Raw genomic sequence first — 72089 nt, 5'->3', positions numbered from 1 at the left:
AGATAGCTGTAAAGTTTATACAAAATCTTCATTAGCAGTCTGTTGAATACGGAAACACTGTAGTTGGGGCTTTCAGTTATAGTTAAATTGGCAAAAAGTTATAAATCCATATGATCTCCTAGTAACAGAGGGAACTAATAGGAACCATATTTTGAAGCTATTCTTGTATCCAGTCATATATTTTAAAATATATTGCAATGTTTAGTAAAAATGAAGCCTTTGGAAAATTTTGACCAGGAAAAGGAATAGAGAATGCTTACCTACAACATCTGTAAATGGTGGCTTAATTTAATGATATAGTAGAGCTCTATTCAAATGTGGGTTTAAGGAATAAAGATAAAACCCAAGTAAATACATTTTCTGAAATACAGTGACAACACTGGTAAACTGGTTTTAACATGGAATAACTAAGTTTGTTAACAAACAAGATTCTTTCTAATGAGTTTATTTTACGCAAAATTATGTGCTATGCTTTTCTTATCCCCCCAAAACAAGGCTTCACTTCAGTTTTCATGGACATTATACTATATGAACTAACAAACACACGCTAAGAATTTTTGCAAATCTGTAAAACCTTTCTTTACTTCCTTGATGAGTTCCACTGAGGTCACTTTATAAACTAAACATTATGAGTGGGGAGGATGTTCCCGTATTAGAGTTATGAAATAGGTTAATAATTTCATATTAGATGATATTGCTCTTCCAGGCAGGTATGTTTCATAGCCAGTAACATAAAATCAAGAAACTCATCCAAACCAAGAACATTTTTTGTTGCTATCTTTTAAGAAAGGAAATATTATTTCTTTTCCCTAGAATTAATTTCTTGACTCACAGCTGTAGTAACTTCCATTTTTCTTTCCCCAAACCTAATACAAATTCCACACATCTTCTGGATCAGAACATAAGCCTTTTGAAAAATCTATATAAACCAGCTGTTTACAAATTTTCTTTTTTTTTTATTGGTTAGCTTCAAGTGAGTTTTTACATAGACCCAGAAATGCAGGCAAAATTCTCTATAGCCACTCCAGCACACTGTGTGACACAATATTGTAAAAAAGGTACATATTGTTTTCAGATCAGATTCTTTAAAGCAGATGCACATTACGATGATCTGATAGTAAATACCCAAAGCTGTACATTATCACATCTTTGAACACTTTGTGCACATTATACAGATCATACAAATAGACTGTGCACTTTGAGATTAACATGACCAGCGGATAATGATGTCTGCAGCACTACAATATGAAAAATATTAAAAAATATTCCTGTTGTGTTTACTCTCAATTTGGAGTTATGGTGCTAGTATCAATTTAAAAATCCTATATATTTTGCTACCAGAAATATATCTTCATAAGCAATATTTCTGGTATTCTAATAAGACACTCAAACACCTGATCAGCACATATGTATACGTATATAAATTTATATATATGTCATGGTAAAGTTATTAAACTCATTGATTTTGCAAAAAAAAGAAATATTTATTTATCTTGAGAAAGAGCTGAGAAGGGACAGAGAGAGAGAGAGAGGGAGAGAGATATAATTCCAAACAGGCTCTGTGCTGGCAGCACAGAGCCCCATGCAGGGTTTGAACTCATGAACTGCGAGATCATGACCTGAACCAAGAATAAGAGTCCCAGGCTTAACCGACTGAGCCACCAGGCATCCCTGATTTTGTAAAAATGTTTAAATTATAATAATTTCTTAGATTATATGCACAGTAATCTTTTTTCCAAGCCTGTTCCCAATCTTTATGCTGTAATCACATAAATAGAATCGCATGTGATGCACAATAAAATACTAGCTATAAAATCTGAAACAATTCTTAGTTCTTGATAGTACTGTAGTGTAACACAAAAGTAATGTATTCTTTGTTCCCTCTTCCCTGAAAACCACAAAAGTCTATTAGCCCTCTTAGTACATATACCGGAAGCAATATTGGTAATTTTTAACAAGAAGTATTCCAAAAGTGTAATGACATAATTGGAGGGATTTTGTATGAAAAAAAGTAAGGAACTTAACTGCTAATGAGTAACTCTCTTAGATTCTCATTAAACCAAAGTTTACATAGATATGAAAATGAATAAATGTGTGAATGACCATAGCAGCCATGTAGTTTAGAATTATCAGTGTGGAGTCGGATAATCTGAACATGGGTTGTAGGTGGAGAAGAGAGTAAAGGGAGTGTATGTATGTTGTTTGTCCTCTGCTGTAATCCTAGGTGTTGGTGCATTTTGTCCTGGTTCATCCTCATGATGAGGCAGGCAGATATTATGTGCTCCGTTTGACAGTTGGGCAAGCAGAGGCTCAGTGGTTGGATGTAACTCATTCCTAGGTGACATTGCTAGGATGGGCACCTGAATTTACAGGCAGGAACCCTCCTTGGCCCATCACATTCCATATTCTCTGGCTCTAACACTTAGAATTGAGCTTTTTGCATATTAGTTTCCTCATGTGTGGGAGAGGAATAAGAAACCTGCATTACCTATCTCTCAAGGCGTTTTTAGAATCAAATGCAATATGAAACAACTTTGAAAACCATGTGGGGCACTCCAAGAATAAGAATAAACAGAATAAACAGCTAAGCTAGGTTTCATTAGCAATACAAGCCACAAACCATATTCCATCACAATTCCTTCCCCTTTTGTCATCTTTCTGTTTGTTCTTCCAGCCCGTCTCCCCGAATTCATCTGTTCCCCTCACTGAAAATCCTTCTTTCTGCGAGTTTAAAGTTGCCTGATAAGAGCCCTGAGCTGAGACCCTAGAATGTACTTTCTCTTCCCCTGTTTAGCCTTCATTTTCTTTATGACTGTTGAGTCAAGGGCTGTTTTCAACTTGTAGAGGCCCAGTACTTGGCTGTGGTCCCCTTTCTCCATCTTCAAAACCAGCAACAGCAGGTTAAGTGTTTCCCATGTCACCTTTCTTCTCTGCCACTATTAGGGACTCATGTGGTAAGATTGGTCCCAGGATAATCTCCCCATTGCAAACCTTAATCACATCTGCAAAGTCTCTTTTGCCATGTACGGTCACTTAGTCATAATTTCCAGTGATTAGGGCATGGGCATCTTTGTGGGATCATTATTCAGCCTGTGGCACAAGTCCTAATGATATTACTCAAACCAAAGAATCAGCTATGCCAAAGGCCAGCTCTGTGCCTAAACTTCTTCAACTATTGAGAGGATAACTCCCATTTCCCCTTCAATCCACCTTGAGTCAGGTATTTTGTCACTTGCAACTTAAGAAGCCCTAACTACTACATAATTTGACTGAACCTCAGGCTTTTTTTATTGTGTATATTTATATCCCAAAGAGCTGCTATTTGAAAGCATACTCTTTAGGGAATGTTGTTGATTTTTTTTCCCCCAACTCCTTGATTTTATAGAAGAAACCAAGACCCAAAGAAGAAAACTAATTTTCTCAAGGTCCCAAAGCTGTTCATTTCAGAATCAACAATGAATCTCCAAATTCCAGGCTGTCACTACAATGTTTGAATTGATGAAAATTTTCACCTTCATCAGAGATGTCTTACTTCCCCTGCAATGGCCACCTCAACACCTCCTTCCATGACAACATGCCCAGTCCCTATCTGTGCCCCAACAACTGCCATCTGGATTTTACTTCCAATTGCAACTTCTCCTTTTCTATCTAGCTAGAGAAAGTCAAATGACTACTTGACTGTTGGACTGATTATTTATTTACTCATTCATTTCTCCTTTTTTAAAAAACAATATGGGGCACCTGGGTGGCTGGTCGGTTAAGCATCCGACTTTGGCTCAGGTCGTGATTTCATGGTCTGTGAGTTCGAGCCCTGCGTCAGGCTCTGTGCTGACAGCTCAGAGCCTGGAGCCTGCTTCAATTTCTGTGTCTCCCTCTTGCTCTGCCCCTCCCCCGCTCATGCTTTGTCTCTCAAAAATAAATAAACATTAATACAACAAAAGTACTTAGCTGGCACTAATAAACTAAATTGCCATCTCATATTTGTTAGATATTAATCAAATCTCCACGTTACTATGTCTTTTTTAAAAAATGTCAGAAAATTTTAATAACAATATTGTCATCTTCCTGTAGACAAGTGTCTGTTACTGTTTTAGTTTCTGATGACCTGGGCCAAGGTGACCTTGTTCAGCTTCTAGCTGGGAAAGTATCTGTTTTCCTGGCAAGGATATAAGAATGCACAATGGAAAAGGATTTCTAATTTCTGGGACTGAGAACAGCTTAGTCTCACAGCCACTCATGACTTGCTCAAGAGGTGTCTGTGATGTTTGATTCTCTTCCCAGATATCAGCAATGGATTAAAGAAGTGAAATAATACATTACCACTAAATGAATTTAGGAATTTTTGGAGTTACAGTCTATTAAAATATTATGCCTGAAGATTTCACTTTCTACATGTTGTTTATTTTTTCGAAAGGACAGAAGCAAAATGCATTCCCTGGTGTTTCTCTCTCTTCTTAACCTCTTCTTTGCTCTTCATACTGCCAACCTAAGTGCATCCTGACACTGGGCTCCCTCCCAATCTGGCAAACTCAGAACCCAAAAACCTCCGTATCATCCTCTCCAGTGATATTTGAAGGCTACTTCAGGGTAAGGTTTGTGAGGACCAGATGGTCCCACAATGGGAGAAGGAAGATGTGCTCCCCTCAGATCTTTCCAACAAATTGCTGTGCCTTCCATGCCCAGGCCAGAACCCACTGTCAGCGTGTACTTATTTTTTCCTTGTTTACTCAGAGCTACTGCCTCGGTTTCAAAAAGCCAGGTTTTGGGGCGCCTGGGTGGCGCAGTCGGTTAAGCGTCCGACTTTAGCCAGGTCATGATCTCGCGGTCCGTGAGTTCGAGCCCCGCGTCAGGCTCTGGGCTGATGGCTCAGAGCCTAGAGCCTGTTTCCGATTCTGTGTCTCCCTCTCTCTCTGCCCCTCCCCCGTTCATGCTCTGTCTCTCTCTGTCCCAAAAATAAATAAACGTTGAAAAAAAAAATTAAAAAAAAAAGCCAGGTTTTTCCCTTGAAATGGAGATGACATGTATAAGTTATCACTGATTTCCGAGACCTTGCTTTTCCCACTGCTGCTTAATTAAAATCATAAGTTAAGTATTGTTTTATTTCCATTTGTTTTCAGTTTTAGTAGAGAAAAAATCGTGTGTGTGTGTGTGTGTGTGTGTGTGTGTGTGTATCTGTTTTCTATCTTCTCACGGTAATAAGAGGTGAAATCCACAAACTGTTTAAGTTTAAATTTTTATCCCATCTCCTAACTGCATGGTTCTAAACAGGTTATTCAACTTCTGTATTCCCCAGTTATCTCAGCTGTAAAGGGGAATAATAAGAATGCCTTCCACCTGAGTTGTCGTGAAGATGAAGTGAGAATACACACAGGATGCTTGGACCAGCATCTACTTTGTAGTAGCACTCAGTAAGTGTTGGCTATTTGTTGTGGTGGTGGTGGTGATGGTGGTTATCTAAGAGGAAAGTTCTGTGTCTGTTGTGAACCAAGGAAGGACATAAACGCTGAGTGGAAGCAAAGGAAATAATAGTAGGGAAAAAAAAAAAGACGTGTGTAGGTCACCAGGAAGAATATGAAAGAAGCTTATGACCACTATTTTTTCCTCTAAACCACAGAAGCTGTAGTACATCCTTCCAATAAGCCCCCTGTCTTTAGGCTTTTCCATACAAGGGGATTAGATTTTCTAGGTGGAGAATACTAAATTGAGGAATTCTCTGGTGAAGAGGGCTTCTGAGGACTAATTTGTTTACTTCATTACTATACTTAACACTATTTCTATGGGAAATACATTCCAGATTACAAACAAACCAAACTAGAAAAGAACTTTTCAGATGAGACCCCTCAGTAAACTAGGGAAGTCAACAGAGGACATTTTTGTTTGAGAAGAATGTCGGTGCCATTTAGATAGTCATGGTCTTGTCACCATCATGCTAGATGTTTTCTGCTGCTTTTTATATGTAAAAAAAGAAATGAACATAAATTTTAAAATTTCAAAAAAAGGTGAAAGTAATGTCTTCACTAAAAATTTGCAAATGAAATATTTCATTATATTCATCTTTTTATGCAATAATAAAAACTTCAAACAGGAATTCTTAAAGTATATAATGAATTTGGCATTATAATGAAATTCAAATAATATTTCCAATTTTAAAGACATGAGAAAAGAAGAGAAATCCAAATGGTGATTATCAATCATTGCTGAATAATCTGAGGAAATAATTATTCCAAAAGTACAGTTGCAGCTGGCAGTAAATGCTATATGATATAATTATTCTTTATTTTTTCAGATTTTACTATTAGAAAAAATATAATTTAACTTGGTTAACATATCTTGATATTTACGTAATAGAAAAATAGTATTTTTCACAAAGAAAGACTTAGTTGAGAGACCAAAAGTTCAATCTTTTTAATTATTTACAATTTTACACAAATGATGAGAAAACACTATGGGATATTGGGGTAAAATATCTTTTTAAGCCAGTAGCTCATGAGGAGTCTCAATCAATCATTTTTCATATTATTGAAACATGTTTACTTATTACATCCCATTGGGTAAATGCAGATGGCATGGGATAGATTGTTTTTCTAGAATGGGAACACTAAATAAACAAACAACAAGTCAGTCGTAGCAGAATCCCTTTGCCAAGATGCAATGCAGTTGCTGTGTTCCTCTTTAATGATGGTTCTTCCACTGTAGCAGCCAGCCCCCACGATGGCCTCCAGTGATCCTTGTCTTTGGGTATTGACACCCTTCTGTTGATTCATCCCATACTGAATGGAGTTGGCTGTGTAGCAAACCGGATATTGTGAAAATGACAGGGTATAACTTCTAAGTGTAGAAACAACATTAAAGCTTCTATCCCGTTCTCTTGTATCACTTGCTCTGGGAAAAGTTGGCTGTTACAGTGTGAGGTCACTCAAGAAGCCCTATGATGAGACTGTTATGCCAGAGAGCTCTTCAGACTTGAAAAACTTTGAGCCATAACCACCATCTAAACCATTTCTGAATTTCTGCTAAGTTTGGGGAGATTTGTTACACAGCAAGAGAAAACTAATATTCTCTTTCTTCAGAACACCTTAATTATGTCATGTTATGAAGGCCATGGTTTCTTGAAGCTACTTTTTATACTATTAGTAACATCTGCCAGCTTGCAATGTTGCTTGGGTTTTATAATGTCAGATGTCTTCCACCAATTTCTAATTTTCTGTTGGCCTTCAGCCTCTATTTCCTCTATTTCTTTGAAGAAAGGAAGGAACTTTAGGTGAAAGCTCCAGAACAACCATTTGCAACATTTGATCATCAATATGGGCCAAAATTATTCACCAGAACTAAATTAATGGAGTAACTAAACAACAACAGAGGGAAGTACCATTAAGGGAAAACACAAAATGGCATATGAATGCTCACCAACTGAAAGCTTAGAATGATACCCATCATATATATTGGCTTACTGGCAATGAGGAAAAAACTGAATATATTTATATTATATTTGTATCAATCAGGAAACGTGGATTTTGCTGTAATGTAAATAATCCTCAAATCTCAGAGATTTTATAAAACAAAGATTATTTCTTGCTCACTCTACTTATCCATGGGTTTACTTGGAAGTTTACTCTGTATCATCCTCACTTAAGTCTAAGATAAAAGCTCTTGGAACATTTCCAGTCACCATGGCAAAGAGAAAAAGCTATAGCAATTTATACTCACTTTTGCTCAAATTCCATTGGGCATAGCTAACTTCAAAGAGGAAAAGGAAATATAATTCTGCTGTGTGCACAGGAAGAATATTTGGCCAACAGCACACACGCCACCATATGTATTCAAATTAATATCAAGTATTACTGACATGAATATACAGTACTATAATAAACCACTATATACACAGTGCTGTATGAGACAGACTTACAATGTGACTTTTTTTTCTGGCAAAGGTGGGAGCGGGTAAGCTGGGAATAAAATGCAGTGGTGAGAATATAGAAGGATCAAAAAAGGTTACAATAAACTTTATTGTAATAAAAGGATAATTAATTTTATTTGTTATTTTGTATTAAAGACAAATGTTTTAGAGCACAGAGAAGAGGAAAGAATGATAGTAACTAAATGTTTGAAGAATCAAGGAGTGAATGCATGAATGTATGAAGCCCTAGAATTTTAGTATCTCATTAATGATCCTGGGTGGTTCTAAGACCCTGAAGTTGACCCAATCCCTGTAATAGTCTCTTTGATTAATTCGCTACCATTCCTAGAATGCTCAGTACTATGAGTGACTTGGGTCAATCTGGAGTCCTTGAATTTATGGGAAATTGTGTGAAGTCTGGACTGTACTGAGTTTGGCACATAGTGAGCTTGGCCATTTCTCATCTCTTTGAAGTCCCTTCATTATAAGTTGTGGACTTTTTTCTTCCATTGCAAAATTTGTGAGAGAATCATAACCCTGGCCACACAGGATATTTACCATTAGCTCATGAATACAATTACAAGAGAAATGTATTGTCTTTGTATGTTCATTATATTGAGATAGATGCTAATTCTTTTTTTTTAATTTTTTTTTTTAAGTTTATTTATTTTGAGAGAGAGCGGGCGGCAAGCATGAGGGGGAATGGCAGAAAGATTGGGAGAGAGAGAATCCTAAGCATGCTCTGCACTGTCACTACAGAGCCTGATTCGGGGCTCGAACTCATGAACTGTGAGATCATAACCTGAGCCGAAATCAAAAGTTGGGCACTTAACCAACTAAGGCACCCAGGTGCCCCTGTTCCTTTTTAAATAACATTCTGTTCTTGTTTTTTGGATGCATTATTTTCTCATATATCTGAAGGTATAGAACTATAAATAATTTTGAATTTTTTTCTCTATTCTTTGGGTCACTATCTTTCCCTCTGAGTTTAGATTTTTTTGTCCTCATCTGTCATGTTGAAGACTTTTCTTCTGTGTCTGGTAATTCTTAGTTACCAATCATATTTTAAGAATGAGAATTAAGCTGAATGAAAGCTCAGAGCACAGTCAGAGTTTGCTGACGATAAAGTTCACTGTAGGGAGATTGACTAGTAAGGCAGCATTTTCCTAGGTGAACCCCAGATTTCAATTTGTATGAGTCTTTCCTTGGGGTCCTTTCAGTTTTTTCAGAGAGGTGTCTTGAAGTCTCCTACCTAGAAAGGCCTGTTCCTTGCTGTCAACATTTTGAAAGCAGAGCCAGAGAAGGGGATGGAGGTTTTACAATTTAGTACTAAACTTTCATTTATGTTAGTCCTGTGTTTTAGCCTCAGCCTCTGCTATGCCTGAGATCCTTAAAACTAGTGGCCAGTATAGTCCATTTTCTTTGGAGAATAATCCCCTCTTTCCTACAGGGTAGTGTGTGTGTTGTGTGCGTGTATTGTGTGTATATATATGTGTTTGTGTAGGCGGGGGTGGGAGGGGGGGTTCATCTTGTCTATAGTCACACTTTCTACCCCTCCTCTGGTTTTTAGCCCTGCACTTCATCCTTGCTTCTATATTCAGCCCTTCAGGACTTTTTGACACAACCTCCTGGCTTTGTCCCTCTGATCTGCCTATACTTCGCTACCTGCTTCTTTTCTAAATAGTTGTTGAAATCCCATGTCCTCTGTTTTTTTTTCTTTATCCTTTTCTTGTAGGCAGATACCTTTGTTTTTCTTTTGCTATCATTTTGGCAGAGGTTGTAGAAGGAGAAGAGATGAGTGCATGTAATTAATTCACCATTTTTAACCAAGAGCTCCTTAGGATTTTTTCTCTAAAGCACCAAGGCAATCAGACTTTTCACAAGAGCCCTTGATCCTTACATTCTTTTTCTCCCATCATTTGGCAAAGTAGAAAAACAAATTTACTCTTTGATCTAGTAACATGGCTGAAAAAATCTAAATAAATAATTGTCTGCTATAAAGCATTTTCTCTTCAGCTGTTTAATAGTACACCCTATGTACACCCTCCACAATATTATTCTATGATTACATATTTTAAGATTTTTTGAAAGAAGTGTAAAATATCAAACAGGTTTAAAATGCTATTAGCCACTGAGTAAATGTTATATGGTGTTTAAACTCCCCCTTTTTTTAATGGGCCACCAAAAGGTAAAAATAGAAAAGAATTTTGTGAGTAACCTGATTTTTTTTCCATCAATCTTTTCCAGTCTTTCTGGGACCATTTAAAACAATTAGTATTTCAAAATGTCAAATTTTAGCATTTCTTCAATGTATATGTTTATCAAATTTTCATTTAATAATTCTGTTATTCTTTCTGCCTGTCATCTTTTTTTGTACGTAAGATTAAAGCATTGCATGTATGTAAATTCCGATTGCTCTGTTATTTATTTTGTGATTAAAAAGTATTTCCATAAAATATTTAGAAATATCCCAAATGTGTATGTAAATTAGACTGTTAGACTGATCACAGCTGCCAGACTGGTACCCTTTCAAAGTAAGTTATTTATCTATAATTTCAAATGTCCTAACAGAAGCAGTCTCAGGGTTTTCAGCAACTTACAGTTATTGATATTATTGGAAAATATTTTTAGACTGTATTCTAGAATATATACACAAGGTTTCATCTCTGGGAAATTATAATTTAAAGTATGACTAGACAGGGATGCCTGAGTGGCTCAGTGGGTTGAGCGTCTAACTCTTGATTTCTGCTCAGGTTCTGATCTCATGGCTGGTGGGTTCAAGCCCCACATGGGGCTCTGTACTGACAGCCTGGAGACTGCTTTGGATTCTATGTCTCCATCTCTCTCTGCCACTCACTCTCTCTGTCTCTGTCTCTCTCAAAAATAAACATTAAAAATTTTTTTTTTAAGTATGACTAGACAAAGAAATGTGAAATGATATAGAATTGGTAAGATGAGGAAGGAATGTTCTCAGAAGGAAAAAACCACCCAAAGGCAACAATTGAGGATGTAGAAAGGGGTTTACCAGGCTGGTTGCAACTTCTCTTAAGAGACAGGACTGTCAATTGAGAAAATGCCAAGGATGAAAAGCTGAATATTGATCATTTCAGTCGTTGATCATTTCCTCCCACTCTTTGACCCAGAAAAGCAAATTAAAACTTTGAAAGAAAAGGAATGAAAAAGTGATGTTCTAATGGTGGGACTCCTTTCCTTGGACAGGGAACCTAGGTAAACGGTTACTCATTGTTTTTTCACCTCTGAAGTAAGGCTGGTAAATTACATAGGTGAACACTTTTAACACATCACTACCACAACAAATGGTAAGTGTTAAATGAGTTAGGTAAAAGAAAAACTTAGCCAAAACGAAATGAATCCATTTCAAGGTAAACAACAGGTTTCCATTTCCAATGAACCTAAGACACTGCAAGGGGACCAGATAACATTATCGGCATACATTGAAACCACCTGTTATTCTAGAGTCTAAATTGAGAAATCCAGAAAGTCTCCAGTCTCTCAGTTCAGGATGCTTGAGATTTAACAACAAATAAGAGTTTCAAATCTCAAGATGCTAAAGAAAGTGTTTATGATGTAATAAGTAGCTGATTATAATATTGGGAAAAGATTTGTTCTGATAACTATTTTCATGCTTTGGATTTACTTTTTAACATAAAATACTGGTATTTTATAATATTGTACCTAAAGTTTTGCTTCCAAAGTTGTGATAAAGTCTCAAAAGGTAGAATCAAATGAGTATGTAAGATGAAGCAAAATAAAGGATAATAAAAAATAAAAACAGTCGGGGCGCCTGGGTGGCGCAGTCGGTTAAGCGTCCGACTTCAGCCAGGTCACCATCTCGCGGTCCGTGAGTTTGAGCCCCGCGTCGGGCTCTGGGCGGATGGCTCAGAGCCTGGAGCCTGTTTCCGATTCTGTGTCTCCCTCTCTCTCTACCCCTTCCCCGTTCATGCTCTGTCTCTCTCTGTCCCAAAAAAATAAATAAACATTGAAAAAAAATTAAAAAAAATAAAATAAAAACAGTCAATGTGAAAGGCAGTGTCTTATCTATATATTAATAATATTGAGGTTAGGACTTCAGGAGCAAGATAACTAAATTTTGGGATTATGCTCCAGAATACATAGACATAGTCACAATGAAGTACAGACCTAGGATTTAGATGCAGTCTTTTTCACATTGCAATATTGGGCAACTACCTGACCAGGGATCCCCTCCCCTTCTCCACTCACATGGATGCACACAAAGGAACAGTTGGAAACAGAGCAGGGCTGCCAGTGTCCCACAAATAGGATGGCAAATTTCCCAAGAATTGCACGTAGAGTTAGAGGAAACCAAGGATGGAGAATGCCTTAAAAAAGAAAATCCACAAAGAGATATCTGACCCTAACCTCGGCTACAGGAGCTAGAAAGAAGAGAAACAAAGACCTAGTTATACAGACGACATTAAAACAAACACATGTACAACATTGATAAGCATTTTGCTTAAAGGAAGAAAAGAACAGGAAGGGCTGAAATTCTCCACACAGACCAATCTGTTTGATGAAAACATATTTCCTTTTTTCTTCTGCTCTCCTCTAGAAGACAGTGTACAAAGTGCTCATTTATATTTTCTTTGTTTTCATCCCAAAGCTGGAAGATCAAAGAGTTAATAAAACCTCCTTGCTATAGAAGGTCATTACAAAACTAAATGCAGCAATTCAAAGTGGAAAATAGAATGAATGCCAAGGAGATGTTTAACGAAGTAACATTCTACATGTATTCTTTGAAGAACATTTGCAGACTCGTTTGATTGCTTTAGAGCTCACAGGGCACAATGCGTCCTGTGCGGAGCCAACAGTGACTGATGGTTGTGTTCTGCGGCACTGAGGCCAAGCCACTCAAAATCACAAGTATATTTGAGAGTGAATTACCTAATATGGTGGAAATATTCATGAGTATTTTACATAGCAAAATGGTATTAAAAACTTCCACATTTTTCCCCCTTTAGGACTAAATGTCCAAATATAAGACATGAGTCTATTCATTTGAAAAATAATTTGAAGCCCTATTTTCCCAAGAACTGACAAGTTGGATGGCAAGATAAGGGATTAGCTTGATGTTTCCCATTAGCTTTTGAGATCCTTTTTTTTTTCTGTTTCTTTTTCTTATTTTTTGGTCCTTTTTTGGCACTTACATTCTTAGAATGGGAGCAAATACGGAATATAGAGAGGTAGCCAGTGGAATTATCAATATTGTCATAGGATTCATTTGACAGAGACAGGCTGGTACATTGCACTTGCCTTACCGTGTGACGTAAGGCAAGAATTTGCTATTCACTGTAGCCCTTGAATCTCGGCTTTGAGACCCATTGGGTTTTTTCCTAGAAAAGATGCACAACAGTCTAGAACATCAGAAATCACCAGCCTGCTGGTGGACCCATGACTATGTGGTGAACCCATGACTATGTGGTGACACGGAGGCCAATGATAGAGATTATTTAGAGTCTCCGAGGTATAATCAGACTTTTTTTTTTTTAGTGTTTAAAAACTTGGGAAATACATGTTGTTTTTCTTTTCAAGACGATAAGGTTCTTCTCTAGGATAATTTGGGAAAACTGGCAAAGCAGGTGTTCAGATAATGATTCCACTCAGAAGAGGAGTGTAATTAAATAACAACATAGGAACATAAAGATATCTGAGATTAAGTTTAAGCCATTAAACTTTTTAATTATTTGGAGCGAATAATTGACCTATTTTACCATAAAATGAAACTTTTGAAGTACTGTTGAATGTTGTCCTGATGCCAGTAGTCTTTTTTTTCCCCCCTTTTTGCATCAGTGGTGCATGTCACCTTCCTGCGAGGCAACCAGTTTGCAGATCTGGCCAGAGGGAAAATTACTGGGCAACAGAATGAAAAAGAGGCATAAGTCAGCTCAGCTCTCTGAACCCTAGAAAAGGCAACTTCCCTCTAGCTCATGAAAGAGGACGATTGTGCTCAGTACCACTTATCCGGTGCCAACAATCTGGTAAGCCCTCTATTCAGCGCCACACCAAGGCTCTAGCAAGGTGACCCAGAGTTTCGGGCTGAGGTCAGGGAAAGGTCAATGCCTGAAAAATGGAACTAGTCAAAAGGAAAGAATCCTAGGAATGGGTGAGGTTAGTCACCCACAAGAGTAGCCCGATCCACAAAATGGCATAGAAAAGCATTTTTTATGGAATTTAAAGTTCTAAATAATCTCTCTGGCCTCGGCAAGCTGGGGCTAGATGCTCTGAAGTATGCTTATAGTAATCAGCATTCTGTCATGAAAATTCCTATAGACTTCGTCCATCTCTTCATTTCTACTTTTCCGTTTCTTCAGTTCCCTCCTCCCCGCCACTCCAACCTTCGAAACTAAAGACCAGACAATAGGCATGAAGACACTATCACCTTGTTATTAGAAACCCTCTCTAAAAGCTAGTCAGCTTTCCCTTCTCCAGTATCTTTCTGGTGCCTCCCTATAAAGGCAGAGTCAAATACATGCCTACATGATGACGTTAGTTGTGCACGGTATGCCATGAGTACCCATTTTAAATAAGCACTTTCAAGGTAAACGGAACCTTGATGTTTGGGATATTCATTTGTCCTTTCAGAACTGTCCTTCCCTCACGTGATACATATGAGTGCTTCTAGGGTGCCTGTTATGAGCAGAGGTTATCAGGATGAAGGAACGTGGGCTTAGGGTTATTTATTTTTAGGTTAAAAAAAAAGACATTTCTTCCCCTAGATGGCAAAATGAAAACATTTTACAAATAAATCCACAAATAAAACTTGATCACTTTAAAGATGTGAAAAGACTAGGTATACTTTGAAAAGGAGTTTTATTCTAAAGAAGCAACCAGAAGCTGATATGCGTAACTAAAATGTTTACTATTCATCTGCTTTCTTTTTCTAAGAAATCCCAAATCATAAAGTTAGAAGGTATTTCATTACTTCTCTTTAGTGTGTGGAAGGATGGAGAGAGAAATTTCAAGTTCTTTTTGTTTTATATTTGTTGTCAAGAATTCATATAAGAAAGTCAATTTTATACAAAATAATTTCATAAAATTACTTTAAAGAGAGTCAATTTCCATAGATCAATTTCAGTAGGTCATATAATATAAGCCTTTTAATATGAGCTCCTTAGTTTTATTAGTACATTATAAATTATTTATCTTGGAAAAAATACATTAAAAACAGAATTAGAATGTCTTTGGTTTATATAGCTCACAGCATTAAGTTAAAATAGTATAATACATGTTATACAGCGAGAAATGTAAATGTGGCCTAAAAGAACATTTTTGAGTCAGTTTCACATTAAACATTGAATAGAAAAGTTGACTTATCTTAAAATAAAGCAAGTCACTATATCACTCTGCTACAAGCAAATGTTTCGTTTGTAAATAAGGATGAACTGACAGTGCTTGAAAGTGTAGTTCATCAAAATCACAACAAGAAACCAAATATTATGAATGTGTAAAATTCCATGTTTATTTAATATCCATTACATAGCCGGTTCATTGAAACCAGACTTTGTAAAGACAAATAACATTTCTGATGAACATAAACAATATCATATAGTTGAAATTCATCCTGTATTTTCACATGAATAAAGATGTCATTATGCAAGAGTTTCAACAATAAAGACCTTGCTGTGAATTGGCATGGCATGCTTCAAGGCAGCACCAGCCTCTGTCAGCTCAAGAGGGGACATTAGCAGCTCTGCGCCAAGGAGCTCAGTGATCCCATGTTCACACTCAACTGTTGTGGAACCTTTCCCTGATATCAGAGTTGGTGTCCAGTGTGGTCTGTGTCATGGGTACTTCCTCAGAGGACACATCCAAAGCTCAGGCTGGGTATTCCTAATACAAAAAAAAAAAAAAAAAGAAAAAAAAGGCAGAAAACCAATGGCAATATGCAGATAATGCACTTCTCTAGTGAAGGAGAAGTAGAAGTATTATACTCAATAATATCAATGATTATCTTTATAGTTGCACGTATTTATTGAAGTTTACTGTGTGCCAGGTACAATACTAAGCCCTTAACATTCACTGTTATATAAAACAGATGAACATAAAGGAAGGGAAGCAAAAATAACATAAAAACATGGAGGGGGACAAAACATAAGAGACTCTTAAATATGGAGAACAAACAGAGGGTTACAGTAGGGATTGTGGAAGGGGGGGGGATGGGCTAAATGGATAAAGGGCATTAAGGAATCTACCCCTGAAATCATTGTTGCACTATATGCTAACTAGAATGTAAATTAAAAAAATTTTTTTTCAATAAAAAAATAAAAAATATTATGTCAAAAAAATAAGACAAATAAAAAAAGATTTATATCTAAGAAATATTCACTATAGCATTATTTACAATAGTAAACAAATGGAAACATTCCACAGGGGCAATAGTTTGGGAATTAGAAATATGTCAAATTCATAATCAGAACACTAGGTAGCCATTAAAATCATGATATGAGGTAATGTCTGTAATTGTCATGTTAAGTAAAAAGAATACAAAAGTTCACAGACTATATAATGTGATATTTGGTTAAAAAAATCCTATATATCTGTGCAGTTAAATTCTGAAATGAAATTTTAAAAAATTCACTGTTGTATAAAATAGTCACAAGAATACTTTAAACACTTCAGTTATTTGTGTTTTATAAACAGGGAAGCTAAGCTCGACAGAAGTCAAGAAACTCGAACGCAGTTTCACAGTAAATAGTAGAACCAGAATGTCCTTTGTGGCATCAAACATGGCTCAGGGAAGACCAGTAGCTTCCTGTGTCTGACATTGTAGATGAGCTGATAGCTTCTTCCAAGCTATAGCCCTTTTCCACCTTGTTTTCTCTATTATGGAGGCTAAAATTCCTTACATTCTACAAAGACCTTTTTATGTCTTTCTGATAATATTTTTTCTTCTAATTTTTACATTCTGAACCACAACACAGGTCTTCCTGCTCCTAGGAGTGACCATGTGATAGATTCTGGCTAAGATGTATGGTGAAGTGGCTAGCTAGGTTTTGCAGAATGTTTTTTTTTAAAGAGACAAACTCAGTGGTATGGTAGGTCTCTAGCTAAGAGGGTAAACCCCATGTTAAGTATTCTATACAACATATATACACCACACACACGCATGCACACACACAGAGCAAGAAAAACAGACTCCTGGTCCTTTCACCCCTCCACCCTTCTTCTTTACCTATCCTAGATTATCCATCTTCAGATTGGTTGATACATAAAAGAAAAACAATCCTTCTGGTAAGCCATGTTAATTTGGTCCTTGTGGCTGACTATACTGATCACCTAAAACTGCTTTATAGAGTTTTGTGACTTACTGGGGGAAATAGTCACTAATATTTGTTAAATAAAAGTATAAATGATTGAGCTGTATATCTTAATTGAGGTATATTCTGTTCTGTATTTCTACAATTAAATTAATGCTGGGTGAATTTCCTTTTATTTAAATATTAAACACAAGCACATCTGAAACAGCTATCAGTTCTTTTTGCTCTAAGTGTGTAGGTTAAAAAATAAGACAAGCCCTCTGGGCTATGTGCACAGAAAGAATAGCTATAGCCCTGATCAGAGGGTGCCAAAGTCTAGAATTGAATTCATTGTTGGGCCCAACAGAAAAGGAAAGGAGAAAATCAAGGGGAGAAAAGAAGACATTTTTGGAAAAGATGAGACACTCAGATTAAAAAAAAAATTCTGTGAAATTGAACAAAACCCACTTTCGCACCCCCTCCCCCTGTTAATGATTGGAATCCCATTTCCAACACTCATTGGGTGTATGACCAGAGATAAGGTTGTTTCACCTCTGTGAGATTACCAGTTGTTTTCATATATAAAGTCAACATTTTGCAGCCCTTCTCATAGGATTGTTTTGGGATTAACTAAAACAATGACTATAACTTGTCTGGTGCTGTGCCTGACTCATAGAATACAGTTAACAGATTTTAATTCTGTCCCCCACCCAGCTCCCCATTACCCATCCCCTTTGACAGAAGGATGACTTCAAAGACTTCTGTCTAATCTCTGAAAGCATTATTTTTCTTCACAGTCTAGTCCCTATACAAAGATAACATTTGGTTGGACATAGATATTAGTGAAAAAAATGCCTCCAAGAGGGATATAAGCTTCCTGAAGGCAGTAACCATGTCTTATTAATGTTTAATTCTTCAAGAACTTGAGTTTCTAAAGAATGTCCAGTTAAGGTATTTAAAGAGAAAATAACTTTTGAGGCCCCCATATGACCGTTTAATGATTTATCAAGTCTAAAGCCTCCTCTTTTTCAAGGTGTAATCTTGTCAGCATTTACTACCCATTGAGCACAATACTTGAAGACCTGTAAAGTAATTCTGAGCAAAGGTAAACCCATATTGTCCATAATAATAGGAAGTCATGAAAAAACAAAAAATATAGTATAATGGTTGTTTACTGTGAACTATTCCCTATGCTAGGCTCCTTTATACATCATCACTAATCATCTTCACAACTATGCAAAATAGGTGTCATTAGCCCCATATTATGAAAGGAAAGCCAGCCATCAAAGACTTGATTGGCACTAATAAATGAATGCAGAGTGCCTTCATCACAGTTTGACTTCAGATCTCTCATATTCCAATGTTGGAGCTCTTCACACTCTACCTACTGCATCCCAGAAGACATGAAGACTATGAATTTCTAGAAAAAAAAAAGTAAAGGAAATCAGACATCCAGTTTGGTGGAAAACAAGGTTTGGAGACCTTAATTATTCAGATCTATAATGTCAAAATTATTAATTGCTAATAAAAATCAATAATAGGGTAGGTCTATTTTTAATTTTTTTTTTTAATTTTTTTTTTCAACATTTATTTATTTTTGGGACAGAGAGAGACAGAGCATGAACGGGGGAGGGGCAGAGAGAGAGGGAGACACAGAATCGGAAACAAGCTCCAGGCTCTGAGCCATCAGCCCAGAGCCTGACGCGGGGCTCGAACGCACGGACCGCGAGATCGTGACCTGGCTGAAGTCAGACGCTTAACCGACTGCGCCACCCAGGCGCCCCTATTTTTAATTTTTTGAGGAACCTCCACAACCCCAATGTTTATAGCAGCACTCTCAACAATAGCCAAATTATGGAAAGAGCCTAAATGTCCATCAACTGATGAATGGATAAAGAAATTGTGGTTTATATACACAATGGGATACTACGTGGCAATGAGAAAGAATGAAATATGGCCCTTTGTAGCAACATGGATGGAACTGGAGAGTGTTATGCTAAGTGAAATAAGCCATACAGAGAAAGACAGATACCATATGGTTTCACTCTTATGTGGATCCTGAGAAACTTGACAGAAACCCATGGGGGAGGGGAAGGAAAAAAAAAGAGGTTAGAGTGGAAGAGAGCCAAAGCATAAGAGACTGTTAAAAACTGAGAACAAACTGAGGGTTGATGGGGGGTGGGAGGGAGGGGAAGGTGGGTGATGGGTATTGAGGAGGGCACCTTTTGGGATGAGCATTGGGTGTTGTATGGAAACCAATTTGACAATAAACGTCATATATTGAGAAAAAAATTTAAAAATAATAAAAATAATAAAAAAGAAAAAAAATCAATAATGCCCAATAATACTATTAATAGTATAAAAAAGTCTCATTTAATCTTCACAACATTCTGTGAGACAGATGTTATTGCCTCCTTACCTGAATAGATGTTGACATTTAGAGAGAGCAATGGCTTTTCCAAATAACAGATCTTGGACTTAAATTCTGACTTCATCACCTAGTCTAGTCCAGTCCATCACCATCACCTTTCAGTATACCACCACATTCTGCCTGCCATGCTACTTTGCCTGAATTTCAGTGAAAAAAGGACAAAAGATATGGCGACATGGAGTAAACACCATCTTTGGCTCTTCCAAAGGGCCTTTACTAGATCTAAATGCTTTCTGCTGACAAGGCTTTTTTTTTTTTTTTTAATGTCTTCTGAGAAGGCATTCTGATAAAGTATGGATTCAACAGAACAAGTCTTCCCACTGAGCAAGTATTAAAGCGATTTTCTGAAGGTCTTTAGTTCATGCTTGGTTTTCAGTATGTCCTTTTCCTTCTTAACATCTGTTTTCAAATGAGCAGTGAGGAATCACTTTAAGGACTAGAATAGCTCTGGGATATTTAACAGATGCTGGAACTCATGTCTTGGGCGCCAGTTCAGATCCAAAGATAAATGGTTCTCTCCTCTTCTAACCTATGACTTTAAGCAGTAAGAGCAGACCAATGTGTTTAAACTAGTATATTGTACCATAAAACCATTGTTTCCTATTTTGATTTAGAGATGCTGGTGAGGAATCAACTAGGATTGTTACCACTGAGAACTTGCACGGCAGTAACCATCATTCACTCCAGTGACACATGGTGTGTCTCTTGTGCTTTTTGAAGCAGGACAGCTGGATATAAGCAATCAGGTGAGGTGGGATAGCATACATTCCTTTAAAAAATCTTTCTGAGTTTGGAAGAGGTGGAACTAGGGTGAGCAGCAGATAGAGCAGCAAGCAGTAGCTAACCAAGAAGAAAGATGATAATTCAAGCTGGGACTAAATTAAAATGAACAGAAAGAAAGCCCAAATGAGCCAATAGCTAAACATGGGAGTGAAAAAGACTTAAATACCAAACATATCAACCTTGAAGACTAGAGGACCCTGGACAATACAGGTGACAATCAAAGCCAAAGGCACTCAGCACTCAGTTATTCTTTCTTTTTAAGGTTATGTATTTATTTTAAGAAGGAGAGAGAGTGTGCATGCTAGCAGGGAGGGGCAGAGAGGGAGGAAGAGTGAGAGAATTCCAAACAGGCCCCATACTGTTTCTGCAGAGCCTGACGTAGGGCTCAGTGTGGGTCTGAAACCCATGAGCTGTGAGATCATGACCTGAACGGAAATCTGGAGTCAGATGCTCAACCACTGAGCCACTGAGGTGCCCCAAGTTTTTCATGCCCCTTAAGTGTTAAAAACACTGTCTTCCAATTTGACAATAAATTTCATATTAAAAAACAAATTAAAATTAAATTTAAAAAAATAAAAAATAAATAAAAACATTGTCTTCAGATATTATTAAGGAAAGATACCTGAATCAGAAAGACTCAATTGTATTTATAGATAACATTCTGACTCCTGGAGTGGGCCAAAGATGTAAAGGCATCCTTCAAAACCTAGTGTCTGCAAAGGCTTCTTTCTGTTTGTGCTCTACATTACATAGTTCTCCTTTTATTCCTTCTTGAACCCCTATTTACTATTGTGATATACCATATTAGCAAAAGCAAACACTTCTGTTTCACTCTTCTAACATATATATATTAATTTAGCCTTCACAACAAACCTCTGAGATAGGATCTATTATTATCCCCATTTTACAGATGAAGAAACAGCACAGAGAGGTCTGGCAGGTTCCCAAAGTCATGCAGGTAGTTAGTGAAACCAGGCCATCTTCTCCAAGTCCTTGCTCTTAACCACTACACAAAGATGCCTTGCTTAACTCTTTAATGCAGTTAAAATATTTGACAGTCCTCTAAGAATAAAATTTCACTACAAACAAACTTATAGGTAACTTCCAGGTATTAGTGGGTCCATAACTGAGCTGAAAAATCAAATTGTTTTTATTAAACTATGATTTAGTTTCTAGTCTCTTTTGGTATGCAATTATATTGCATAAAATATAGGAATAAAATATATCGTTTTACTTATGTGATGATAATAATCATTAGAGAAATCTGAAAATTTCAGGAAGAACCTAAAAATTATAATTTTTTAAAAGGCTGAGTTCAAATAGCCAAGCTAAAGCTAATGGGGCACCTCTTTGAGATGTGTTTAGTTTACAAATAACAAAAGACTCCTATATTCCTACCATCATTTGTGGGCATTGTAAACATTGTATTAATGAAAATGCTAGTTCTGTTGGTGTCATTTTAAACAAGGAAGAGGCGGCTGTACTTTAGAGCTGAACATACACATAATTGGAAAAGGTGATGATGAACTAAACCATATTTACACAAACATTTGAAGTAATCGCTCATGAGTCCTGTAGAATAGTTTTCCCCTTTTAAAATGATCATACACAGTACCCTATTGGTTCATTTCTTGGCATCTTATTCATGCTGTAAAGCTCCCTGCTGGATAGGAAATCTAGTCTCCATCACCACTTTTTTTTCAAATTAAGTTTCTCTCTCTTGCTGAGTGCATGAATGAAGTAAAATCTAAGGATTTTTCAATTTGTTTCATAATTTTTTGAAATGGGAATTTCAACCAGTGGCCATCAGAACGACAAACTCCAAAACTTTATGTCACAGTAGCAAAGGATGTGCATAGGGGAGTGTGTGTGTGTATGTGTGTGTGTGTGTGTGTGTGTGGTTCATTTATGTGCCCAGCCAGAGACTATTGCAGTGATGACAAAAATTGGAGAATAGAGACTGGTAAATATGCTATCTGTGGAGAAAAAATGCAAATTTGAAATGAGTTGGACTTTCCCTCTACTACATATTTATTTACCAAAGTCATAGAAAACCCGAACTCATTTCAGGCTTCTTGAAAAGTAAACCAAAAAATGATTAAGCATCTCTGATAAAAGTGTGCATATATGGCTAGAATGCTAAATATCACAGATGAAAAAAAAAAAGCAACTTCCTATACTTTCAAAAAAATCCCCCCCAAAACCTATTCTGACCAAAAATCATTTCCAAGCAATCTAGTAAGTAAAGTGTGAATGTATTAACCTGATGGTTTTCTGAAGTTTTCCTGAAAGTTGCACGTATAAAGTTTCCATCTCTTACCTTTCTAGAAGCATGAACTGTCCATCTCTGTATCCTAGACACAACAGTATCCAAGACGACACCAGCATAAAGTATAATGAAGTAGTGTTTCTCAAAATGTGATGCAAGAACTCCTTGAGTTCCATGAAAATCCTACACATAGCCTGTGGATGGTCTTTGTAAGGTTAATCAAATATCAGTGGCAATGGCAACACTCTTTGTGCTGGCATGAGCTAATAATCTACTTATGATATATACTAAAATTAGATGTCAGTTCATTATTGCCTCATCAAAAAGAGCACTAATTCTGATGAATTACTTTGATGGGTACGGCTGGGGTAGGAGCAGTAGGGTGTGGATTCTTTAGTTTTATCTGAATAGTGTAAGGATTCAAGTATTTTTCGACTCATGTTCTTGGGACACCCATTTTTGTAGCCTCCTGAGATTTCCTAAGTTGTTGTTTTACTGATCCTGAATCCAAAGAGAAAAAAGTTGACACCTTCTAAAAGAGATAGGTTTCAAATGACTATATGGGGTGCAATTTACATTGGAATGATTTCTCTTAATTTTGAGCATTAACCATTCCCATTGCTGTAGTACCTCCCCAAAGGAAGCATGGTTCATAGTCTTCAGACTGCCTTTTGGTACAGTAACGTATTCTCAATCTCACAGTAGTAGCCTGAAGGGCAGGAATTGTGGCCTCTTTTCTTCCTTCTTTGTATCCCTAGCACCTAAGAGTGTGCTCCATAGAATCAATTTGAATCAATGCCTGGAGACACCTAAAGTAGATGATTTGGTGTATAGTTATACTCGATTACCTAAATGTAAAATTACTATCGTATAGAAAGTAAAAAACATAATCCTAATGCTTTTCAAAAATGTACAGCCACTTCATGACATGCCAAGATGGCTCCTGATATAGAGTCCTTCTGTGACAAGCTCACTACCCCACATAATCGTTTGCAGAAACACTGGCCCCCACTTTCATATCGCCTCCCCACCTTACATATGTAATTCTATATGAGTTTAAAAACCTCTTCTCCCAAGATTTAGACCCACTAACCTTAGGTTTTGCTAACCAATTCCATGTGGTTTTATAATAGCATCTATTCTACAGTGCTCAACATCTTACAACATGCTTTTTCATGAGCACCTGTGGTTTGGAGAAAGTGACCAGTCTGTCACCATGCAGGCCCCCTAATGTCAGCTCACTTCTCTTTTGGCACCTTTCTGGCCCACCAGAGATTGTGGAAGAGGGATACTGTGAAAAGACTATTTAAGTCCACTCATCAAAGCAATTTAAGTGATGTATTGGATTAAAGTGTTATCACTATCTTAGCCAGTTAGGCTCCTGAATGGACTGGAGGAGAGAAAACCTTTCTGATGTACTTTGACTTCAAATTTTAAGTCTGAGTTATTTACCTCCCGAACTTACAATCTCCAACTTTCCTATTTCTACACTTCTGAATAATTGTTCCCTCTTTCTGGAATGTTCTTCCTGGCTCCTCTGGGATAGCAACTCAAATCTTCTGGGACTATATCCAATGTGATCTCCTCTGGGAAATGTTTCCCAGTTTTGTCATTTGTCACAAGCACATTTGTCAACATGTGCTTGTGATTGGTTTTTCTTACATATTTTCTTGGGCAAACTCTAAGGCCTGTGTCTAATTCATGTTCATGTCTATATAATATTGAAGAGAGTGTCTGATTAGTACTTAGTAGATACTCAGCAAACATTATGTTAAGTGTAAATAATTAATGACTGCAACCACATCTCAGAGATTTCAATTCCTTCTTCCTGGAATGGAATGTAGAATTAAGCCATGAAAAAGGAAGTGACCTTAAAATTAGGTTTTTTTTAATTATTATTAAAGAAACTACTCTTTAAGGAGGGATGGAAGAAAGAAAAATTTCTCCTTGGGTCTTACTCGGAGAGGTCACATCTTTGTTCTTTCAAAGTTGGCAAACATCAAACAGTTATTATTCAGGCTAATTTAATTTTCATGGTACTGGGCTATTTTATTATAATTAGCTTCTTATACTACTAATAAGGAAGAGAAAAACATATACAAGGTGAAAGCATCTGTCTTCACAAAACCAAATGCCAACAATTCCAAGATCTTCACTCTTTCCATGGTGGTTATATATCTGAGCTTGTCAATGTTAGAATAGACTTTAAGCTCCTGGTCATTTCCTCAAGCAAATATGATGAAACCAAAGGATCAAATAACGTTTTCAATTTATAATGTCTCACTACAAATTTTTAATTTTTTATAAATGAATTATTAAAGCTGCAAATGATAGTGGCTTCCTTTGAAGAATTATTTAAAGCTCTCTTTAAGTACTTAAAAGATAATAAAGAATAAGAAAATTCTGTGATTGGTTAAAGGGCAAAGGTATGTGTGCTATTGATGACGGCAGGAAACAGTCTGCCAGGTGACTTCAATTCAGCTGAATCATGTGACCCATATTTGTTGAGTAGAGGAATCAAGAAGTAGGCCAGTTAAAGAGGCTTGACAAAGATTGGAGACCCCTGGGTCAGAAACCCTGCAAGCAAAGATAAGTGATTTTTTTTTTTTTTTTTACTGAAAAGGATCAATACCTTATACATCTAACTAAGCTGTCTTCTCCATCAGCTAGAGTATGTCTTTTAGTCTTCTTGAGACTCAGTGCCCTCATTTGTAAATGGGACCACTGTAACATCCTTGATAAATGATGAGGACCGGCAGACCTGAGATAACAACCCTTTCTGAACTCACCTAGAAAGGGGAAAGCTAAGAGAGAGAACCCTACTGGGAATTATACTTCGAATGGGAGGCTGAATGTTGGAGTAGATTCCACACAGCTATGGGATGACTTGGTTTTGGTAAGTAAATAGCTCTTTCTGTCTGATTCCTCACTGATGGAATGGGGAGGTTTTTCAGGAAGTATAAAACAATTGAAACCTATAAGTAAGAGCAAAGTCATAAAAACCATCTGCAGTCGCATAACCTAAACGGACTCACTCTGACATGAATTGCCAAAGAGGCATTGTGGAATCTTCACATGTAGTGTGACTTCTAGTCTACTCTCCTACCCCTGTTTCAGGGAGGATTGTGAGAGAGAAGTTATAACGACTGGGTACCTGAGATGAATCCTGAATGGCGCAGGGTGCATGACATGATGCTCCTGGCGTCAGGACAGAATGCTCCTGAGACCATGTCATGCACAGCAGTCTCATGAGTGAGCCAAGGGGTTGTAGAGCTGGGTTCCAGGCCTTTGTGAGAATGGTTTGCAAGTGATCCCCAATTTCAAATGGCGATCATTTTCGCTCTGCTCAGGTACTCTGCATCAGAAACGAATCTGCTCAGGAATTCTTAGAAGACAATCAAAGAGGGTGCAGCAGCTTCTTCCTTGTCTGGGGAGTTATGCTGAGCAGCCTCCCTTCCACATATATTGTGCTGTGCGTGGAATGGCGGGGGCGGGGTCCCTTGGAATTCTTCAGAGACTGAAGCCTCTCTAAAGGCTATTTGGCTGGGCTCTCAGAATCAAGAATGAACACGTTAGAGTCAGAAGTGGGTCTGAAAATGGGAATCCTCAATTTGGGAGAGTATTAGTAACTTAGAAAAGGTGGTGAATTTATTTTTACCTCATTAAACAACCTGAATGTTATTTAGACATTAAGAGAGAATCAGTGTAATTGTTTCCCATTTCAGCCCTTGGACTTTATTTCATTAATAGATGGTAGTTACTTCTTTAGACACCCAATATATAACACAGATGCCTATTAGTCCCAACATCTGAATAAAGGAAACTGAGGCAGAGCAGAGTTAAGGAATTCGTTCTCATCTGACTGGAATTCTTAAAGATATTAAATGCCTTACTCTGTTTCACCTCTTTCCATATACAGCATAGATTTTAACACCTAAATGATTAATTCACCAGCTTGACTCTGTTACCCACCTCCTCTCTTCCCCACTTTCCCACTGGGAGACTGGCTTCGGTTCATAGATAATACATGGACAAGAGGACAAGAGGAAAGCTTTTATTTATTTATTTTTTTATAAGTCAGTAGTTCGGTGACCGCTCTGTCATTCTGAAATTCTGTTCCTTGTGCTCCAGAATGTCTACTCAGCTGGAGTGGCTATACCTTAAGAGGCCGTGAGTCTTGGTCAGTAGAAGGAACTTGCTCCTCTATCCCCCTCAGACCTCACAGAAATACTTTGTCAAGAATCTCTGGATTTCACAAAGACATGTAGATTTCTTATCTCAAACTGCAAGTTTCACTATAATATTTTTAAGATCTTTAAGACCCATAGTTTCCCTGAATTCAAACCTCTTTCTAGTAGCATTTAGGTTTGTATTTCAACGAGACCCTATACGTGTGAAAAGATATATATTGCTTAGGAAATTAGTCATTAGGTTTACAAGTATTTACGACTTGTAAATTTAAAACAAAACATATTTTGATTTACTCAGACGCTAGCCTCAAAAGAGAAAAAACACAAGTTTAGCTTTTAATTTAATCTTAAAAAGTTTTATACTGGGGAATTTTTTTCTCCACTTTGGTTCTCAGATAGCCCATGTCTCACAAATATAGTTTAATTTTCCTAATATTTACAGTTCCTCTGAAATAATCTTATCAAGTCACTCCTGTCATTCATTGTTTTTCAAGCTCAAAGTTAATGTGTAGTATTCACAAAGCGATAGGGGAAAGGACATTTTATTTTATTTATTTAAAAAAAATTTTTTTAACATTTATTCATTTTTGAGAGACAGAGAGAGACAGAACATGAGTGGAGGAGGGGCAGAGAGAGAGAGAGAGAGGGAGACACAGAGTCTGAACCAGGCTCCAGGCCTTGATCTGTTAGCAGAGCCCAACACAGGGCTTGAACTCATGAACCACAAGACCGTGACCTGAGCCAAAGTTGGATGCTGAACCAACTGGGTCAGCCAGGTGCCCCGAAAGGCCATTTTATTTTATTTTATTTTTTTAATGTTTATTTATTTTTGAGAGAGGGAGAGATGCAGAGTGTGAGTGGGGGAGGGGCAGAGAGAGACAGGGAGACACAGAATCTGAAGCAGGCTCCAAGCTGTCAGCACAGAACCCAATATGGGGTTCAAACTCATGAACCGCGAGATCTTGACCTGAGCCGAAGTCAGATGCTTAACTGACCGAGCCACCCAGGTGCCCCCGAAAAGCCATTTTAAGCAAAATGATTCAAATTAGTAATTTTTTGGAAATGATTCAAAAAGAGAAGTGACATTTACTTGGCAAATGGCCTGTGGACTACAGACTGTCCTGACTGGGATTTTCTGCCCTCTCAAGGCTTTGAGTTTCCCACCTATCCAGTGAGTGAGTCTCCAGCTCCCCAGCACCTTTGTGACTTTTACTGTTTCAATGACTATAGCCTTTATGTAATATTTGCATTGCTGTCTTCTCTGAACTAATGTTTACTTAATTTTTGTCCTGAATTAACTTAAAAATTTTTTTAACTTAACTAAATGTATCTTAAAAGAAAGTTTTGTGTCTCCGCCATAAGTAAATGGACAAAATTTATTTAGTGGAAACCATACAGTGTTATTAAATTCTAGCTCCACAGAGTTGTCTGCTGAAGACTGAGCCTGAGGCTTGCTTTCTGTTTCTTAAAAAGCAAGAGAAAAGTGGTAGAGAGTTCTTTGTCTGCCCCAGTCTGAGACTTTCTTCCTGATATAATTAGAAGTCTCAAAAAACCTGAAATAATGCAAACTTTCTTATTGTGTTCTTTGGTATCGATATGCCTGCTAAAATTATCTTGTATACACCATTGGTCCATATATATCCCTCAACCTGGGAAACACGGAGTTGAGTGTTGTCCAAGACCTCTGCCAGCTATAGCTTTTTTTTCTTTTTTTAATGTTTAATCTGTTTTTGAAGGAGAGAGAGAGCGTGAGCGGGTGAGGGGCAGAGAAAGAGGGAGACACAGACTCCAAAGCGGGCTCCAGGCTCTGAGCTGTCAGTTCGATGCAGGGCTCGAACTCACAAACTGTGAGATCATGACCTGAGCAGAAGTCAGACTCTTAACTGACTGAGCCACCCAGGTGCCCTGCTATCACACTTGATTATACTGCAAACCAGGAATTTCAGTTTGTAGACATGTAAAAGACACAGAGGTACGTTTCTCTTCCAGTGCTTCGAAAGCTGAGACACAAACCTCTTCTAGAAAGAACTGACTCTTCTCTCTACTCCATGACTCTGGCTAACTTGTTCACACATGAGAAGGTAATGAGGAACTGTGGGTGGATAAGAGCAGGAATTAGGATTCAGCTGGCCCGTCTGATTTGGCTGTTGCCCCTTATCTAACCATCAAATTGAAAAATGTCATTAAATCAGTTGAAACTTTTTTGAGCAGTGCTGGAGGTCAAATTCTGGGATCAGTTTAACAAAGGTACTCTATTTTGATAAGAGAATTGATGCTGTTTTGATAATATTGCCAAGCTTAATTTTCTTTACCTTGTTCTGACTGCCCAGTGACCATTTACATGATGAAAGTAAATGTTTTAAAAACTGAAATGAGGGGTGCCTGGGTGTCTCAGTCGGTTAAGCATCTGAGTTTTTTTTTTTTTAATTTTTTTTTCAACGTTTATTTATTTTGGGGACAGAGAGAGACAGAGCATGAACAGGGGAGGGGCAGAGAGAGAGAGGGAGACACAGAATCGGAAACAGGCTCCAGGCTCTGAGCCATCAGCCCAGAGCCCGACGCGGGGCTCAAACTCACGGACCACGAGATCGTGACCTGGCTGAAGTCGGACGCTTAACCGACTGCGCCACCCGGGCGCCCCCATCTGACTTTTGATTTTAGCTGAGGTCATGGTCCCAGGGTCAAGGGATCTAGCCCAGAGTTGGGCTCCATACTGGGTGTGGAGCCTGCTTGGGATTCTTTTCTCTCCCTCTCTCCCTGCCCCTCCCCTGCTCACACTCGCCCTTTACGAAAACCAGTGAAAACTGAAATGAATAGCCATTTCTGTTTAGAGTTTTGTTTGTGTTTGTTTTTTTGCTATAATTTTGTACACTTAGAGTAAAACCTCAGTTCAAGAACTTTCTTTCCTCCTTTACGGAGTGCTGCTAGAGTCACACAAATGACCAAAGCTTAGAACCGTTTTGTTACCCAGCACAAAGTAAAATGAATTATTAAAGTTGACTCATATAGAAAGTAGCCATGGAAAATTAGTGGGGAAATTCATTGTTATTTTTTGACTTCTATTACCAACATAAAACACCATAATGGCAATTGAGATATCATTATTTTTCAGTAATCCCTTGTACCTGGCAGGAACTCCAAGGAGTTCTTCCTTCTGCCTGAGACCTAGAGGTGGTAGTTTTTATAAGATTAAAGTTGGTGCTAGTCATTTCAGATACTCACTTCCAAGTAGAAGGTGGGGGCTCACCCTCACCATAAGTAGCCTCAAAAATGCACCTGGCTCCTGCCACCATGAGAGAAAATTTCCAGTTAGTGCAAATGCTGCTCCTTTCTACCTACCTACTCAATTCCTACTTCACTTTGCTTAGGAAACAGTACAAGAAATAAAAGGCCAGGCTCATAATTTACACGGCAAATTACCCACAGCATCTGCAGAACCAGACCCTGGGTTGGAATCTTGAAATTCAGTGGCTTGGAGTCTTGAAGAGCAGTGGCCTGGGAATCAGGAGACCTGGGTTCTGGGTCAGCTTCACCACTAACCATGTGATACTGAGAAACTCTATTGCCTTTAGTGATGTTCAGTGTCACTTTCTCCAAAAGAAAGGGTGAAAAGAGACCTATGTAGCCATTTCTTCCCTTCACATCCTATGATTCTATTTCCTATAGTGTTACAGTGATATCTAGCATTAAAAATAATGTTCAATTATCTGAGACTTTGAAGTAACAACCCAGCGTGGCATGAGATTTTAAAAAGAATAGGCAGCATAAACTCTCATCAACAAGTCACACACTTCATTAAGAAATTAATAATAGACCCACAATTAGACAGATATTGTATTTCTGATTTGCTGGTTAACTCATTGACTCTGCTATATATTGACCTTCAGAAAGCTAGGGAATGATAGATAGGGGCCTAATCATTAAGTAGTTGATCTTCAAACATACCTGCATTAATATTTTATCGATTGCATTTCATTTTAATTGTAGTGTGGTTAAAATTCCAATGAGATAAATATTTTCCTTTATGTGAGAACCCCAGAGAACAGTAGCTTTGAAACATTTATCATAAAAATAAACACAGACTATTACCCAACAATTATGCATAAAAATGTCTGTGAATGACTAGATTAATAGAGGCCTTCATGTAAAACCAATGATCTACATTGAGCCTTACAGGAAGAGCATGTTTCCACAGATACAGAATATTCCCAACCTGGAGAGCTGGCTGAGAAAATGCAGCCAGAATATTACTCATTTAGTCTTTTCTACAACAGCTCCATCCTACAGCCTAAAACTAAAAGCCAAAGACTACATTTTCCAAATATTTGTCAAAAACAAGGGAATTGTGCTTATTTATTTTAAATTCAAACCCAAATGTGCTCATTTTTAATCCCACAGTTTTTAACTCTGATATTCATCTCTTTTCCATGAGCAGCAGTCTCACCTCAAGAAAAGAAGCATGTGACAGTCCTTTCAGTCAGCCAGCATCTCTCTGTTGAAATGCAACTATTCCAAGTCAATAAGTGGTAAACTTTGGTAGGAGTCTGACTCAACTTGGTATTAGAGTTACTCCTGAGAAAGGGTCTTCAGTTTGGTGGAGCTCCTTTCTTCTGATCATTCATTCAGCAAACTCTTGTGTCGGGCACATACTAATCTTCTCACGCACGTTACTTATCACACTGTATTTTTCCAATGGAATCAAATCTAAAACACCTAGTGACTGAATCATGGAACCATACTCCGGAGGCCATATGTCAGCCCACTCCTAGAGCCTACAGCCTCTCTCCAAGAGAGAGAGAGAGAGGGAAAAAAAAAGGAAGTCTGAAACTAGAAACCATGAGACAGTATTCTGTGCTCTCTTCTCACTTTCCTGAATTATGTATTTGTCCACACCTGGCTTTCTGCAGTGGGAGGAGGCAGCATAGGCAAAGAGTAAGAACACTGCCTCTATGACCAGACAAATTTGCCGTAGAATCCTTGCTTCCCCAATTACTGGATGTGGAACTTGGCAAGTTTTTAAAATCTCTTGAAGCTTAGGTTTCTTCTCTGAGTTGGAAATAATAATATCCTACTTGAAGTTGCTGCAGGGATAAAATGAGATAATGTGAGTAAAGCTCTTAGTACCAAGTCTGGAAATGATAAGCACTCTGGAATGTGCAGCTTCAATTTAATCTTGTCATTAGCGGAGCATAGAGATGACAGATGAACTAAGACTTATTAAGTGCCTAGTACTCCTTGGGCAAAGAGAGACTCTAGATATTCCCTCTCTACCTCCACCTCACCCAAGTTTCTTCTTTATGAATTTGAGAGCGAATTCTCTGGCTTGTGTGCCATCTTTCCCTTTATCTCCTCTTTCTAATTCCTTGTGATTAATTTTAGCAATAGCACTGGATATCAGCAAAACCGTCAACAGAGAAAAAGAAAAACAATACAAATTCAAATCATTACCTAAAATTTATTTATTAGTAGATATTTCTAAGTGGTGGAAGTAGTGATGATTTTTATCCATTTGACTTTACTCTTTATATTTTCCAAAATTCTGCACTGACATATATTACTTTTATAAGAACAAAAAAAAATGTATTTAAAAGTGTGTGTGGATGAGTGTGTGTGTATGTGTGTGTGTGTAGCTGGGGGAAGTTACTTATAAAGGTCAGTAAAGATGTGGTTGCAGGGGATTGTCTGAAATAATTGGAGCACAACTGAGTACTAAAACAAAATTATTTTAGAAACAGCTCGGGACTTAGAGGACATTGGTTTAAATCTTAATATGATGATTTAGTAGCTGTATCACCTTTGTTGCTTAACCTTTCTAAGCCTCATCTCTCTCATCCATTAAATGGGGTAGTAATCTCATTCTTCTGCAGTTTCTTGAAGGCTGAGCTTACATGTGAAAAAGGTATGATGTATGGGACTGAGTTAGAGTTCAGACTTATAACCTGAAGAGTATTTAAATGCTTTATTTAAAAAAAATAATTGACTAGAAAACTTAGACAAAAACTCCTGCACGAATTAAAATTATTTCATACATTTGAATGTTTCACCCATACCTGAAGTGTATAACATAGTAAAAACTAAACTTAATATTTTTTCTCACAGTCCCTTCCCCAAGTAGCTCCTTTTCTTAGATTTATTAGTGCTGTTGGTGAAAAGATCAGCTTCATGGTTCCCCAAGCTAATAACATCAATTCATTCCAACTTCTGATTTTGCAATATTCATTCTGTTCCTTATTCCAGTTGAGGTTCCCTCTGAAATATTGGTTTGATTCCATTCTTTTCTCTCTCCTTCAGGGTTTCTCCACCTCAGCACTATGACATTCTGGGCTGGGTTATTCTTTGTGATGAGGATCTGTTCTGTACATTGTAGGATGTGTAGCTGTATCCCTGACCTCTGTTTTATGACAACTAAAAATGTCCCCCAGACATTACCAAGTATCCCCTGGGAGGCACAATCTTTCCCAGCTGAGAACTCCTGCTCTGCTTTGCACATGTCCATAACAAGAACACACCCACATCACGGGTCCACATGATACTAAAAGTTGTAAGAGCAACTTTTAAAAACATTTACCCCAAATTTAGTGTTTGAATCTAAAATTCTTACCATGAATTTCCATGTAACTTTCAGAGAGTTGCACAGGATACAGAAAACAATGTGTTGATATCTCTGATATTCTCTGAATAGCGTAGTGCTAAACATTGGCCTTGTTCAACGATGTTATGCATTATTAAGCGAAAAGGTCCCCCTCATCACTGAATCTTATTCTGAGAGTAACCATTTAAAGCCAAAATGTCTTCTTTATATTTTTGTTGTTACTTGCATCTAATATGTATTTTTTACATATCTTCTTGCTTATTTACGTTAGAACGCATATTCATTGCAGTGTAGAAGCAAATTGTAATCTGTAATCTCATAACGTCTTTCATCCACACCAACATAATCACTAGTGTGTTCATTAAATGTTAAATAATCAAGAACTATGTATTTTTATAATGCATAAATCCTTAGTAGATTATTATATAGATGTGTAAGAGTGTGTAAATGATGTTTAGGGGAACTGGTTGGGGCTTTCGCTTATACTAAGAATGCATTATTATTTTTCCTATTTAAAATAATGAAACATTTGATCTTGCAACAAAAAATTTTGCTTTCCCACACGTTTTCAGAAGTGGATTAGAATCACATATGTAGGAATACCTGTAGTTATATTACTTGAGCATTTACTATGTTGGCTTTGTGCTAAACATTTCATATACGTTGTCTCTTGAAAATAAAGTACCTCAGCACAGATACCTGAGAGAATAAAGAATAGATACAAAAGAAAGGTAAAAGACTTCATTTTAAATTTTTTAGAAAATATATAACTAATTTTGGCTCTAATCCTGAGATTTAAAAAAAAAGAAAAAGTAGCTGTTCTCATTGTAAGCATGAAGGATTCCATTCCCTTGTTTTCCATTTACTCCTCCTTCATTGGAATCTGGCTTCTGTTCCATCATTTTACTAAAACTCTACTAGCCATATTCATCAACAGCCTTTTGTAGTAAACCTTATTGTATGTTACTTCTTCACTTTATTTAAAATACCTTAGACCATTTAGCTTTTTTAAATACCGTATTCTCGGGGCGCCTGGGTGGCGCAGTCGGTTAAGCGTCCGACTTCAGCCAGGTCACGATCTCGCGGTTCGTGAGTTCGAGCCCCGCGTCGGGCTCTGGGCTGATGGCTCAGAGCCTGGAGCCTGTTTCCGATTCTGTGTCTCCCTCTCTCTCTGCCCCTCCCCCATTCATGCTCTGTCTCTCTCTGTCCCCCCCAAAATAAATAAACGTTGGAAAAAAAAAAAAAACCTCTTAAATTAAATAAATAAATAAATAAATAAATAAATACCGTATTCTCAAATGCACATCCCAAAGCTAGATGTCTTGCCTGATCTGTAGACCCTGTATTTAACTATAAACTGAACATCAGTATCACAACTTAGATGTCTTACAGACAAGCCTATGATTCAATTATGCAAAACTGAATTCATCACATCTCCTTCACCCAAAATCTGCTTTTACTCCTGTGTCTCCCATTTTAATAAATGGCTTCATGATTACCTCCATTTCTAGAGCCAGAAATAAGGTATGATCCATGGCTTTTCCCTCTCCTTTATCTCTTTCAGCCAATCAGTCATCAAATCCTATTGATTCTCTCTCTTCAGTAGCTCTTAAGCCCATCATATTTCCACCCTCCTGCTATCGTCTTAGTTCTGAATCTTACAGTCTTTTGACTGTTTTATGGAGTTATTTCCTATTTGGCCACCCAGATGGTCAACTAAATATTAAAATAAACTGCTTATTTTTCTGAATTGACCAAATACGTATGCTAGCATAGATAAAAGAAAACACCGGACATAGCTGTCAGACCATGCATATTATGGGACTGGTGCAGCAAGACTGTGGGGAGGAGCCAGTGAGAATACCACTAAAGAACATGTGGGATCAGTTGCAGGTGGGTTATGGCAGGCTCCTAAATTTGATTACCGCGAGTCATACAGGAAATTCCAAGGACTGAAGTAAAACCAAGAACCAAAGATCAGTGACTTTTTAAACCAACCAAGGTAACCTACACACAGAACCCGGGAAGCAGCAGTGGAGAGATATGTAGGATTCTGCAGAATATCCCATTTCTTATCCAGGCCATTTTTAGCAGACTAGGTGCATACTTGCTGGTTCTTAAACAATGACATATTAAAAGATGTCGTGCAGCAACGTTCTTGAGATACGTGGTCTCAAGCCCTATATGTGTATATAGAAGTTAGGAAGCCACTACCCTCCACTGTATATAAAAGTAGGAAATTATTGGATTGAGCCATACATAAATCAATTATCAGTAGAAGGTAATAACAGAGCTAGTTATTTGGGGAAAAGGTAAATTACAGGTGTAATTTTATGTCTTCTGTATTTCCTCTAATCCAACTTCATTTTAGGATCTCTTAAGGCAAAGACTTTGCCTGTATCTGTCTCTGCTTATAATATCTGCTTAGGTTACATCAGTCATCCCCACAGTATAAGTTTGCTTACTTTGAAACAGTATTCTGTATAATTCTTGCCGCTTGACATTATATTAGAAAAAGTGTTGACATGATATGTTAGTCTTTGGAAAGGACAGTAAACACTTGTAAAAATAATTCGTTGCAGGTAAATAAGGTAGTTAGCAAAGGTTGCCATTTTAAAGTAAATACATGGAACTTGGATATTCTAAAAGGCTCTCCTAACTTTCCTCAGACATAGATTGAAATAGTATTTTGTTTTCCGATCAACATCAATTTCTTGCAAATAAGTGTCAGGCTCTGAGTTAAAAAACTACTTTCTTTTGATTTTATTTTTTACAAAAATTTGAGTGAAAGTAAATAAAATTTTTGTTGTCTAAATATTATAGATCTCTGAGTAAAACTTTGAGATTATCATATTCCTTGCATAGTTGATGAATAAAAACACTGTACAAAGTAGAATTTGAAGATTGCATTGATTTTTCCAATTTTAAGTGATTTAACCTGTTGCAGGCAAAATAAACATGGGGATTTGCAATTCCTGTTTGGCTCTTCATTTTGAAGTGCTAAATAGTTTTATTTCTTTGTTCTGTCTATAGTCCCTAACTGATTTCATGAGTTCCACTGTCTCAGAGGCAACTCTGAATTCTCTTTCTGAAGATGAAGAGTTATGGAACAGATTATATGAAATACTGTATAGTTCAGATTAATTAATGATGATTATAATAGACATTAGTTAATAAATCCATTCTAATTGTAATTACTTATAATAGTGAATTAGAAAAAGACTTTATGTTAGTGGATCAGTGAGAGAAAAGGAGGGTCTGTAAGTTTGCTGGAGAATGGGTATGCGGTAATAGAGGATAGGGTTTATAAGCAATATCACCTAAATCGCTTGTCCATGGACATTTTTCACATATCTCTAAGACAAGATTTTTTTTCTGATACGATTTCCCATGTCCAAATGGTTCAGTGCTGACAGACTCTCTCAATACTTCCTCCAGATTACATGGGAAAACATCACAAGGAGCGGCTTGTTAGCCCTACCTAATGATCTGATTTTCTGTGAACTAAAAAAAAGTCTGTCTGCACAAACAAGGTGTTTGTGTCAGGACCTAAAAAATGAAGGTCCTGAATTGATCGATATGTACCTGGCTGATAATGCTATATATATACCACATCAGTTTCTAGTGTTCTATTGTTTCCAGTAAACAATACTCACATTTTTATCACGTTTTTATAGTTTGCAAAGTGATTTCACATACAGTACCACATTGGGCCCTAAAGAAAATACAATGAGATGAGTAGGGTGGATTTTTGCCAATGTATACAGATGAAACACCTAGATATCTGGAATGTGGCCATAAAATACCATGACCACTTTAAATTTCCCTTCAGGTAAGGAGTGCAGGAGAAATAGAAGTTGACTGAGCATCTCAACCACAAGCAGCCATCGCTGAACACCAAGAGATTATTCCACAGAGCAAAGAAATCTGCTCTTTTAGTTGTCTCTATACAAAAGGTTCATTGGATTATTCTAGCAAGAGTTCCCAGTTCCAGGAATCTAAGTACAGGGTTTCCCCCATATGTATCCACTTCCAGACAGCTTTTTTTGATTCTTACCAAAAAGTATGAAGGGAAGAAGGTGTATTCATCTGACTAGATTATATGGAACATCAGAAATTAGGTAGGGAGATGGCAGTGGTGGGACCTCTTAAAAACCTTTTGTTTGTTTTTTATTTATTTTATTTTACTGTTTTCTTTGTATTATTTTTACTTCAAAACCCTTTGAATTCTTTTATCACCAAACTGGTCCTGGTTAAATTAAAATCCAGTGCTGAATGGTAACAAAAGAAAACAATCTCACAGACACTGTATCTGAAGAGCTCTTTTAACGTCTAAGCACAGTGGAGAAATAGCGTGAGGACTTGCCTAAAGCAATTGCATCTTCAAGGTTAAGACAAAGTCTTGGTCACTGACCCACATTAACAATAGCTGAAAAAATCAGAAGCTAAGTAATGAAGTGACAGAAAAAGAAGGAAGAACAGAGGAAAGAAGACATGAAAAAGAAAACCAGGAGAAATGAACAAAGTACAAAGTAGAACTTCTCTTATTTTTTTCTATTTTGAAAAAACATCAGAAAAATATTTAACCATAGCTGTTGTACACAGGTTTAAAATTCAAGAATTAGCTACATACTAACATAAGTTATGAGTTTAAATCCAAGATCAGTGGCACATTTTTCATTTTGCAAATTTTAATTTGGAAATCTATGAGATGTGAGGATTGACCCTGGCAAAATGATGGAGATTTTTAAAGACTAAAATGTACCTAAATCCCTAAACAGGATTGTTTTCTTTAACATATTTTTAATATCGTATCTCTAAAATTAGGATAAAAAAATCATAGTGGGACAAGATGAAAAAACGTTTCCATTTCAGGTAATGTAACACACGTGTTCTTCTGCATTCAGAAATACATTCTACTCACTGACTACATTTCATTTTCAATTTCATTGACATATGTTCAAGAAACCCAGTTTTAAGCATGTTCTTTTAGTAAAATGTCACTTTTGCACATGTATTCAATTTGCTTCCAGTTTTTCCCCCCATATGTTTTTCTTTCAGTTTAGTCACTGAGAGTCTTAAAAACTATGGAGGACTATTTTTTTCTCTGTCCCTGAGATGGGCTCTCGTCAAAACTCAAGTTATGCATCTAAAAATTCAGTTGTAAGTAAATAAACACAACATTCACTATAAATAAAATAGAACAGTTAAAAATAATAACCTGGAGTTATCTTAATCCTTTATTCTACACAAGGCATTCAGTCAGTTGTCCTCCATTCCAGGATAGAGTGATTTTGGAATATGGTGATTTTGTACCTTACAGTGTATTTTAATAAATTTTTGCTGAATTGAGTTGAAATTGATCATGTCACATAGGCTATCTACCTGAGACAGATATCTTTGGGTCACTCATGTTGTTTTGATAACAGTATCCCCAATTTCGCCTTCCCACTCCATTTTTATCACGTGCATGATAGCAAAAAAAGGGAGGATAAAATCTTTATAGAGATGGTATGGCAAAATAGACAATTATAAAACTGAAATACTTTCTAGATGGATCCCATTTACTCTAGAAGAAAATATATTGCAGTTTACCTCTACTGCAAACAATTGTCAAGTAATATTTTGACATTAGTTTTGTCACCTGTCCTAAGTCACATGGCTTGTGGCACTGTTCGAGGTAGAATGTAAAAGTTGTGATGCTCACGTTATTCCTAATTGTATTGGCTTTAGCAAGAGAAGGTGGAAAATGGTTTTCCAGGGGTCATAAACATCAGGGAGGGGATGAAGAGGGCCATCCCAATCTCTACATACTTCATGGTCAACTAAATGGTCCCAATTACCTGGATAATCCTGAAGCCTATTGTTCAAATTCTGATTGGTGTATCCATTCTGATTGGTGATTGGTTGCTATGTCCATTCTAATCAGTTCATTTACTTTTAACAGCTTTATTGAGGTAAAATGAACATATAACAAACTTCTTATTTTTAACTGTGTAATTATTTCATAAAGTTTATTTATTTTGAGAGATTGAGAGAGAGAGAGAGAGAGAGAGAGAGAGAGCACACAGGAGGGGAAGAGAGAAAGAGGGAGACAAGAGAAAATCCCAAGCAGGCTCCGCACAGTCAGTGCAGAGCCTGATGCAGGGCTCAAACCCATCAACCGTGAGATCATGACTGGAGCTGAAATCAAGAATCAGACACTTAACTGAGATGCCCAGGCACCCCTTAACTGTATAATTCTTTAAGTTTTTCCATTTGTATACAACTGTGAAACCATCACCATAGTCAAGACAATGAATACATCCATCACTCCTGAAAGTTTCCTTATACCTCTTTCTAATTCCCACCTCTTGATCACTCCTTCAGACAACTACCAGTCAGCTTTCTGTCACTATATATTAATTTGAATTTCCTAGACTATTATATAAATAATTTGTACTCTTTTTTTTCTAGCTTCTCTCAGCATATTTAGGTTGCAGTCCTTCCATATTGCAAAATGTGTCAGTGATTCATTTTTTTATATTGCTGTGTAGTAGTCCATTGTTTTAATATACTGTGGTGTTTATTCATTCACCTGTTGAAGGTAGAGCCATGCAGGTTAGACTTTAGATGCATGTACAGTTGTGATTGAGTTCTGCCTACTTTTTTAAGCCTAGTTCATCCTAATGTAAATCATATACGGAGTATTTCTGTGACAAAATATAAACACCTCAGGATTGGTAAACTATTACCCTTTTTTTCTTGAATTTAGGCTAGGTCTGTGTACTAAAACCATCGGTCATCTCTGTCAGTCAACCCTGAGGAAACAGTTTAGGAAAAATAGCTGATCTCAGAGACTTCAAGTTACTTAAAGCTTTTTCCTGAGTTTCATGGATTCTTCCCTTACTTGCTCTTTTGTTTCTATCTGTTTGAGGAAATTATCCAAAACGTAAGCATTGGTTACTTTTTAAAAATAAAGATTAGGGGCGCCGGGGTGGCTCAGTCAGTTGGGTGTATGACTTCAGCTCGGGTCATGATCTTGGGGTTCATGAGTTCTAGCCCCGTGTCGGGCTCTGTGTTGCCAGCTCTGAGCCTGGAGCCTGCTTTGGATTCTGTGTTTCCCCCTCTCTCTGCCTCTCCCCACTTTCTCTCTCTCTCTCAAAGATAAATAAACGTTAAGAAAAAATTTAAAACAATAAATAAAAATTAAAAAATAAAAATATTAATTACAGCCTTATACCTGTAAGTCAGGAGTGAAAGATCTATTTCATTAGGGGGAAAAACTTCTGTTTTATTTTATAATTTTAAGAGGTATTTTTAAAACTAAGAATAAAATTTCCTTTTGAAATTTGAAAAATCTGTTGATGTTAATCTTCTAATTGGTTGAAGGGCATAGGACTGAGACGGGGCAGATTTCTAATTTCATTGATTGGCACTGTAGGAAAATGCTCATATTTCGCAGGTATACCATTATTAATGCCCAATCCTGTAGTCCTTTTTCATGCAGAACTCCCACTGGGAGTACCACATGAGAAAGAAATGTAGGATGAGACCCGATTATTATAATTCACAAGACTAATTATGACTTTGAGTTTTCCTGGATAAGCTAATTCTTTCTGCACCCTGGGATCAGTAAGCACGAAAGTAGTCTCACAAGGATTTCGCTGCATTTAACATTACATATATTTATAAATAAATCCAAAGACATTAAATAGCCCTTCAATTCTCTGCTATTTTCTTTGTGTTGTGTTTTTTAAATGATAAGAAAAAATTAAGTAAGACAATGCCACAGGTGTAGTTTCACTAAAAAATAAAAATAACAAATAAGCTACATACCAATCATGTCTTTTTTGGCATTGACTCACTTGTTTTAAACAGACTGTTTATTTTTGTTGGCATCACTGGTGAATAAGACTAAACAGGGACATGGGGAAAGCAAGGATTAAAGAAAACTTGAAAGAAAGGAGAACCTTAGACAAATAAGAGTTGGAAGGAAAAGAGAGAAAGAGAAAGGCTGTTGTAAGATAAAAAGACTGGCAGGAGGGGCTCTGCTTAATTTTCATTTTTATTTGTGGAGGGCTTTGTGAGTGACGTAAAATGATGAGATATTCTTGAATGATTTGGAATCTGTTCTTGATTTTTTGGTGTGACAAATCTCACAAACACTGATTCCAGAGTTTTCTGTGATGCCACTATCAACAAATCCCTCCAACGGCCTTTTTTATTCAGTCACCCATTGTACATTTATCTGAGAGGGAATTTCTTTGTGTACTGAGTAATTTCCATGTTGTGAGGTTTCTTGTCTTCAGTTACCTCCAGTTTTATGCTTTAGTCAGAAAACTCACATAGCATTCAAAAAGGAAAACTCAAAGCAATATAGACTTTTGTGCCTCTTACAAAGAATTAGCGCTCTGTGCCCCTACCAATATAGCAATATATTATATAAGGTCAATACTCCTTTTCACATGCCTCTAATACAGATGCATTTTATGAGGTAGAACAGCAAACACTGAATCACTCTAGTAGAGATACACAAAACAAGTAATTATCGCTAGTTGCAGAAAAATAATTATGCAGTTGTGTGATGAAAACCAGTTTTTAACTGGGAGGAGAAATTCTACCAAAAGAGCATGTGGAAAAGCTAAATGTTGTGTTCTGGAAAATAAGCCATTCTATAAAACTTCCTAATGCAGCTGTATCATCCAGAAGAGGTACCATGCTTTTTTTTTTTTTTTTTAATAATAGCACATTGCATACTGCATGTAATGCAGTGTGCTCGTGTACAAGGCACACATAATTACTGCTATTTTCTGTTGGCTTTTCTGTCAAAATGACCATTTTCTTTATTATCAATTCATCTAATATTTTAGTAAGAATACCCTTTATTGTCACTTAATGCTTACCAGGTAGTCCTTGATTATGATTCAATAGACACCTAGGATCACTAGCCATTCTTATTTGGAGTCAGCTATTACTATCATAAATGTTATTGCATATTCTCTGTGTCCAAGATACATACAAAAGCATTTAGTATCAAAAAAAAAAAGCTAATGGGGCTTTATTTGTAATGCAGCATATTTTTCTTCACATTATATGGGACATCAACGAAATGTGTACGTTTCTACAGAAGGTACTTATCTCAAATATCTACGGTGAGTCCCCACTGCTCTGACATATACCTAGCCCCCATTGAAGCCAAGAGGATTTTGTTTCCCTAATGTTAAGCATGGCTGTTCTGGGCCCTTTAACTAAATCCACTACCATGAATGAACTTAGAGCAGAAACAGCAAGTGCAGCTACATTTAGGCTTATATCAGCATTTCCGTTTAACACATTTTAAAACTACATTTAAGTAATGTGGAGGTTATGACATGAAGTGACAAAACCCAAGCATGTGAGCTGGATGAAACTATCTTTAGCCAGGCTTCCTGGGCCAATGTAGTGAAGTATATGGGCTAAAGAAAGAGGCTCGGCTTTGCCTCTGAATTTTCAGGAGTGTGAAGGCTCTTTTTAAAGTCTTCATATTAAACATATCTTATCTATACACCATAATGGCATCTGTGGCCAGCAAACAAGCCCGTGAAGCTTGAGGAAGTTTCCATCCTAATCCTTTTGATTGCTTCTTGCTGCTTCCTCCCCCTCCCCGCACCCCACAGTTGCTTGTTGGACTCCATACATACCACTACAAAATGAAAAGAACAAGCAAACAAGACTTCCTTTGGGGCAATATCTGTGGTTGGTTTTAAGTGAAATATAACTTTTCTGAGCAAAGCTTTGAAACTGGTGTAGTAATTTGGGGCTAGGAAAGAACTGGTCAAGATAGGACCTTTAAAAATCCATTTTATAATGTGATGACCAGTGCAAATAAATGACAAATACATCTGCATTTAGCATATCTGTACACATGTATCTATATACTCTTAGAAAATGTAGAAACCTTGATGCATGTACCTAGGGCTCTGTATTCATTTTAGCTTACTTATTATTACTAATATCTTTGGGACACCTATCAATTGTAAATCTGTCGTTATCTCTTCATTTCCTAATTAGTTCTAGAGCTTGATAGTAAATGCATATGTTGGTGTGGCATATCACTTTGCCTTTAATAATAAATTATTATACACCATATTCTAAATGTTTTGCTAGACTAATATTTTCCATCGACAATTTCAACGATGCAGTAAAATCAAATATATATTCTCAAATTGTGTATATTGGGGTTTTTAATAGATCCTAAATATCACTAAATATTTTGCTCTTTTACAAGTTATTTTATTTTAAAAGGGGTAAAGTTTTCTTTTAAAACTTGGCAAAATAAACATTTGTTGCTAATCTCATCGCTTGTTTTGCTTTAAAGCATGTTAATGATTTTTCTGATTATTTAATATTAACAAGTGCTCTTTTAAAAAAGTAGATCTGCTCATTTGGGGTATTGGGTTTTAAATATAATGTTAAGATTAGTGTGATTAAGTACTTTGAATTCTTAAATAATCATTTTAACCACTTCTAACAAATTTAAGTTGAATGCTTTTAAAAGTTCTTCCAAAACCATCGTCGGTTTTATTTTGTAAAATCTGCTTCAAAAATTAGTCTACCACTGTGAATGAATTGCTTTTAATAGAGAGATTGGGGGAAAAAAAGGAAAGGGAGATTTAGGAGAAGAAAAATGTCAAGTGAATCAATATGATTAATTAAATTAAATGTGGATTTATAAAACTCATATTCATAGATTTACACAATATATTCACAGTGACATTTAAAACATGTTTTGAAAATCCCTAAATAAAGTCCCATGTACATGAAGGTATTTTCCATCTTTAAGAAATAAAAAAAAACCCTTAACAACATAATAGAATTATACAACTTTATTGCCATCTCCTATACATTTCGATAGTTTTTTGACAGAATAACCAGAACAATTTTAACATGTAAAAGTTTTAAAGAAAATTATATCCATTTTTGCTACTATCTAAGATGTTTATACCTAAGCCAATAGATAATCTTGACTACTAATGCATCACAAATAGTTTTTCTTGTTTTAAATTCACATCAAGGTCATTTTGATGTTAACCCGTTAAGTCTACCTATATGATGTTAACCCGTTAAGCTCGCTATGCTATTCTACTGGATGCCAAAATTGTTCAATTTAACAGGTCAAATATTTATGAAGAATGACTGTCAGTTTTTACAAGCTGTGAAATATGATGTGGAGGAAAGGAACTGGTTCTTAGGTTTCTGAAATTGCTTTTTAAAAATTCAGGTAATATAAAGATAAAAGTGGTACCTTAAACCTACTTGTAGAATTAACATCTATGAATGATAAAAATGACAACAGGGACATTAGCATGGCACAACAGCTAAAATAAGATTTGGAGAGAGTATTCAGGTTCAGACAGTACTTAATAGTGTGATTTGTACGCAAATCAATTTGACTTAAGAAAATGAACAGTCTTTAGGTATTAGTTCTGAGTTATAATTACTTCCATCCTCCCAAAAGTCTGTTAATGTTGGTGTGTTTCTCCCCCCGATCCTGTATGTTTCATATTAGTCTAAAATTTTTTCTTCCAGTTTTCATGAAGAGTATAGTATGTTGCTTTCACAAAAAATTCAGTCACAGCCCAAGCTATTTTAACATATGACAATTTTTTCCCTGTAAAAAAGGCTCCAAGATAAAGATTTTTACATCACAGAAAAAAATGGAGGAAAATTGAGAGAATACTTTATTTCCTGTAGTAGCTTGCTATTGATGATGAAAAACAAGGAAACAAATGTAATTGGTAAAACAAACCCCAAGGGAAGTTTCAAGTATCTCAAACAGGGGAATATTCTTAGTTGTAAATAGCTCAGTTTTATTTCTAGAACCTAAAATATGTATCTCTGCCCCCCCCCACCCCAAACTCGCTTCCAATTTCAATACTTCAGCCTTATCAGAGTAAACAAGCTATTGTTAGAATAGAAAACCCAGCTAGGTCTGAGGGCCTGCTGCCACTTCCCTCTCTTCCTAGCACAATCCAGTGCCAATAGCTTTTGGAAAAGGGAAGAAAGAAAGGTCTGCTACTGTGCTGTGTGGAAGCAAAGGGGCAGAGGGGCATCACTTCAATCTCTTGGCTCTGGTCCTTTCTCTCTCGCATCTCCAGAGAAAAGAGATGCTCTTCATTCACAAAACAAAACAAGAAAATCTCTATAATTATTTTTGGCTCAGCTCCATTGAAATGCATTCTCCTGGAAGCATCTCTGTTTTAGATTAAAACAATGCTTAGAATATTCATTCTTTGCTCTTTCTTTCTCACTCACCCTGCACGCCACCCCCAACCACCGCTCTCCCCCAGCCCACCTCATTTTTCTCTTGCTTGCTTATTTCCCAGTCTTGGTTTCTTTTGCTCTCTGTCACTACCTTTGGTTGTATTTTCTTTTTCTCAATCATACCAAACTTAGGCCTCAGAGTTTGTTAGCGTCGATACCTACAAGTGCAACCTAAGGTCTCCATGTTCAATGTCAGTTGGTCAAGACTCATAACCTCTGCCAACCAGGAAGTTTCCCCAATCCTGTGTCCATCATCATATTTTATGATGGTTGATTTGTAATCTGATGTTTCAAAGCAAAAAGTAGGTGATTTCTAACCTTTTCCTGTTCATTAAAATTGGGAATAAAATTTACTTTCTCTTTCCTCTAGCCCTCTTCAACGCACAGTCCTCAAAAGATGGATAAAATCTTCATTGTCCTTAGTAGGTGGTGGTTATTGAATTCCAGGGGTAAGGTATGGAAAATTTTTTAAATCCAAATTCCATCATTTAGTCACTGACAAAATTGAGCTCAAGAAATCAGAATGTATCTATTAATTTTTTTTTCTATCACCAACTTTACCTTTGGTTTTGTTTTCCTTAATAAGGGCAAACACTTTTACCATTTCTCTTTTTGTTAAGGGAAAAAAATTACAGCAAATGGAATATAGAATTCCTGCTTGTGTGTGCATATTAATAAAAGTTATCTGCACTATGAAACATGGGGTTCTCTTCTCTAAACAGTGGGTTCAATTGTGCCCTGATTTTTATTTATAATGACGTATTTTGTGGAATTCCAACTTCTTATACCTTTCAGTTCTTGGCGACTGTAGACAAAAGTTGCTGATTAACCTTTCATAGACAGAGGTAGATCTGATACCTACTTTGATGAGCTTTATGTGTTTTTCTATTTCTCACTTTCTCATTGGAATAATTAATTTGTGCTCATTTCAAATTCTTGGTTGTTAGCAAAGGCATCCAACCTTAGTACCTATCACCCATGGAATGTATCCTATTTAGGGGTGCCTTCTTGCTCCTTTGAACAATGAATGTTTTGTGTGGAGACTGTAATCACATATAAGTAAGAAGTAGCCTTCCTGCACTATCTTGACAAACAAAACAAAATCCTGACAGTTGCCCAGATGTGAAAGGTCTCTGGGATTTCCTATCTGCCCAATAACACTAAAGTAATCTTGTAAACATGTATTTAAAAGAGTTTGAGAATCTATTTCTAAGCCCTCACAAGAACCCTGATTACTGAACTCTATTTGGTTTACCAAATAGAGAGAAAGAAAAGAAAAAAAAAAAAAGAAAAAAAAGGAAAACCACACACACTGCAATTAATTACACTGTAAACATTTAATAAATATTCTTTCTTTCTATCCTTGCCCTTTTCAAAAGGAAAGGTGGTAATTTACATGTGCTATGCCTTTTTCTTCTCATTGTTTTATTTCTTTTCTTCCTGGCTTTCTTTAACTTGTGTAGAAAAGAGGTGGACATGTTTGAGGAGATAGAAATGTTTACCTAGTACATTTATTTTGTCATATAATAAAACAGCCTAGGCACCTTCTACTTTATCTTAGAAGCTTTGTTAAACCACTAGTTCTGGAAGCTGCATTTTAATTACAAAATATTGTAAAGGAAATACAGTACGAATACACAATCCTTGATTCTCAGCCAAATGAGAGGAAGTTTAATAGCAATGTATAGTTGCACGAATGGTTATGTTGGGGATCCATATGCATTTTCAACTCACACATTCAGGCAGTGCAATAAAGCAGGGAAAAAACAGCTGATACACAAAAGGGACCGTCTAGACAGTACCCCATCAGTCTGGCTAAATTTGGTGCTGGCATTCCCAACGGGATTGTAATATAATTGTTCTGGTGTCTGCGTTCATTCCCCCTGTCAAACACCATTCCAAATATATATCCTTCTCCCCCCAACCCTTTTCCTTCCATAAATGTGAAGCCCAAATTGTGCCATGCTAGAGAGAATGTTAGATGGCCCAACACCAAGAAAATGTTATAATTTAGCAAAATCACATTGTTCAATTTCTTAAAAAAAAAAAAAAATCCCTGTTACTTCCTAAGTCCAAACAGAATTAATTCCACTCAAATTTTGATAATTTAAATTAGAACATGGAAAAATTTACATGCAAATACAAATAACCTTGAAATATTGAGCACTTCAGATGAAAGTAAATAGACCTTTTTACTCCTTTATATTTATTAACCTTTGTTAGAAAATTTAACAGAAATCAGAGATGTGAAAGTGTAATGATGGACATGGATCATAAATTCTAATGAAGGAAAGGCTAATGAAAAAATGTTAAGCAAAAGCACTGAAAAAATGTAAATTGTGTATTTTTTCTTTCTTGGGCTTAAAAGCCATAATATTTTTTGGTCTCTAGCCATCTTTTGAAAGTTAAATTTCTGTTAATTTATATATGAATGCTTCAATTTTTTTGGCTTTTTAAAGGAGAAACCAGAAATATTGATTCAGTGACTTGTGGTAATTATCAATTAATATTTTCTAAATATTCTGGTTTAAGACATCACGAAAATGAAAAGCACTACTTACAGAGTAAAATAAGCTAAACATCCTATCATTAAAATGAATAATGCATACATTATTGATGAAAATGCTTATAATCTAAAAACTTCCACACCATTGAAATTTAGGTGGTCAGATTTATTTTCAAGAAAAATGCAGATTTTGGGATTGCCATATGAAACAATAACCAAATACACTCACTTTATTTTCTGTTCCAAAGTGTCACCTCTGGGCATTGTTTAGATATTAAAATTGACCAGGAAATGTATTTTTTTAATTTTTTTTTTAATTCCAAGAAAAATTATCTTGAGAAAGAGGCTGGGCTGTTTTGTTTTATTAATTATGGGTGTATATTTGTACTTCCTGTTTGGAGGTTAGTAATCCTTTCTCTGATCCTATAGAAAGAATTTGTCTCCCTTCTCAGCAGTTTTGAGATGCTAGGTAGACTAGGATCTCAAGTGAGTTAACAAAGTCCGCACCCTCATCAGGGACCACTCTAACTAGAGCAAATTCAAAGAAAATACTTCAGGCACTAGATCCTGGCTTTATCCAACTTTAGGAGGCTGAGAGAGTGGTACACCAACCAAGACTGGGCTAACGAGAAATGGCTGTTCCAGGAAGAAGCAAGACACAGGGCCTCAACCCGCACAAAGACAGAGCACAATTGCACAGAAAATCACCACCAAAGCAATCAGGAAATATTCAGATACATTTTACAGAGGTCTTAAAATTCTCATGTAAAAACGAATGATGAAAGATTATAGAAGTCTTAAAATTCTCACGTGGAAAAATAAGATTAAGAGATTGTGTCTTCTCATTTTTAATTTTTAAAGGTAGCGACTTCATATTTTTTTCCTTCTTTGTATGATATTTTTCTTCCGACTTTGTACATGGGTATGAGAAACAGGTCGTTTAAAAAAGACAAAATAATGATATTTGAACAGTGATTGCCTAGAACAGGGTGGTTTGCTTGTGATTGTTTTTTAATCACTTTATTTTATTTTTTTACATTATGTACAGGCGGAAAGTGAAAGAAAGGCAGGCTGTAGGCCTCTCTGAGATGAAACAGTGTGGCAAAATCTGAGTTTTATACTTGATTCTCAAACTATTGAATAATATCCTATGAGACCTCTTAGGTCTTAACTGGATTAAAATGAATATATTTGTGCTCTGGCTCTTTTCAGCTAACTAATGTGCATGTGAATTGATAGTGTGCGAGGGAGCCGGTGAGAGCAAGTGTATGTGACACAGGGAAAGGATGCGGGCTCCGGGCTGAGGGTGACTATGAAGGAGCGTGCAGGACGGTGTGGGCTGCCTCCAAGAGTGAGAGCAATGAAAATTAGCAGGCCTTGGGGTCTGGTGCATTTTGTCGAGAGCCAGAAGAGAAGCTTAGCTGGGAGATGAGGAGGGAGGGGAAGCATGGTGAAGGGAGGGAGGGGAAGGGGGTGTGGCGTGTGCGTGTGCGTGTGTGTGCGCGCGTGTGTGTTGGCTCTGAGATGTCAGTTATGGCTGAGCCTTGGGTTTTTGTTTTGTCGGTTCCTAGCGTAAATAGGCTGGAATCTCAGGTTCAGGTTGGAGTGCGTGCAAAGGCATCATCGTTCGAGTTTCTTTTTCTGGCCCTTCGCTAGGGCTGCTGCTCGGAACATCGCCGCTGCTACAGAGCAGTGGGGGGAGCAGCAAGGGATGGGGGTCTGTCTGCAGCTGCCCCTCTCACACTTGAATAAAAGAACTTTTTTTCAGGGGTAGGGAAGCTGTGAATACCTTTCCCAATAAGAGATGAGGCATATTGAAAACTATATTAAATTACCCTGATTAACAATTTAGCCACGAACAGGGGAGCTTTGGGAGATCTCTATAGGCAGGACTGGGGGCTATTCATGCCAGCAGCTAAGAGGTCGAAAGGTTTCTGAAGTTCACAGGCTCAGAGCCTTTGTTATGCTAACAGACAATCTCAAATCAGCTGCCTAGTGGAGTGTGAAATATAAATGATTCCTTGAGAACTTCCAATAAGTTGTCACTCTTGCTCTCCAAATACCGGGACAGGCTGCTAATTTCTAGCAGGCCCTTTTGCAACATCGCTAGCCCTAAATGAATGCCTTTGTAGTTCAAATAATCTTTTCAAGGGAGCTGTCCTATCATCATAGCCCAAATGCATCTTGGTTTTGACTATTAAATGAAAATCAGGGCTCAGCAGTGCTTGACTTTTCCAAGCGGTCCGATGTTTGGGAAGGGTGGCGGCAGCTCTCATGCACAACAAGTTAGCACCCACTGCAGGAGGGCCAGGGCATTAATAACAGCTCGAGGCCCCAGGAGCTACCCCAACTCTCACCCCCACTCCCTACCAGGAACAATGCTCTGGGAGAGATTTACGTGGCTTCCCTCAGGCTAGACTACCTTCCTCTTTCAACCACACCAACATCTCTCTGATTTATGGACCCTCTGTCCAAGAGGACAGCCAGCTGACCTGCGAGCATCTGACTGGTCACTTCGAAGCATCAGCTTTGGAGATGGATGTATTCATTCTTCAGGACATGCAAGGCCAAGGGGAAGAGGGCAAGGTGTGTGTGTCCAGGCTGTGCCCCTGGTATCAGATGCTTGTGGATATTATTTTATCATTTTCCCATAAGGAAGATAGGAACATGGCTTCTGATCTTGGGTGTGACCCATTGAGCATGTCCAGATGGATAGAAAGAGGTCCTGGCCCTCTGAGTCTGAATTACAAAGCTTTTTAAATGAGGAAAACCACTTCCCACTCCAAAACCAACACAAGTTGGAGGCAGTGGGAATGAGAATCTATCTGGGAAAGCATGTGCCCAAATTAAACATTCTACTAAGAAAGGACAAAGCTAATTTATACAAATAAAGAAAACACATGAAAGAGAGGACAGAAACCAAGGAAATTAGAAATCCGTCTCCATCGGTCTTGCCAAAGGAAGGAATAAAACCTTAACAGTAATAATTTAGGTCCTAAAAATGTTGATATTTCTGACTCTATGTGCTCTACTTCTTTGCTGAAATACAAAAAAGTCCATGATATCACAGAAGTCTCTGTTTTTTTTTTTTTTTTTCCCAGACAGAGCAGGTTTGATTTTTGGCAGGGAATGGGGGGGAAAAACCAAATGGGCTGTATTTCTTAATATATTCCTAAGGTAAGTTTATAAACATATAAATGTACAAAAGCAATATATTTTAATACACCCTTAGGTAACTTCATAAATCTTGATGAGGCAGCTCTACAGAAAAACCAAAAGCCTGATTCCCCTTCATCTTCTTCCTCTAACTACGATTTAAAATACTACACCAAACGTGTTTGGGGGAGTTCATTTTGATTGGTATAGAAACTGGTGTAAGTAAACACTTTTTTTTTTTTTTTTGCGTTGGGTATACCAAGACTTATCACTATATATTGATAATTAAATATAAAAAAGCGGTAGTATAACTTATACCAATTTTGAAATGACCTAGCTTACATGTTTAAATCTTATTTTTAAAAAAGCCAGGACACAAAATACAATAGGAAAGGACTCTGGGATTCAACTCAGAGAATCTGGCCGTCAGAATAGGAGAGAGTGTTTAGTAATCAGGTCATTATTTGTCTTTCAAATCCGTATTTGTTTCACTCAGTAAAACAATCTGCAAATAATATTGGCTAGAAAAATTAGTTCAGATTACTGACATTGAAGGAGTAAAAATAAAGTTTGTGGTTTCTTCTGCCAAATACCAGAATTAGATACTAATTTGTTACTGATCCCCTCACACCCTTTTCAGAGGGACTTAGGATCCTGGATATCCTTATTTCAGAGATAGCAGAATGATTGGCTTCGGATGCACTTCTAATTACACACAGAACTTCTAATTACACACAGAAAGGCAATAGCTCAAAGTTCAGTGGATCTGACACAACTTGCTTAAATTTAACTTTTCATCCCCTCTCCGTTTTAAAAATTTTTAATTAATATGAAACTATAAGCATCTACATGTTATTGACACATGCTGGATATTCAGAAAAGAAACACCTTCTCTGTGCTTCCGAATACTTATTTTACCACTTCCAAGTGTCCTCTCTCTTTCCCGTCTTTAACACATCAAAACAGGGAAGAAAGCGCTTTTGTGTTATAACTACAGAGAAAACATTTGAGAATGTGTCAATGCTGTGAATACCAGCACCAGTTTGGGGGTTGGTTTGTTTTTCCCCCTGCCGTGGTATTTCTTTTCCCTTTGCTTTTGCAGTCTTTAAACTCTGACCACTTTGAGAAAAGCAATGGTTGAAATGAAAAGTTAGGACAAATTGTGTTAAACCTGTGTGTTGCCAGAATATGAGCATGATGAAAGCAGTGTTAGGACATTACAGACCCAGAGCAGCTCTCCACACACAGAAAATTAAAATAAAAAATAAAAAGCTGGTCTTTTTTCTTTTTTTTTTACTTTCTTAAATACTTAAGACCTGAGAGAAAAGGAATCCCTATTTAAAAAAAAAAAAACAAAAAAACAAAAAACAACTTTCCAAGGTCGCCATTTCTCCAGATTGGGGGTATCTGAATACGTGTGTTTGTGTATGTGCATGTGAGAGTGTGTTTGGAGAGAAAAGAAAGAATGGGGGAGGAGGAAGGGCAGATAACTTTACTGACATATTAATTCTTTAGATAGTAGTAAATGAATGGTCCAAATAGACATTTGTTTCCCTTAATAGGTTTTGTACAGGTCTCTTACAAGCTGTGGCATATGCTTCATTTATATGTATATTTATTTAGAAGGATTGAGAATAATAGGTGTAGTTTGTCTATAGTCGCAGTTATTATTTAAAGTCCAAAGAGGTTACAACTTTTTTCTACCCCAAACACGAATACAAAGGTCTCTTGTATGTGCTTCCTTGCATTACGTTCAAGGCCAATTAAAAATAAAGGTAATATTCTAACTCTCGAGCCTTGGGAGGAGAAAGGAGGCTAAAAGGCAAAATGACTCCAAGATGGCTGCCTCTTCCTTCTTCCCCCTCCTTTCTGCCTATTTTCCACATAGAAATTAATGTAATATTTTGTTTAGAAATCACATTGTAGGTCATTTGCAAATGAGGCAGCCTCGGAGGCACCAGTATCTGCCTAGAATACTCTCACGGTGCCATCGAGGTATGGAGAGATTAAAATGCAAACATTCAAATGTATTTAGATTTGTACACAGTGGCTAGACTCACACACATACACACTTGAATGTATGAACAACACACACAGCTGCAAATGGAATAAAGGGCTGAAATCCTTCTTAATTCTTAGGACAGAGGGCAAAGGAGGGCGCCAGGCCACCTCCTTCCTCCCCAAAGTTTCGAAAATACCCTGTTCATGGTCTGGATTCGATTTTTTAAAAAAGATATATCTTTCTGATGACTCTCTCATTAGGCAGACTTCTAAAGTCTGGGGAGACAAGATTTCCATAAATTATCTCTCTAACTCATCTCATGCTGGTACAAAATGCAACGCTAAAATTGTTTTTTTTTTTTTTTACTTTTGCATTTTTTTAAAAGAGAGAATAGCAAGCTAACCAGCTTCCTCACTAACATGTTAAAGGATTAAGATCACTGGTAATTACTGCTATTAATTATAATAAATATATATTCTCAGTGATAAAATCCCACCCATAAAGCTAAACTAAAATCATGTCGAGAATAAATAAAAGTATATTTGGGGCTTTATAACAGATTTATAGCAGGTTACTCTCTAGACTGGAGTGCACTAGGCATAGAACAAAGCAAATGGTTTAGTTCCTATAGGAAATATATTAAAAAGGAAAAAAAAAGAAAAAAGCCCACAACCCTTTATCTAAAAGCCATCAGGGACAAGCACTCAATACAAGTTAACAAGCAGGAACTGATAAGATAACATTTATATGAGGTCAGAAGTCAAATGCCAGTCAAAGGCTTTTAACCTCTTGGGTCATAAACAGGAATAGTTAAAAGTGAGAGGTAGTTATTTATCGGATATTAAGGGTACCTGATCATTGCCAGAGAATCACCAATGATGAAACTAATTAGGATTTATAGAAAAAGAACTTTGTAGCTGTTCAAAGAAAATTAACCTACAAACCCATCATTCTGCAATTGGTAGAGAGAAAAACAAACAAAAAAACCCACCCTTCTTTTTGAGGGGGAAAAGAAATCTAGCAATTTAAACAGATTTAGTAACAAAATCTCTCTCAGAAACAATATTTAAAGTTAATGTATATATTGATTAATATATGGTAAATGATAGACCTTGTAAATTCTGTATTAACCATCTTAAAACAAAAAGAAGCATCACATAATTTATTTTCAATTTTTGTTCTTTTTCTTTTATTCCCTCCTTCACACCTCCTAAATTAGACAGGATATAACTCCGATTTCACAATACTTCTTGCCCTCAGAATGCCATCATTTATAAATTTAAAAATATATATGTATTCTAACAGCAATTATTTGAAAACATCAGAATATCGAAACTGCTTAATTAAAATTTTATCTTCATCTATCCAGAGAAACAGATGTCTCTTCCTTTATTTGCTGTCAGGATATTTTCCTTTGTTTTGATTTTTGTCCTTTTTGTCTTTTTTTTAGGTTCACATTCCAAACAGTTCTTGGTCTCAGAGTCCATGCTGGCTTATATTTTCAAAGCATACCCCCCCCCCTTTTTTTTCTCTTTTGCAATAAAAGAAAGCAGATCTAGATATTTCTTTCTAGAGAGAGATAGAGGGATTGTTGTTAGGCCTGCTAAGGCCCACTGTTTCTTTAAACAGAGTCCACAATACACTAGGCGAACATTGTGGATTTAAAATGCTTTTAAATATTTATCAGAAGTATTTTATCATCATATTCAAATGACACCTGGAGTGCACTCACCTTTATTGACAATCTCTGTTCTGAAAGTCCATTTGCTTCCTTAAAGCCCCCCAAGCAGAACAAGGACTACCCGTTTTCATTCAGTTAATGTTTAGTAAAAAACCAAGCAACCTTAATCAGCATGCTGATTGCATCGTCAACTAACAAATAATTTACTACTCTGAGCATTGCATTCCATTAAAAGCTCATTAAATTTTCTGTTCTCCAATGGGAGGTTTAGCTTTTGAACTGCATGCTTTTGCTTCGAATGATCATTTATTCAATTTTTGCAAAATGTTGTGTTTTTTTTTTTTTCCTAAAGTATAGGTGAGCATTTCAATACCTATAGACTACAGGCATATGGAAACACAGTTCAGGGTTTGAGAATGTTCCATTTGATTTATAGACTCTGTTTAATAAAAATTCAACATAATCTCTTGCACTTTTAGAAAATCCTGAAATCACTGAGTATATCTGTGCTTATGTGTGACCCAAACATAGCCTCAGAAATATTAATACATAATATAAAATATCAAACCCCCTTTTTAGAGCTTCGACTTTCCTTTTCCACGTATTACAGCTATTGCTATTTTTAGGATTTTTATCCTTATAAAAAGCTGTTTTCTATTGATTCAAAAAGGAGCATGACACCACAAAGATCTTACCATATTTGATGCCAAACTTAATACCTTGGGTGTGTGTGGGGTGGGGTGGGGGGGTGGCTAGTTACCCAAAGAAATCCACATTTTCCGGGGTTTACACATTTTTTACAAACTCACAATCCCCTGAATTCTTTTCATGCCCAGACTCAACTAGGAAAGAGTATATTTATTATTTTTAATTTAGGCAAATGTAGGAAAATATCGGCCCCCAAATTAACATGCATCTTTGGATTGCTAATTGTGCTCATTGCAAATTTGGGTCATTTTGCATGAGTGACTCTAATGTAGGTCTGAGATTGCCATGCAGCGCAGTGGATTCCTGATTCCCCGCGCTAATCCTGAACTCGGTGATTGTGTCAGGTGCAGTTCTGTATGCTCTAGCAGCTGGCTCATCCTCATCAATGCAAATAAGGCAACTCCTACAATCAGAGCCTTGTGAGTGTGAGGCCTGATTGCTGAGGGCAGGCTAAAGCACTACACAGACTCTCACTTTCAAATCACGCTAAGTGACAAGACAACTGCAATGTCCCTCCAGTTCAAAATCAACCTTTTGAAAACAAAACAAGAAGAGGATGGCTACAAAGAAGAGGAAAACCCCAGTGTTTGGGAAATGGACTTGTTTAGATGGGCTTTATTTAGATACAGAGGTAATCTAAAGTGCATTTCAACAAATGATTCTCTAGCTCCTATTCTGTCCGAGATACTTTGTTTTAAGGGTTGCAGAGGTGAGGGAGATACAGTCCCTGCCTTCAGAGAACCCTACCGTTTGATGGCAGAAGATCATAAAGAGGAAGATAATAACATAATTGTTATTAAGGTGCAGTCACCAAAATCTTAAATGAAAGCCGTAAAACATATTTTTACAGGAAGTTTTTAGAGATCGCATTAAGGCATGGATGTCAAGAGCAAGACTTTTAGAAGCTTCGGGTTCAAATCCCAGCTTTGCCACATACTTGATCAAGTTATGTCACCTTTCCACAGCCTTAATGTCATCCTCTGCAAAGTGATGGTGACAGAAGGACCTACCTTCCAGGTGTCTTAGAAGAAGGAACTGCATAACATGCTTGCCACAGTGCTTGGCACATAGTAAGTGCTCAGTAATGTCAGCTGCAATTATTATTTCCTCCCTGGCATACAAAGAAGGCGGGGGGGGGGTGTCCAAAAATAATAATGTGCCACAGTTTGAAAAGCATTTGTTTGATCTGTCTCTAAATTCCCATTTTTCATGTGGCGCTAACCCTGCAGAAGTGAAAATACTGTAAATGTGAAAAAGCCCTGCATCTCTCAGTGGTGTCTGGACAACCCTGGCAACTCAGAACATGAAGGAGAGAACAAGAAATCCCTGTGCTTTTCCTTTTCTTCCTTTCCAAACACGTGTGCAGACTTCCCCTGCATTTCAGCCCCACCCTCTTTATTTTACTGCCTAATCTATAAAGGAGGATTAACAGCAGCACGCTGCTTTGGCACAGAGCAGATTCTGGGTGAGGACCTGTAGGTAGAGTCTAATGAATACAATTTTCTGGGACGGTGAGTGCATATTTTTAGCTACATGCTGGGCTCCAGCGTTGGCTCTTGAGACAGATGAACAGATCCTTTGATCAGACTTGGGTGTTGCTCCAAAAAGAACCTTTTTCAGGAAGTAGTTGGGGGAAAATGTCTTCTGTTTCCCTTATTCCTAATTTGTACTGTATAGATTCAGATTCCAGATAACTGGTCCCAGTAAGTTGCATTACAACACTGAGATACACCATTGTGAGGTGTAGTGGTCCTGGGCGCCAGTGCCCAGATCCACTTTCTGGCAAAATAGGATGGCTGGTACCTCAAGTGTGTGGTTGCCACCCTTCCCCCCCTTGGAGAGTAAGCTAGAGGTAGTTAACCCTCCTGGGGGAGGCTTGGCCTAGACAACATCATAGACACCATATCCCCCCTGGAGTTACCAAACAATAAAACTGCTTTCTTTGCCAAATACAAAGAATGGTCTGGAGTTGGATATTAGCAAACAGCAAACCCTGTAAAGAAGAAAGGGAGGGAAGGAGGGAGGGAGAAGAAACAAAGGAGAATAGAAGGGAAGATGGAGGAAAAGAAGGAAAATTGCATGAAAAGAAGGCAGAAAACAAGGTCTTTTCTGCTTTCGTTTGCCAGGGACAAGGCAGCCATCCAATCTTGTCTTGATTTTAGTGCCATGGCGAGGATGGGGCAGCGGAGATGGGGTTTTGATGCATTGCCAAGCGGGGCAGGGATGAGGCGCCAGGTCTGTGGAAATGCTGAGACTTTAAGACCTTGGCACTGGGAGAGTGTGAGCAAGATGGTAAGTGATTTGATCTCTCACATTCCTACTCAGGACCCTCTCCTTCTCTTTCTAATAGGATTAACAGATATTTTCCTAAGCAGAAATCAAAATGTGTCAAATCATCTGAGACAGTCAATTTGTTCACAATGCCCACATTCTTGCCGTACGGATGCAGCACTATTCAAAAACAGTTTTATTTCAAGAGATACAATGCAGCAGAGAGGTAAACATTTATCTTCATAATCTTACACTCCTTTCAGACTGTTTAATTTTTCCCCGTGATTTTCCCCTCCTCTTTCACTCCACCCCCAAGCTCAGCTTCAAAACATTTAGTACAAAAAAGACATGACTTCCCCAGAGGATTCGGGTCTCAGTGATCCTGATGATGCAACGTGTGCTCTCCATTATCCCTGGGAGCTCCCCAGATCTGTTCCCGCACCCTGCCTCACTGCTTCTGTTGTCCCTGGGTCTGTGTCACTTACAAATCCGCTTCAAGCACCTGTGCAGGTTACCTCCGCCTCTTCCTCCTACCTCATTCCCAGTTAGCAGGACTCGTTCCCCACTCCACCCCACCCCCACTCCTTTTTCTCTTACTGCTGTTTTTGCTACTATCATCAGCCCTCTGCAGCTTCTCCTGAAGGAGACATTAAGTTGCCTTCCTTTGTGCTACCTTATAACTCCAGCTGCCTTTGAACACAAGGACCAGTGTCACCTTTGGAACAATGAATGAAAGTAGTTGGATCGGGATTCCAACTTCACATTGTTGGCATTCCTGAAAATCTCATGCATTTTCATTCCTCCCCCCGCTCCTTTTCCTTGAGACCCCCTAAGATAGCTGCAATTAGAAGCTCCGAAATGAATAGAAACAATAGCTACTGGTATATTTTATTCGTAGGGTGTGAATAATAGACATTTAGCGGGCGGAATAAAGTCTCATTTTTCCCCCTTTCTGTTACCATTTGTATATTCAGTACGCATGTATAGGTAGTTTTTTTTTTTTTTTCTTTTTAAGTGGATTGCTGAGAGCGTTTTCTACAATAACATATTTTCCATTGATGTATTTTAGGTGTCTGTTTAACCATAATGCTCTTTGTGATCATGGTGCCAAAATATAATGAACTGGCCCATTCTACCTAGAAAGGCCTCTCCACCAGTTTCTCTTGCCCCCTGTTAAAATCCTCTTCCTCCTGCAGGATCCAGCTCACACCATATCTCCTCCAGGAAATAGTCCCAGATCCTCCCAGGAGATTTCTTCTCCGTCCCTCTCGCCACTTCCCATTTCAGGTCTTCTGCCTCTGCTCCGATCCGAGTTCACGTTATACTCCAGCTAGTGTTAGTGCCTGTCTGCAAAATCAGGCTGTGGGGCTTGGAGGACAAAGATGTCCTCCTTTCTGGACTCCTGCCGCTCCTAGAAGAGTGTCTGGCCCAGTAGAAGGGAGCTATCACCTGAGGATGATGAACAGTGGATGACCGCCAAGCCTTCCCAGCCCGACAGAAGCCCACCCATTCCTGTCGGGGGTACTTCTGGAGGTGGGGAAATCAAGCCACTCCTGGCCCACTTCTCCCACCCCATTTCCACTTGTATTTGACAATGATTCTGAGACTTCCTCACATTAGAATTTTTAATATTTTTTCATCTAAGTGCTCATCTTTAGTAAATACATAACTAGATGGATTGTGAAGTGAGGGAATTAAAAAGTGCTATCTTATATCTGAACAAATAAATCATTTATATTAGCTCTTCTCCTTCTAGGCTGGTTTGGAATTGGCAACAAATACCGAGGCATCAGTACTCGTTGACATCCGGCATTCATTTATTTATTTATTTTTTTAAGTGCTCTGACAAGTTGTTTACCGTGAGCCAAATGTCAATTAGTGCTGGCCTGAAAAGGAGTTCCTGTGCTACATCTGTTTGTAGTTAGTCCTGGAGTCATCCTGATTATTTTGGCTTTTATTTGAATGAGGTATTTATCTTCCAAGACTCACCACCACCACCACCACCACAAAATCCCACTTAGTATTTTAACATTTGCTTAAAACCATACTTTGCTGGCAACCCTATCATTTCAGTGTTGAATTTTTTCTCCTGATAAGGCAAATGACACTTTAGCCTTAGTTAATGTAAAACAGGAAGGTGTTAATCTCATTTTCAACATGTCAGCTCTTCCAGGTAGAGTATTAATACGCAAGATCTCCTGCTGGCAGACTCAACAGAATCTTTCTGGCCGTGAAGTGAAGTCCAAACCTGGTAATTTTTGCTTTCCTTTATTGTATGTGCTCAGGTCTGCCTCATTCATTGCAAAAGATATATCAGTAGCTAAATGCATATAAAGAAACAAAGGGATGTTTGCAAACTATTGACTTAACTCTGTACTCAGACATTCTGATAGGTTTGCTGTAAAATATTCATACGCTACAAACATTTAGGTATGTTTGATAAGAAAAGCAACTAGAGGGATGCCTGCGTGGCTCAGTGGATTGTGCGTCCAAGTCTTGATTTCGGATCGGGTCATGATCTCACTGGTTCGTGGGATCCAGTCTCCACTGTCAGTACAGAGCTTGCTTGGGATTTTCTGTCTCCCTCTCTCTCTGCTCCTCCCCATTAGTGTGCAGTCTTTCTCTTTCTCTCTCTCTCTTTCTCAAAATAAATAAATAAACTTAAAAATTTTGTATAAAAAATAAACAGCAACTAGGTAAGGCATATTTAAAAGACCCTCTGAGATCTATAATTTTGCATTAGAGAACTACAGTCCAATGTTACCATTTGCTTTGTTTACTTTCTTAAAAACAATAATTGTAAAGATTTAAACAAGGAAAAGTGTGGACTGTGTTGCAGCAGGTGTTACAAAATTCCAAATCCCACAAGAAAATTTATATTCTTGAATAATGTGGGAATCGAACTTTTTATTTTCTTCTTCAGGGTGTAGGTATGAAAGGGAACAAGGTTTTCTGGTGTTCACTTGGTGTGGACAGTGTCAGAAAAAATTGTTCCCTACATAAATTTTTAGGAGTTTTGTGATTTGTCCTCCTTACCTTATTTCTGTGAATACCGTGGGGACTTTTTAATTCTTTTTTTTCCAACGTTTATTTTATTTTTGGGACAGAGAGAGACAGAGCATGAACGGGGGAGGGGCAGAGAGAGAGGGAGACACAGAATCGGAAACAGGCTCCAGGCTCCGAGCCATCAGCCCAGAGCCTGACGCGGGGCTCGAACTCACGGACCGCGAGATCGTGATCTGGCTGAGATCGTGATCTGGCTGAAGTCGGACGCTTAACCGACTGCGCCACCCAGGCGCCCCCCGTGGGGACTTTTTAAAGGGCAGTTTCAAAAAAGGGTCAGAGAGAGCAAAAAAGATATCATTAACTGTAGTGGATATAAAAGAATATTAAAAGTAAGCTTTCTTATTGATAAATATGATTAATAGGTTTTTAAAGAAAATGTCCCATGGTTCCAATTTAAGGAAGAATTAGAATTGGCATTTTAATCTGGCACAGGATTAAGATTTTATGTGTTTTTAAAAATCATAGATAAATGGATTATAGATACTGATGAGCTATTAATTCCTTTCAACTAAAAATGTGAGAGAAACAGAAAGAATAAAATGGGACGCCAGCATAGGCAAGTAAAACAGTGTTTATGGAGTGAGTAAAGGGTGGTGGTGGCTGTGGGAAGAAAAGGCACGGGCCTCGAAGGTGCCGAACCACCAAGGCTTCTCCCGCATAAGAACTGATGTCAGAGGAGAAATATCAGCAATGGTGACGCTTGAGAGGTTGATTTTTGCTAATGTCCTTCTGCTTCTTAATCACATGTTCCTGTTTCGTGGCTGGGACAAGCTTTATTATTCCCACTTTACAGATGCAGAATCACAGGGCAGAGAAACTGAGACTCCTCCGAAGTAAGCAAGCTCCAGGTCCAGGGTTTTTCTTCCTTTTTCTTTTATTTTCTCTCTCTCTCTCTCTCTCTCTCTCTCTCTCTCTCTCTCTCTCTTTTTAAGTTTAAGTTTGGGGCTTGAAAACTGTGAGAGGAAGGGAAGAAAGATGAACCAAAAGATGTAAAACAAAGAAGGGAAAGTCACTGAGGAATTCCGTGCTGTCAAATCTATCCAGAAAAATAAGGCAGAGAAAAAGTGAGATGATAAGATCCTTTTCTTTTATTCCTGTCCAAGTTAATAACATGTACAGTGCCTCTTTTTATTCATCTCTTGTCTGTACATATTTTCCCACACACCGTTCTATAGTTATATAATTCATTTCCTTGCCCACTGGGTCAATACTTTATCACTTTACCAGTTTCTTTTTGTAATGGCTTTTTATACTCCTTGCCAGTAAAAGTGTACCCCCAGAAGAAGAGGATGACAAAAGGCAGAAGGTGGACAGGAAAAGCCTGGTAAGCAGGATCACTCTTAGAGTTACATCTCCATTGTTCTATTTCCCCAGTGGGCATTATTATGCATTTCCCCTTAAGCATGAGGCCATGTTATAGTCTGTGTTTAGCTTTTACTAGTTGCATGGATGAACTCACTTAAAAATATAGTAGGATTACATTCTTGTATTGTTCATTGCAGCTACATAACTGATATTTTATATATTGCATCTTAAATCTCCTTCTGGAAATGTAACACACTTATAACCTCTATAATTGGTGTCATTGTTGACATTTTTATTTTCCCTGAAAACAGATTTGTGAAGTTGTCTCCCCTTACCCACAGTTTCACTTTCTGTGGTTTCACTTAGCCGTAGTGAACCACAAGTAGGCTGGAAGCGGATGATCCTCCTTGTGACAAGTCAGTGGAAGGTCAAAAACAGCCTAACTTTACGGTCGCAGTGCCTACGTCACTCACCTCACGTCATCTCATCTGTCAGCATTCTATCATCTCACATCATCACAAGGAGGGTGAGTAAGTACAATAGGGTATTCCGAGAAAGGGAGAGAGAAAGAGACCACGTTCAAATCACTTCTACTAGAGTACGTCGTTATAATTGTTCAATTTTATTTTTAGTTATTGCTCTTAATCTCTTACTGTGTCTAATTTATAAATTAAATTTTGTCATAGGTATGTATGTATAGGAAGAAACATAGTATCTGTAGGGTCCGATACTATCCATGCTTTCAGGAATCTGCTGGGGGTCTTGGATCAAATCCCTGCTGACAAGAGGGACTACTTTGCAACTTTAATTAAAAATTTTAAGCTTCACAGGTTAGCAGGTTTGGGGTAAGATATGGAAATAGTGAGGGGCGCCTGGGTGGCTCAGTCGGTCGAGCATCCGACCTGGGCTCAGGTCATGATTTCACAATTCGTGAGTTCAGGCCCCGCATCTGGCTCTGTGCTGACAGCTCAGAGCCTGGAGCCTGCGTCCGATTCTCTGTCTCCCTCTCTCTCTGCCCCTCCCCCACACGCTCTCTGTCTCTGTCTGCCTCTCAAAAATAAAACTAAAAAAAAAAAAAAAAAAAAAAAATTTGGGGGCGCCTGGGTGGCGCAGTCGGTTAAGCGTCCGACTTCAGCCAGGTCACGATCTCGCGGTCCGGGAGTTCGAGCCCCACGTCGGGCTCTGGGCTGATGGCTCGGAGCCTGGAGCCTGTTTCCGATTCTGTGTCTCCCTCTCTCTGTGCCCCTCCCCCGTTCATGCTCTGTCTCTCTCTGTCCCAAAAATAAATAAACGTTGAAAAAAAAAATTAAAAAAAAATTTTTTTTTGGATATAGTGGGAGAAAATAACCCATGTAAGCAGTTAAATGACTTGCATGGGATCACACAGCTGGCTGAGTCTGAATCAGATCCTTGGACTTTTATTCCAACTCTGCATGCTACACATTGTCTCCTACATTCAATTCTGTCAATGCTAAGTGCTATAGAGGATCGCATTGGAAATCCCTGCTCATCGGCTTACTCTTTTATTAGGGTATGTGCCCAAAAGCTCTAGAAGGAAATTTTTTAAACATCTTTTGTAGGAAGGAGAAATTCTAAGTTAAGCCTGCCCCCCCCCAAACTTTACAAACAACCCTACCATGTATTTGTTATTATACAATAATATAGATGATGTGCTGATGTGCAAGCAAATTTTTAGCTACAAGTAGCAAAGAAAAAAAAAACCCAAAACACTGGTCTTATTTTTCTGCCTGTCAAAATTAAGTAGGGATGTAGGCATTTGAAGAAAAACAGGGGCACTAAAATGTTTTCCTTACTCAAAGCTGCCATCCCCAAATATTCTTTTTTTTTTATGTTTATTTATTTATTTTGAGACTGTAGAGGGGCAGAGAGAGGAGAGAGAATCCCAAGCAGGCTCTGCACACTGTCAGTGCAGAACCTGATGCAGGGCTCAGTCTCACAAACTGTGAGATCATGACCTGAGCTGAAATCAAATCAAATGCTCATCTGACTGAGCCACCCACGCACCCCCCACCCCCACCCCCCGCCAAGTATTCTCCCAATCAACCAATATTTAGTATTTAGTACTCATTTCTTGTCAGGCACTGTGTTTGTTAGAGTCGTGAGAGTCAACAAAACAGACCTAATACCCACCCTACTGAATGAGCTAATTTGGATAACTATTCTACTTTCAAAACATAAGCAACTTATCAGCCAGTCTTATTTTGGTATGAATTACTTTGGATGAATAATTAATTTTCTTGATTCTTTGTTCTAGGTGGATATTAATTAGTAATAGCTGATTTTTATTGTTTATGGTAAGGATTCAGGGTAATATACCAAAGAGGAACAATTAAAGGTGAGAGGTAGTTTTAGAGCATGGAGAATTTTGTGAGGGCATACCAGAATGTGACACCAGAGTAGAAAGTTTGTGGTTACCTTGTTCTGGATATGTAGAGAAAAGTAGGTAGGAGAGTGACCAAGGAAAGCTTCATCTCCTTTTTTGCCTAAGTTATTTTGGTAGCAATTTCTTGACCCAGGAATTTGTGACCATATAAACTTTAGTAGAGAATTCTGGATGTTACCAGCTTTGAGTGATATCTGCCAAATATCACCTTCAAATGATCTTTCATGGTGATAGTTCTAGCCCCTAAAAGATAAAAAGGAAGACTATTGTACGTAGTTGTGCAAACTGTATTCAAAGCCAGATAATTGGTATTTGAAGTGGGTTCAGAGCAGTTTTCTTGTCATTTTCCATCAAAGTACCCCCTAACTGGTGGTACAGGAGGAAGTTTGGGGTAGCAGAACTTCATCAATAGAATTACACGAGTTGTGGAAGAGAATAGGGCAACTGTTAAAGGTAACCTGAACCAGCAAGTCTGAAGTGTCTTTAAAATATTGTGGTTGTTTTCTTTGAAAATTTGAGTAATTGTTATATGCCTCCCCATAATAGGCCCATGTTTCTTTTACAAGAAAACAGTGCTTGAATTGACTTGCTATTAGTAAAATTGACTTTCTGGGAAGAGATGTCATGATTACTGTGTGGATCTCAGTCTGCCTACACATGCTTGCACACACATGGGTATATCCAGAGGGTTTCACTGAGGATGATACTAAATGTGAGATTTCACTTGTCTGAGCAGTCACAATACCATGATTTGGTTGAAATGGGTGCACTTCACGTTTGTTTGTAAGGTGATTACCCATCTCAGGATTCCCATCATTTTCTGGATCCCCAAATTTGTAAGGATTTTTCTATGATCTATATCTGACTGCCAGTGATATGGGCTCAGATGTTCAGGAGAGGTGGAAAATATGGGGCCCAGGTTTTCAGGTCAGAAAAACCAGCATGATGCACTGGGCAGGTGTAGAAATGAATCTGGGTAAAGCATTCTTGCCCTCCAGTTATCTTATGAGCTATTGATAGAGTTTTGCCAGATAAAGCAGGCTGGGTATGAAACTATGATGGACTCATCTGAAAACTTTTCAAAGCTTTGTGAATGCTCCACAGTTTGAGGTTTAGTGTTAGGTAAAGATTAGCTCCCCCTACAGTTTATAGTTTATAATGTACCCCTTTGGGTCTGGACTAGAGCATAGTCATGACTTGAGTTCCACAATTAGATACACCCATGTGAGCATTTGAATCAGATGCTAGTGATGCAAAAAAGGATAATTCAGGTAATTTCTCTTCCTCCCTCTCCTTCTTTCTTGTAATAGTAGCTTGGGCTACAAGGTAATACATGGCATAAGAGTCCACTTGTCCTTAGTGGCTGGAATTACTCCTTTATCAAATCCGTTCTGCAACATAATTTTGGATGCCAGTCTGGAAGCTTAACTCAAGCCTAGCTCTCCAGCCCTTTCAACAATTCAGTAAGCCACAAAATATCATTTTATTAAACTCCTTTTCTGCTCAACCAACTGAAGTCACCTTTGATTGCTTGCAACCGAAGGCCCTGATGAAAACAGACAGTAATTAGGAGAGATCAACTTTAGACAGAGTGATCAGGGAGGTCTCTCTGAGAAGGTGATATTTGCACTGGGGCAGGAAGAATGTGAAGAAGCAAGTAATGTGAAAAGCTAGGGGGAAAGCTGGAGCCGAAGAAGAAAGTACAAAGGCTTCTGTACAGAGGTGGGGGTCCAGCAGAGAACAAAACAAACAAGCCCCCTGTCTTAGTGGAGTTTACCTCTAGTTGGGGTATTTACACAGTTAAATGTAGGCAGATAATAAGTAGTGTAATTTCAGATACCAATTGGTGTTATAAAGAAAACGAAAGAGAGAGTTATAGGCTGCAGACAAGAGACTATTTGGGATAGGGTGAGCAGGAAAGGCTTATCTGAGGAGGTCACGTTCCTCAGAGACATAGGAGATTTATGACTTAGAGAAAAAAATCCCTCGGGTACACTATTGGGACACCTTGCTCAGGGAAGTGAATTTCATAAGAGTTCTTAAAATAAAAACAAATATTGCAGTGCCATTTCTGCCAAGGTTAGGAATGTTGAGAGAATCCAACAGATGTTAAAATGCCCCTAGAGACAAAAGATTTTTAAATGTCAAACGTGATCCTCTTTTTGGTGATGTTCTCAACCTTATACTTGTCAAATATGTATGACTACATTTTTAGGGAGATAGTTCTTTAATTTATGAATATTCTTTTACAACTACAAATTGGCTTCAATTTTGTTTTGGGTAGTTGCTGTGTGAACAAACACTAAAAGCAAAATAAAGGCAATGCCGGTTCTTCATCACTTTCTCAGAAGCTCTTCTGGTTTGATGGACTGGGCTGTCAACAATGGAATAAAGCCAGTGCTTAACAGAGAGAAACCTCAGCTTCAAGCAGCAGTATTCCAAAATAATCTCTTGGTGAGTGAAGTTGCTGGTTTTATGTGAGCATGAAAAATTAATTATCAATGAAAAGGCATTTACTTTTTTCAGAGCCCATATATTTATTGACAAATAAATGTTCTTTATCTCCCCAGAGGAAAGAACCATTCTCTAAAATTGTTTAATCAATTTACCGACCTGAATCAAAGCTTTGAGGGAGAAAAGAAATGTACTTTCTTAGATCCCACAAAAGACTAAGCACGTGGGTCTTTGGTGTGTTTGTTTTTCAGTAGAGCAATTATCTGGAATATCTTCTCCCCACCAAACCATAAAATTTTCCCAGGAAAATGTAAACAGACTTACTAGTAAACATGACAAGTTGAATATAAACATCTACTCTTATTTTCGTCCCAAACCCTAGAAATGGCACTAAGAAACTTCTTGGAAGCACAAACCAATAAGGACAGGGAGAACAGAAGAACAGAAGAACAACAACAAAGAACAAGCAAGCAAATAAGCAAACAACCTAGAGGCTAGAAAGCAAGTGGATGAGCAGTAAAGAGAACTTAATGCACCTGAGAATACAGATCCAAAGCTGGCAAAGAGAAAAACTGTCAACTAACTTAATTTTACAGTAGAGACTGGCAATACTAGATGTCTCTGGAAATGGGGCTTGAAGGAAGGTGGGTAAAATAGGAGGATACACTCAAAGTTAAAAAGCAGTCAGATCCATTAACTATGTCCCCAATTCCCAGCATCCAAGAAAGCGCTGCCTCCTCTCCTCCCCAGACCAACCCCCCATCCCAACCCTGGCAGAGGACTAGAGATCTAGTCTCTGAGGAGGGTGAGATGTAGGCTCTTGGCTAGGTGGGGGTTGAAGGTAAGGACAGGATACTGAAAGTGGGGGAAATAAGTAGAAATATGCATGCTAAATGCTGGAAACCCTAACTCTCTTTACCTTCCAAAATAGTAGTTGGCAGACTTTTAACTTCAACTAGGAGATTGGAAGATCTTTCCCTACACAGTCTGATAAGCTCAGAAGAAAAGGTTTAAAGATACTGACATTCTAGGCTCTTCAAGTAAAAAGCCAAGCCAGATCACCCTCAAGTAAAACTGTTGGGAAGTTACTTTCCCACTTCTACCCCAACACCTCTTGACACACAGATGCCTGTTATCTTTATGATCTGAGAGAAATCTTTAACTTGAAAGGTAAAGAGACCAAAATAAAGCAAACAGATGAAAGCATCTTAGAGGAAATACATGCCATACCTGGAGAATCAAACTCCAAAAACAAACAAACAAACAAAAAAAAAACTTAAATCACATCATTAATATCCTTAAAAGTGTTAAAAAAAAAGATATTGCAATCATGAAACAAGAATAGGATACTATAACAAAATTAAAACATTCAGAGAACAAAATAAGCTATTGGAGTTAAATACACACACACACGCACACGCACACACACACACACACACACATGTGTAATAGCAGATGAAAAAACAGATCAGAAGAATTAGGAGATAAAAATTTCTGAAGAAATTTCCCATAAAGTAAAACAGAAGAACAGATTAAAAAAAAAAAAAAAAAAGACTAGCCCAGGAAACCCTAAATCCAGATAATATTGAGAACAGAAAGAAACAAATAGGGGTGGGGGAAGGGGGATTTATATTAGACTTCTATTGCTGCATAACAAATTACCATGAACATAGCACCTTAACACAACATACATTTATTATCCCACAGTTTTCATGGATTAGGAGACCAGGTACTGTTAACTAGGTGTTCTGCTCATGGCCACACAAGGCTGTAACAAATGATAGGTGAGGGCTGGGTTCTCTTCAGAGGCTCATATGTTCTTTGTCAGAATTCATTTCATTATAGCATTGGAACCCCTGGCAGTGTGCTTTTTCAAGGCCAGCAGAAAAGAGACTTTTACCTCTAGACTCTCCTTTAAAAGACTCACCTGCCAAGTCAGCCTCACCTAGCATAATCTTTTGATTAATTTAAAGTCAGCTGATTAGGGATCTACATTACATTTGCCAAATCACTTTGCTTTGCTATATAACATTGCATAATCATGGGGGGGGGTGAAATTTCATCTCCTTTGCCATACTCTTTTGGCTAGAAGTAAATTAAAAGTTCTATCTATACTCAAGGAGATATAAAGGCGTGTATACTACTGAGTGGAGATCCTGGGGGCCAGTGTAGAATTCTACATACCACAGGAGGAGAGGGAATCACTAGAGGTATATAACACAAGACAATTATTATTACTTAAAACACTTAATTTTCTAGATTTAAATAATTGAATGAATGCCAGGAAAAAGAAGATAAATCCATACCAGACTGTCAGAAAACTGTGGACCACAGAGAGGTCTGATAAGCTTCCAGAAGGGGCATGTCACAAACTGAAGATCAGAGAGGAAGAAGGCATCTAATTTCTAAATAGCGCTACTTAAATCTTGAAGGCAATAGAGCAATGTCTTCAAGATTATGAAGCAAAATGATTTCTACACTTTAATTCTATACTTAGAAAACTATCAATTTAGGACAGAATAAAGGTATTTTCAGACATGTAAGATCTCAATTATTTCCCGTGTGCCTTTTCTCAGAAGAATGCCTGAGGATTTGCTCCATCAGAAAGAAGAAAAAATTAAGAGGGAGAATATAGAATTAGCAGAGTAAGGCAAAGAAAAACCAAAAATTATGGTAGAAGAAGATCCCAAACAACCATAATGCAGGATTGAGAAAACCACAACCAGAATGGGAAAATTCAGAAGACTTCAAGAAAGATTTCTTTTGTAAGATGAAATTGAGAATGCAGAATAAAATTGGTAGAATATTTCTAGCATCTTAACGTACTTGAGAGAAATTTAGGCAATTGACATAGAGTTTGGACTTGAATCAGTGATAAATAAGTCACAGAAAACTAGGAAAACAGCACAAAATGACTAATTCAAAAGTTGTACAGGAAAGGGAAAGGAATCCTGATTTACTACATAGCACAGCTATGAATAATATTTCCATAGTAATAATAATGTCAGCACAAAATTGAGCTAGAAATATATATGGAGAATAAGGAAGGGAAAGTTGTGCATGTGTTATAGGAGCATGAGGAAAGTAGTGAGCTAGAACTTCTACTTCTGTTGCACGAGATCTATAGGTAATACCCCAAACTGAAAACAAGACGAGGCTATGCAGCATGCTTTTTGGAGACATGGAGGTAAATAGCAAAACATCAACCAAAAATGTTGGAAGTACTTCTGGGAAAGAGGAAATAGAACAGGAAGAGAGAAGGCAGGAGACTACTATTTCTCTATAATAAGGCTGATAAATCTATTTTATATTTTAAACTGTTCATATAGGACTCCAACGAAAAATATAAAATAAATAAGCATAAATAGCCGTGATTAGATAAAGCAATTATCTGTATAACTGCTTTACTTTTCACACTAGGTAGGTTGACTATTTACTTCTTTATTTAAGTTCACTCTAAAGTAATGTTCATTTTGTTGTTTTAAAATCAAGTTTACCAGAACTTCGCATCAAGTAAACGTTTCCATTCAGAGCTTTACCCTTAAGAAGTGAGACAGTCCAAAGTTGTTGTACTACTTGAAATATTTTTGGAACTGTTTTTAGAATTTCAAAGCCTGTGGCAAACTTCTTTAAATAACTTCAAAGGTGTCAATTCATGGATTTAATATTTTGAAAGAACCAGGAATCATTTGAAATCACATTAGATTTGACTGGTCAAGCCAACTAAAGCTATTTTGGGTAAAAATTAAGGTTTAAAAATAAGCTAATACCACTGATATTTTTGATGGTTTATGAATTAGCTGCAAAGGGGACTTTAAAAGGGAAAAGGATTCTAAAAGTATTTTGTCTTTGAAGCATAATATGAAGCTGCATTTTTTAGGAAGGGGCCCCCATAAGGAAGTTAAGGATATTTTTCATGAAGCACACAAACAAAGATATACATTAGAAACCTACAGAAGCAGGGGCACCTGGGATGCTCAGTCGGTTAAGCCTCCAATTTTTGGTTTCAGCTCAGGTCATGATCTCACAGTCATGAGATGGAGCTGTGTGCTGAGTGTGGAGCCTACTAAGATTCTTTCTCTCTCTCTCTCTCTGTCTCTCTCTCTGTCTCTCTTTCTTTCACTTTCTCCTTCCCTCTGCCCCACGCCAGTTGAACTCACTTGCTCACACTTTCCTTCTATCGAAAAAAAAAAAAAAAAGAAAGAAAAAAAAAGAAACCTACATAAGTGATTTTAAGAGAAAATAAAAGCCAAATGATGTAATATTGTTTACATATGGTAGGTGCTCCTCCTCCCTTCAAAATCCAAGTAGGATTGAGCCACCCACTGAAAGTAGCAGAGCACCTTACATAACTGTGATTTATTACCTTCTCTCATTGGAAGAAATACAACTGGAAGTAAAGCTATGTTTTTGAATGGACTTCTATCTATAAGGGAAGTGGAACAATTGCTGCCTCGTCAGCTCTGATGTCGCTGCATTGATGAATCCGAGACATTTCTTCTTTTCTTCAATGAGGAATGACATGGCAAATGTGGTATCAAAGTCTTCCAGTCTTTCTCAGAAATGCTTAATGGAACTCACCAATAGAGAACCTCTACTGCCCTGCTGATTTCAAGCACATTCTCAACTATGTGGCCCTTGTGACCATCCAGCTCTGGTCTCTACTGACCAAACTTTGCTAAATAGAACAAACTTTTCTACCCAGATGGAGAGGAGACTACTGGATTTCCATTATTCTTTCCTCTGGGGCAAAAGGAAAGACTACATTTCCTACCCCATCATGCAGATAGGTTAGCCAATGGAACTCGAGTGAA

At 37.6% G+C, this 72089-nt stretch overlaps 1 long non-coding RNA gene across 1 annotated transcript; it reads right to left on the bottom strand.

Annotated features, from left to right (window-relative positions):
- Positions 1-15370: 15370 nt before the first annotated feature.
- On the bottom strand, positions 15371-55284 carry LOC122490874. The gene is made up of 3 exons (XR_006299268.1): positions 55119-55284; positions 31290-31610; positions 15371-15766 (listed from the first exon to the last, which is right to left on the bottom strand). It is a non-coding gene; the product is annotated as an uncharacterized LOC122490874 (long non-coding RNA).
- Between the last annotated feature and the right edge of the window lie 16805 nt (positions 55285-72089).

This window comes from Prionailurus bengalensis, chromosome A1, assembly GCF_016509475.1.
Source record: "Prionailurus bengalensis isolate Pbe53 chromosome A1, Fcat_Pben_1.1_paternal_pri, whole genome shotgun sequence".
In the NCBI taxonomy this organism is placed as follows: Eukaryota; Metazoa; Chordata; class Mammalia; order Carnivora; family Felidae; genus Prionailurus; species Prionailurus bengalensis.
The sequence above is the reverse complement of the archived record's forward strand: the minus strand, read 5'-3'. Positions and strand labels throughout refer to the sequence as shown.